This window comes from Salmo salar, unplaced genomic scaffold, assembly GCF_965601325.2.
Source record: "Salmo salar unplaced genomic scaffold, fSalSal1 ptg000322l, whole genome shotgun sequence".
In the NCBI taxonomy this organism is placed as follows: Eukaryota; Metazoa; Chordata; class Actinopteri; order Salmoniformes; family Salmonidae; genus Salmo; species Salmo salar.
The window spans coordinates 361,652-433,740 of NW_027675349.1; the positions used below are offsets into that span (position 1 = coordinate 361,652).

Sequence of the window (72,089 nt, forward strand, 5' to 3'; positions counted from 1 at the left end):
TTTAGAGCCACATTTAAAATGTTATCTTCACTGTCAAAATAGATATGGTGTGGACTGTATACTCAATACAATCTAAATCTGAGTCTTTTGACTGATGCTGCTTTTTAAACTGGTCTGGTCAGTCTACTCAAATATTTGTACTATACATTTTTCTCTCAACAAGCAATACTTTGATCATTTGTCATTTCTAGTAATGATACATTATTTTATGAATAGATATGGCAGGTTTCAGGACACTGATATATCTGAATATGTAGAAAAAATATATACTGCCACTATTTTCACCACCAAAGAATGTCAGTGTGATTTTATTATGATTTGACTCTTTGCAGGCTGTCAGGCTGTCTAGTCACAGAGGAAGGCTGTGCTTCTCTGGTCTCAGCTCTGCGGTCCAACCCCTCACACCTGAGAGAGCTGGACCTGAGCTACAATCACCCAGGAGACTCAGGAGTCAGACTGCTCTCTGCTGGACTGGAGGATCCACACTGCAGACTGGAGAAACTCAAGTATGTAGAGGGTTTATGTCAATGTTCATATCAGACATGTTTGACTTATCAGGCTAGTTATGACAAACATTCTTAACACCACTTGGACAAAGTTCTATGCTGACTCTGTGTGTGTGTGTGTGTGTGTGTGTGTGTGTGTGTGTGTGTGTGTGTGTGTGTGTGTGTGTGTGTGTGTGTGTGTGTGTGTGTGTGTGTGTGTGTGTGTGTGTGTGTGTGTGTGTGTGTGTGTGTGTATCACTCATTGACTGTCTGTTCTTCTGCTTACCGCTACAGTGTGGAAAATGGTGGAGAGAACACAATGAAACCTGGGCTTAGAAAATGTGAGTGTTGACTGCTGTGAGGAATATGACAAAGAATAAGTCCTAATTCAAGTGTGTGTGTCCTGTGTGTGTGTGTGTATCCTGTGTGTGTGTGTGTGTGTGTGTGTGTGTATATCCAGTGTGTGTGTGTGTGTGTGTTTGTGTGTCCAGTGTGTGTCCAGTGTGTGTGTGTGTGTGTCCATCCTGAAATGGACAATTATGAATGGGAACATATTGGCACCGTACGAAACATATACACGATGTCCAATACCACTCAAATGGACGGCATTTATTTCAAAGCTTATGGCAAATCTCATATGGAAAATGCCAAGTGTCACACAGCAAAAATCCATAAGATGGCAAGCGCGCTCCACAGTAAATTGTCATATTGCAAATGCACATCAAGTCAAGACCCAAGGGTCAAATTTTGAAAATGTGAAAAAAAAAACACAAAAATGTATCACCCTCTAAAAAAGTGCTCTCTAGACCGTTTTTCAAAATTCTTTCGATTTTTTTTGTCAATTATATATGTATAAGAACTGTATGAACATACCTTTGTCATATTATATTCTCATATTTTTTTTACTTGTCCATAAGGCATATGTTTTGCCAATTTGCAATATGATTTCATAGGAAGTCAAACGTCGAAGTCAAAAGTCAGTGAACCATTCCCAAATGCCATAAGAAATGTCCAAATGCAATATGAAAGTATTGAAAGTGCCAAATCAGGATGTTATGTCCATTTGCCATGTGCGATCATAGGAAGTTGGTTTCCAAACCCAAAAGTCAGTGAACCATGTCCAAATGGCATTTATACTGCCCGAATGACATATAGCCCTATGTTAAGCCATGAATCAACCTAGATGGTCTATGTGTCATGTATGATGAGGGAGAAGTGGGACTCTGTTGTTTTTAACATTTTGAAAAACGTCCAAAATGACCAGGGGCGCCCCCTATTGGATGGGCATGGGTGGGGGGTGCTCCCTACCCAACCGTAGACCCCTTGCTCCCCCTAAAGGCATTAAAAAACGTTTTTAAAATGTGCTCCTGGTAACCCATTCCAATCACCAGGTGCACGGCTGTCCATTTGCAATATGTTTTAATTTGACATGCTCAAAAATACTGCAGAAATGCAAAATTGACTGGCCCGATGAACTCGGGATGGCCGGGCAGTGCTAGTGGGTCCTCTCCATCGCTCGTTGTGTTGATTTCATCATGTCCATTTGGTGATGTTTTTTCACTGTTGAATCTTATTGCAAATGGACACAAGTCAGCCAGCAAGTCACCGTCCATCAGTCAATTAGATATCATTCTGACACCAAACTGATACATACTGACACCACACCAACTTTTTCCAATTAGTTTAGCAGCCAACTATCACATATTTCAGAGCAGTTCCATAATTCACAGCATCTTCTGTTTAACCTCTCTGGGCTAGGTGGGACGAATTCGTCCCACCTACGTAACAGCCAGTTGAATCCTGTGGCGCGATTTTCAAAACCTTTGAAATGCTATTACTTCAATTTCTCAAACATATGACTATTTTACAGCTATTTAAAGACAAGACTCTCGTTAATCTAACCACACTGTCCGATTTCAAAAAGGCTTTACAACGAAAGCAAAACATTAGATTATGTCAGCAGACTACCCAGCCAGAAATAATCAGACACCCATTTTTCAAGCTAGCATATAATGTCACAAAAACCCAGAAGACAGCTAAATGCAGCACTAACCTTTGATGATCTTCATCAGATGACACACCTAGGACATTATGTTATACAATACATGCATGTTTTGTTCAATCAAGTTCATATTCATATCAAAAAACAGCTTTTTACATTAGCATGTGACGTTCAGATCTAGCATACCCCCCGCAAACTTCCGGGGAATTTACTAACAATTTACTAAATTACTCACGATAAACGTTCACAAAAAGCATAACAATTATTTTAAGAATTATAGATACAGAACTCCTCTATGCACTCGATATGTCCGATTTTAAAATAGCTTTTCGGATGAAGCACATTTTGCAATATTCTAAGTACATAGCCCAGCCATCACGGGCTAGCTATTTAGACACCCGGCAAGTTTAGCCTTCACCAAAATCACATTTACTATAAGAAAAATGGTCTTACCTTTCCTGTTCTTCGTCAGAATGCACTCCCAGGACTTCTACTTCAATAACAAATGTTGGTTTGGTCCCAAATAATCCATCGTTATATCCGAATAGCGTCGTTTTGTTCGTGCGTTCCAGAAACTATCCGAAATGGTAAATAACGGTCGTGCGCATAGCGCATTTCGTGACAAAAAAATTATAAATATTCCTTTACCGTACTTCGAAGCATGTCAACCGCTGTTTAAAATCAATTTTTATGCAATTTATCTCGTAGAAAAGCGATAATATTCCGACCGGGAATCTGCGTGTCTGTAAAATGAGGGAAAAACAGAAAGATGGGGGCGGACTGTGCATGCGCCTAAAGCCCTTTGTCCCCTGATAGACCACTTAGCAAAAGTGCTCCTGTGTTTCAGCCAGGGCTTTGAATTACGTCATTCAGGTTTTTCCCGGGCTCTGAGACCCCATTGGAGCTGTGGGAAGTGTCACGTAACAGCTAAGATCCTGACTTTTCAATAAACAGAAACAAGAAGAACGACTCCTTGTCAGACAGGCCACTTCCTGCATGAAACCTTCTCAGATTTTTGCCTGCCAAATGAGTTATGTTATACTCACAGACACCATTCAAACAGTTTTAGAAACTTTAGGGTGTTTTCTATCCATATGTAATAAGTATATGCATATTCTAGTTACTGGGTAGGAGTGGTAACCAGATTAAATCGGGTACGTTTTTTATCCGGCGGTGAAAATACTGCCCCCTAGCACTAACAAGTTAAACCATAATAAAAACATAAAACACATAGTTACGTTCTAGCTGTGGGTCCAGTTCGGACATTATGTGTAGGCCTAGCTGAGGCGACACCGAATCCTAAGTTTCGGCTCGATAGGTCATTTGAAGCCCGAGCAGCGACCTTAATTGGTGCTGAAAATCCACATTTTCCGGGAGTTGCTACGGGGTCCTTGAATGAAACGTTAGGGTCCATCTCTATGGGCCGAGGCGGTTTCAATGCACCTAGTCTTGCGACTCTGGGACTTTTTTAAATGTCGTCATTTTTGTGATGTTATTGCAAATGTACGAGTCTGTTTCTCGGTCTGAGAACCTCCTAGAGCCACGTAACTCACCGTGCACTATCGACTTGAGCTCTAGAACAGGTTTCTAAAGTTTCAGAGCTCTAGGTCTGACGGTTCTTTGATAGTTCAAATGAAGTTAACTATTGCAGGCAGTGTATGTCTCTAAGCCCCACACTGTGTTACTATGGCCTAGATGTGTATGTGTGTTAGTTTGTTTTGCAAATCTGATGGGATAAATGACTGATTTAGAGGTTCATGAGGGTTGCCTAATCACACATATGAAGTTTTGGAAAGATGTGACTTTTTTAACCCTTCGAAACAGCCCCTATGCCCCCAATTTAAGGCACTTCCGGTTGGCACAGGAAGCTAAAAGTAAACACATATCCTCATTGGGGTAGGCTTTTACAGAATCCTGAGTTGAATACAGTGATTTTCACAAACTGCAGGTTTGGTGCATCAAAACACCTTTAGGGTGAATTTAACCACTTCCGGTTGCTCCAGGAAGCTTAGAATCAACACAGGTAGACCTCATAGTATAACATATGATCATTCAACAAGTCTCAAGTTACCTTAACTTCTCCTTTTGATACCTAGAAACATCTACATTAAATGAATTAGTGAAAAGTGAGTTAACATTCTAATGTGAATGATGATGATTTCTAATATTGTGTCTGGTTTCATCCATCAGATGTCTGTGATCTCACACTCGACCCAAACACAGTAGACAGACGCCTCTCTCTGTCTGAGGAGAACAGAAAGGTGACATGGAGGAGAGAGGAGCAGCCGTATCCTGATCACCCAGAGAGATTTGTGGGATGTAGACAGGTGCTGTGTAGAGAGGGTCTGACTGGGCGCTGTTACTGGGAGGCAGAGTGGAGTGGGAGGGAGGCTGTTATAGGAGTGACTTATAAAGGAATCAACAGGAGAGGAGAGGTTAATGACTGTTGTCTTGGATGTAATGACAAGTCCTGGAGTCTGACCTGCTCTGACAACAGTTACTATGCCTGTCACGATAATAATTCCACTACCATAGACGTCCGCTCCTCCAGCTCCCACAGAGTAGGAGTGTATCTGGACTGGCCAGCCGGCACTCTGTCCTTCTATAGAGCCTCCTCTGACACACTGACCCACCTGATCACATTCACCTCCACATTCACTGAGCCCCTCTATCCAGGGTTCTGGGTTTATAATGACTCCTCAGTGTCCCTGTAAATAATAACCTGACACACACACACACACACACACACACACACACACACACACACACACACACACACACACACACACACACACACACACACACACACACACACACACACACACATATACACACACTGGACACACACACACACACACACACACACTGACACACACTGACACACACACACACACTCACACTGGACACCCACATACACATACACTGGACACACACACACACACAGTGGACACGCGCACGCACACACACACACACACACACACACACACACACACACAGATACACCCATTGAATAAACATACACACACTGGACACATTCACATACACACACACACACACACACACACACACACTGGACACACACACACACACACACACACACACACACACACACACACACTGGATACACATACACACAATGGACACATACAATGGATTCACACACTGGACACACACTGGACAAACACGCTGGACACAAATACACACTGGACACACACACACACCAGACACACACACACTAGATACACACACTGGACACACACACACACACACACACTGGACACACACACACTGGACACACAAACACACACACACACACACACTGGATACACACACACACACACACACAGGATACACACACACACACACACACACACACACACACACACACACACACACACACACACACACACACACACTGGAAACAAACACACACTGAACACACACACACACACACATACACACACTGGACACATACACAATGGACACACACACACATGCTGGACACACATATGCAAACACACACACAGACACACAAACACACACACACACTGGACACACACACACAGACACAAGACAGACACAAGTGTTCTTCTCTTCTCAGGAAGGCCAAGTCTGAATATTTTATGTCTGTTACCACTGATAACCTGAATGACCCTAGAAAGTTTTGGAAGGCTATTAAGTCTATGTCTGGTAACAGTAATGTTAATGAATTACCATCATGTGTATTGAAGGACTCTGTTGCTATATATGACAAAACTGAAATGCTGAATTGTTTCAATGAGCACTTTGTATCATCTGGTAGGCTGTTTGATTCAGTGTCCTCTGTCTCTGTACAACCTTGTGTTGATGAACCAGTGAGAGCTGGTCAAACTTTTAGCTTTTTGCCATTCTCAGTGCAGGTGGTACATAAGGCCCTGAAATCCTTAGATCAGAGAAAGCCTGCAGGTCCTGATCTTTTGGATCCCTGCTTTTTAAATCTGGCAGCTGATTTCATAGCTGAACCACTTGCATATCTGTTTAATCTAACCCTGGAATGGAATGAAATTCCAAAGATCTGGAAATCAGCATTTGTCCTGCCACTTTTAAAAGGGGGAGATCCAACTCTTTTAAATAATTATAGGCCAATCTCAAAGCTGTCACCCCTGGTGAAAATACTTGAAACCCTTGTGAGTGACCAGCTAAAAGAGTTTTTATATACTAACTCTATTTTATCAATGTACCAATTGGGTTTCAGGAAGAAGCATAGCACAATTACAGCAGCCATGATGGTTTTAAATGATATCACTGAAGCTCTTGACAAAAAACAGCATTGTGTCTCACTTTTTATTGATCTCTCTAAGGCTTTTGATACAGTTGATCATGCTATACTAAGGCAGAGATTGTTGAGTGTAGGTCTTTCAGAGCATGCAGTTGCATGGTTTGTTAACTATCTGTCTGATAGAACTCAGTGCACTCAATTTGATGGGCTTAGGTCTGTTAAATTGTCTGTCTTGAATGGTGTGCCCCAAGGCTCTGTACTTGGTCCTCTCTTATTCACTATTTATATAAATAATTTAGACAAAAATGTCCAAAATGCACAACTTCATTTTTATGCTGATGATCCTGTTATTTACTGTTGTGCTTCATCTCTTACAAAAGCTTTCCAGAACTTGCAAACTGCTTTTAATACTGTTCAACATACCTTGTCTCGATTGAAGCTTATCCTGAATACTGACAAAACTAAACTAATGGTGTTTTCTAAAGCAAGAAATAGACCTCTGAACCTTTCACCTATTACTACCTGTCAGGGCAATGAGATTGAGGTTGTAACCTCATATAAATATCTTGGAATTTTGATTGATGATGGCCTCTCTTTTAAAATGCATATTCAACAACTTACAAAAAAATTGAAGCTGAAATTAGGATTTTATTTTAGGAATAAGGCTTGTTTTTCTTTTGAAGCCAGAAGGAGGCTAGTATCAGCTACATTTATGCCTTTACTAGACTATGGGGATATTTTATATATGAATGCTTCCGCTCAGTGTTTGAGATCAATTGACACCCTTTACCATGGCACTTTGAGATTTATTTTAAACTGCAAAACCCTTACGCACCACTGCACTTTGTATACCAGGGTTGGCTGGCCTTCTCTAGTCACTCGTAGGCTCAGTCACTGGTATACTTTTATTTACAAAGACATTTTGGGTTTACTACCTTTTTATTTGGGCATTTTTATTGTTCAGAAATGTGGTGGGTACTCTCTTCGTTCGCGGGACTTTATCCTGCTAACTGTTCCAAATGTCCGAACTGAATTTGGTAAAAGGGCTTTTATGTACTCTGCACCATCGTCTTGGAACGTCTTACAAAATACTTTTAAACTGGAAGAACTGGTCCTGATTGGTGTTTTTAAATCACTGATGAATGATCTGGAGACTGATTCCCTGACATGTCAATGTTTTTAATTTGCTGTTTTTGATTTTGTTATACTCTTGTGAATTCTATGGTTTTTACTAGATTACTTGTAGTTTTTCATGTTTGTCTGTAATTTTTGTAATGACTTGGCGCTGCCTATCTTGGCCAGGACGCTCTTGAAAAAGAGATTTTAAATCTCAATGAGCCCTTCCTGGTTAAATAAAGGTTAAATAAATAAATAAATAAAACTGCATCTGGCATCAATGTCCTCCATGAAGATGAGATTGATGTTCTGGCCTCTCATCTCCTCCTTCATCTCTCAGCAGGTTCACTGCATCTGGCATCAATGTCCTCCATGAAGATGAGATTGATGTTCTGGCCTCTCATCCCCTTCATCTCTCAGCAGGTTCACTGCATCTGGCATCAATGTCCTCCATGAAGATGAGGTTGATGTTCTGTTCTCTCATCCCCTCCTTCATCTCTCAGCAGGTTCACTGCATCTGGCATCAATGTCCTCCATGAAGATGAGATTGATGTTCTGGCCTCTCATCCCCTCCATCTCTCAGCAGGTTCACTGCATCTGGCATCAATGTCCTCCATGAAGATGAGGTTGATGTTCTGGCCTCTCATCTCCTCCTTCATCTCTCAGCAGGTTCACTGCATCTGGCATCAATGTCCTCCATGAAGATGAGATTGATGTTCTGGCCTCCCATCCCCTTCATCTCTCAGCAGGTTCACTGCATCTGGCATCAATGTCCTCCATGAAGATGAGGTTGATGTTCTGTTCTCTCATCCCCTCCTTCATCTCTCAGCAGGTTCACTGCATCTGGCATCAATGTCCTCCATGAAGATGAGATTGATGTTCTGGCCTCTCATCCCCTCCATCTCTCAGCAGGTTCACTGCATCTGGCATCAATGTCCTCCATGAAGATGAGATTGATGTTCTGGCCTCTCATCCCCTCCATCTCTCAGCAGGTTCACTGCATCTGGCATCAATGTCCTCCATGAAGATGAGGTTGATGTTCTGTTCTCTCATCTCCTCCTTCATCTCTCAGCAGGTTCACTGCATCTGGCATCAATGTCCTCCATGAAGATGAGATTGATGTTCTGGCCTCTCATCCCCTCCATCTCTCAGCAGGTTCACTGCATCTGGCATCAATGTCCTCCATGAAGATGAGGTTGATGTTCTGGCCTCTCATCTCCTCCTTCATCTCTCAGCAGGTTCACTGCATCTGGCATCAATGTCCTCCATGAAGATGAGGTTGATGTTCTGGCCTCTCAGCCCCTCCTTCATCTCTCAGCAGGTTCACTGCATTTGACAAACTACAGAAGAAGTACATCATTATCTGCACTAAATACAATTTACTAAATTACCTAAATTAATCAAGACTGAAATAAAATACTGAAAAAGAAACTGAAAAAAACTCCCTATTACTGCATCCCACCTTTCACCCTTTTTCATGTTCAGGAAGTGAAGCGGGTGGTCATGCTGGCAGGAAACCCCAACACGCCTGTCTCCTACAATTTCCTTGTTTTGGGTTTGGACCTGATGGCATTGCCTGCTTGAAATCCATGGCAACCCTAAAATATCTATAATAATATAAAGTACAATACAAGTATTATGTACTGAAATGCTTCCTTGCAGGTTAACCTCTTGACAATGCAACAACAATAGAACAAGTCAGTAGCTAAGTTAATAAAAAGAGTACTACAATAGTAATAAACCCTTCATTCATCAGTACCCTGAACATAGCTGGGTGTTTCTGGGATAGAGGGTTGATATTAAAGTCAGTACTACAATAGTAATAAACCCTTCATTCATCAGTACCCTGAACATAGCTGGGTGTTTCTGGGATAGAGGGTTGATATTAAAGTCAGTACTACAATAGTAATAAACCCTTCATTCATCAGTATCCTGAACATAGCTGGGTGTTTCTGGGATAGAGGGTTGATATTAAAGTCAGTACTACAATAGTAATAAACCCTTCATTCATCAGTACCCTGAACATAGCTGGGTGTTTCTGGGATAGAGGGTTGATATTAAAGTCAGTACTACAATAGTAATAAACCCTTCATTCATCAGTATCCTGAACATAGCTGGGTGTTTCTGGGATAGAGGGTTGATATTAAAGTCAGTACTACAATAGTAATAAACCCTTCATTCATCAGTACCCTGAACATAGCTGAGTGTTTCTGGGATAGAGGGTTGATATTAAAGTCAGTACTACAATAGTAATAAACCCTTCATTCACCAGTATCCTGAACATAGCTGGGTGTTTCTGGGATAGAGGGTTGATATTAAAGTCAGTACTACAATAGTAATAAACCATTCATTCATCAGTACCCTGAACATAGCTGGGTGTTTCTGGGATAGAGGGTTGATATTAAAGTCAGTACTACAATAGTAATAAACCCTTCATTCATCAGTACCCTGAACATAGCTGGGTGTTTCTGGGATAGAGGGTTGATATTAAAGTCAGTACTACAATAGTAATTAACCCGTCATTCATCAGTACCCTGAACATAGCTGGGTGTTTCTGGGATAGAGGGTTGATATAAAAGTCTATATATTCAGCAATAAAAGTCTATATATTCAGCAATATAGTAATATTCTGAGACACAATCACTTCCTATTGGTCAGCTGCAGGGAACCGCCCACGTCTCTGAGACACAATCACTTCCTATTGGTCAGCCGCAGAGAACCGCCCACGTCTCTGAGACACAATCATTTACTATTGGTCAGCTGCAGGGAACCGCCCACGTCTCTGAGACACAATCACTTCCTATTGGTCAGCCGCAGGGAACCGCCCACGTCTCTGAGACACAATCATTTACTATTGGTCAGCCGAAGGGAACCGCCCACGTCTCTGAGACACAATCACTTCCTATTGGTCAGCCGCAGGGAACCGCCCACGTCTCTGAGACACAATCACTTACTATTGGTCAGCCGAAGGGAACCGCCCACGTCTCAGGAGATATGCATTTTAGGCAGTAAGTAAAACTGCCTAGGCCTTGGAGAATCTGTCCCAAAAAGACAGACCATCTGTTTATCTGTAATGTACTTATCCTCATACAGTTTATCTCCTGGATTCATCTTTGTGTTTTCCGGTTGTGTTGGACAATGGAACATAGTGTTTAACATGATCCTATTGTGTATTGGCTTCAAGAAGATATTCACTTCATCCATTACAACAGTCTGAGCCCCTTATCTGCTGGTTTAATCACTATATTTCTAGAGCTTGGTTTTTAACCATTTGTAAGGTTAAGCTGATAAAAAAAGGTCTGGTTCTGAATTGTGAAAAGGAAGTCACATCCCTACGTATCAGAGTCTGTATAGTTTCTGACTCCAACTGAGGTTCCAAATGTGAGGGGTTTGGAAATAGTATCTGAGGAAAATCTGTTTCATATTCACAATGATCTGATAACTTCAATCTTCTATGATAGACGTGTAGATCCCCTCCGGAGCTCCTCCCAGTCCACCTGTTTAGGAGTTGGTATGAAAGTCAGTCCACCTGTTTAGGAGTTGGTATGAAAGTCAGTCCACCTGTTTAGGAGTTGGTATGAAAGTCAGTCCACCTGTTTAGGAGTTGGTATGAAAGTCAGTCCACCTGTTTAGGAGTTGGTATGAAAGTAAGTCCTCTTTCTAGAACCTCACTCTCGGCTTGGTTGAGCCCAATGGGACATTGCTGGTCAAGACCTGAAATGGGTTGTGAAGTAGTATGGACATATTGATGGAACAAGGTCACTAAACTGGTGGATAGACAGGGTAGATCCAAGAGCCTCTGCTGTCATCTAGAGGGGGTTTCTCTGTACTGCTTGACACATGGAGACTCAATGGAGGCCCAGTGCAAGTGCTCAAAGTAAGGTCCAGACAATTGTTTGTCAGGCTGGGATCTATAAAGCAGTATGTTCTTCAATTAGATGCCAACTAATATTCATACAGGGACAATAGGTGGGACAGGAGGAAGAATGGTGGTCCTGATTCATACAGGGACAATAGGTGGGGCAGGAGGAAGAATGGTGGTCCTGATTCATACAGGGACAATAGGTGGACAGGAGGAAGAATGGTGGTCCTGATTCACACAGGGACAATAGGTGGACAGGAGGAAGAATGGTGGTCCTGATTCATACAGGGACAATAGGTGGACAGGAGGAAGAATGGTGTTCCTGATTCATACAGGGACAATAGGTGGACAGGAGGAAGAATGGTGGTCCTGATTCATACAGGGACAATAGGTGGACAGGAGGAAGAATGGTGGTCCTGATTCATACAGGGACAATAGGTGGACAGGAGGAAGAATGGTGGTCCTTATTCATACAGGGACAATAGGTGGACAGGAGGAAGAATGGTGTTCCTGATTCATACAGGGACAATAGGTGGGCAGGAGGAAGAATGGTGTTCCTGATTCATACAGGGACAATAGGTGGACAGGAGGAAGAATGGTGGTCCTGATTCATACAGGGACAATAGGTGGACAGGAGGAAGACTGGTGTTCCTGATTCATACAGGGACAATAGGTGGGGCAGGAGGACGAATGGTGGTCCTGATTCATACAGGGACAATAGGTGGACAGGAGGAAGAATGGTGGTCCTGATTCATACAGGGACAATAGGTGGACAGGAGGAAGAATGGTGGTCCTGATTCATACAGGGACAATAGGTGGACGGGTGGAAGAATGGTGTTCCTGATTCATACAGGGACAATAGGTGGACAGGAGGAAGAATGGTGGTCCTGATTCATACAGGGACAATAGGTGGACAGGAGGAAGAATGGTGTTCCTGATTCATACAGGGACAATAGGTGGACAGGAGGAAGAATGGTGTTCCTGATTTATACAGGGACAATAGGTGGACAGGAGGAAGAATGGTGGTCCTGATTCATACAGGGACAATGGTTGGACAGGAGGAAGAATGGTGTTCCTGATTTTCACAATTCCTATTTTTTCTTTAGAGCTTCAGATTGAGATTGTTGTTATTCTCCAATATGTTTTTCTTCAGTGTTGCACTCTGGGTTCTCCAAGGGGAATACTCCCCCTGTTCTCCTCTTGACAGTTGTAGCTCCATGCTTTTGCTGTGAATTGTCCACTGTTGGTATCAATTTATTTGGTCCCAAAAATACAAGTTTTAGCTGAATCCCCAGTTAGAATCCATGTGGGTCATTTAAACGTTTCTAAAACGATTAAAAGTACATTTAAAAAAATGTGTTCCTGACATTTCACCACAATAGGCGTCTTCAGACAATGGACAACAAGTAGCCAAACAAAGCATAATGATGAATCATAATGAATCAGATTGCATGGAGAGGGGGGACCTGATCCTAGATCATAATGAATCAGATTACATGGAGAGGGGGACCTGATCCTAGATCATAATGAATCAGATTACATGGAGAGGAGGACCTGATTTTAGATCATAATGAATCAGATTACATGGAGAGGGGGGACCTGATCCTAGATCATAATGAATCAGATTACATGGAGAGGGGGGACCTGATCCTAGATCATAATGAATCAGATTACATGGAGAGGAGGGACCTGATCCTAGATCATAATGAATCAGATTACATGGAGAGGAGGGACCTGATCCTAGATCATAATGAATCAGATTACATGGAGAGGAGGGACCTGATCCTAGATCATAATGAATCAGATTACATGGAGAGGGGGGACCTGATCCTAGATCATAATGAATCAGATTACATGGAGAGGGGGGACCTGATCCTAGATCATAATGAATCAGATTACATGGAGAGGGGGGACCTGATCCTAGATCATAATGAATCAGATTACATGGAGAGGAGGGACCTGATCCTAGATCATAATGAATCAGATTACATGGAGAGGGGGGACCTGATCCTAGATCATAATGAATCAGATTACATGGAGAGGGGGGACCTGATCCTAGATCATAATGAATCAGATTACATAGACAGGGGGAGCTGATCCTGGTTCAGCACTCCTCCTTTGAGACACTGCCTTTATGAATAAGGAATGCTGTTGTAAAGTCTAGTTACAGCAGGTGTTTACTGCCATCTAGTGGAAGATTCCAATAAAACACTCTATTATCAGGGTGGGGAGACGGCTGAGTGCAGGATCCATGGTGAGATGACAAAAGAGGAAACACACTACATGGAGAGAAGTACAAATAAAGTATTTCTGAACAATAAAGAACAGATTAAGATAATGAATACCTGGAATTACATATTATTACTAGTTAGTAGATCTCTTCTGTCATCATTATTTACCCATACACCAGTGGTGCAAATTGACGTGTTTCCTCATATGAAAATGAAAGTAACTGTGGTTACAAAATGTAGCGCACATTTCTCTGCAACATTAGAAGCAGGATAAATGTGTTGATTTGAAGGACAGACGTACAGACTCTGGTAAGTCTTGGCTACATATAACTATTATAAAGTTAGGTCGTAGTCAGACATTCAATAGACAGAGTAACCTTGAGATATGATTCTTTATCATGCTGACCAACCTGGGCCCGGTTTCTGCGATAGAATTTAGACTTAACGCTGGAAACGCATAAGAAGTGGTAAACGATAATTAACAAAATACAAAGTTGAGTAAACGCTATTTTACAAATAAAAAGGTGTGTAAGCGCGTTTACATGGGTTTACCCTCCACTACATCCCCGTTGATGTGGTGTGCAGCGTAGAGTGTATAGTCATTTAGTCTCTATAGACCAGGTGGCCAGTTGGTGAGAAACTGTTCAGATGGGGTGGTTTAGACCACTGCACCACCCAGGAGGTGACTGAAAGTAAATATGTGATTTTGTACAGGATCCATTTTGAGATGACAGAGCAGAAAACACTATATGGACAATACTGACAAATAAAGTAAGTATTTATGAACAATAATTCATTCTAAATGACAGAGTATGTGAATGAATACTAGGAATGCGATATTACTAGTTAGAACTGCTACTTGAGCTGAGTTGCTGACAGACAGCAGTTTTCAAAGTGGAAACTAATCAGTAGGTCTACATGTTATCAGTAAAACGTCTGGTAAAGATGGTGGAGGAGCTTTTACATTATATGGTTTTATGTTTATCTCAGGGTTTCTCAATCCTTTAGTTATTATCCAGCACGTACACACCTTACAGGGGAAAAACACAACTAAACCTGATTTCGAGTAAATTATAAGTTTAGCTAAAATAATGTAAGAGAGATGTCTTGAAGAAGGACTATAACATTTTTTAAGCAAGATTCAGAACAATGTCACGTTACTGCTGTCTCATGTAACTGACTGTTAGCTCCACCCTCTGGTTACTGTTGTTATGTGAAGGGTGACACCTTGACTACAGTTGAAACTGACTGTTAGCTCCACCCTCTGGTTACTGTTGTTATGTGAAGGGTGACTCCTTGACTACAGTTGAAACTGACTGTTAGCTCCACCCTCTGGTTACTGTTGTTATGTGAAGGGTGACACCTTGACTACAGTTGAAACTGACTGTTAGCCCCACCCTCTGGTTACTGTTGTTATGTGAAGGGTGACACCTTGACTACAGTTGAAACTGACTGTTAGCTCCACCCTCTGGTTACTGTTGTTATATGAAGGGTGACTCCTTGACTACAGTTGAAACTGACTGTTAGCTCCACCCTCTGGTTACTGTTGTTATATGAAGGGTGACTCCTTGACTACAGTTGAAACTGACTGTTAGCTCCACCCTCTGGTTACTGTTGTTATATGAAGGGTGACACCTTGACTACAGTTGAAACTGACTGTTAGCTCCACCCTCTGGTTACTGTTGTTATATGAAGGGTGACTCCTTGACTACAGTTGAAACTGAATATAAGAAAGTATCTGTACAGGGTCATTTTGAGATGACAGAGCAGCTCATAGTTTAACCTCTAAACTGCAACTCAGTTTCCAAGTAAAGTGAGTATTTCAGGTTAATAATGTAGAATAAAGTAGAGGGAACATTTGGAATCCACTAAACTAGTGTAGGAGTTCTGCTGAGTCATTCCTACCATGTGGTGCCTTTTCTGTCCCCGGGAAAAATCAGTTCTTATTTAGTGTAAAATGTGGATTCAAAAAGGCTTTAAATATAAGGTGTCCTTTACCTTATAAACACCAAAATATGGATCCTGAAAGGGAATGTTATGCATTTTAACACTTTTTGTCAGAAGATGTAGGCGTTTTTGTCCCCAGGTGTTATTTATCAACTTCCACAAGAAATATAAGCCATAAAATAACAAAATGTTAAACTATTTCTCCATTATTTTATAGTCCTAGTTGAAGTCCCTTTCATCAACTACTTTTTTCTTGATTATTGTATTTATTATCTATCCATAGGGGAAGCCTGGGAACTGAAATGTCTGAGCTTTTTCAACAGTCTGACTGTGAACATCTGTACCAAAACCAAATGAAGGGAGACATAGATATGATTAAAAAACAACTGTTGATCCAACATGAAAATAAAATGGGTGGAGGAGATGAATCATAAACCCAAATTGAGAACATTTAGTTTGATTCAGGGTGAATTGGTGTGTGAGAGATATATTATGTATAACAGGTAAGATCAGGGATATTGTCTCTGCGTATTGAAACAGGTAAGATCAGGGATATTGTCTCTGTGTATTGAAACAGGTAAGATCAGGGATATTGTCTCTGAGTATTGAAACAGGTCAGATCAGGGATATTGCCTCTGCGTATTGAAACAGGTAAGATCAGGGATATTGTCTCTGAGTATTGAAACAGGTTAGATCAGGGATATTTCCTCTGCGTATTGAAACAGGCCAGATCAGGGATATTGTCTCTGAGTATTGAAACAGGTCAGTATTGTGGTGAAATGGAAGAGGAAAGACTATGTAACTATTGTGACTTCAACGAAATAGAGAATGAAACTGATTTAATCCTCTATTTCCTTTTCTACCACGATATACGCTTGCTCTTATTCCAGAAAGACCACCAGATATACCCTGGCAGTATGTGGCTGAGTGATGAGGTGAAATTGAAATGTTTTTTTGTCCATTGTGTATTTCCGTTTGTGGAATATTTAGATAAATCCTGGAATATAAGAAAAATGTTTACCTATAATTAAATTGTAAAAATATTTAGCTTTTACGTGGTAAATGGTATGTGTGTATATAGATTGTGTATAGACTTGTCTCCCATATGAATCTTCTATGTGGTAAATGGTATGTGTGTATATAGATTGTGTATAGGTTTGTCTCCCATATGAGTCTTCTATGTGGTAAATGGTACGTGTGTATATAGATTGTGTATAGACTTGTCTCCCATATGAATCTTCTCTTTGTGTCAGACTGGGTTCAAATTCCTTCTGTTTATTTTTTTCTGTATTTATTTATCTGTATATGTTATGTATGTATATATATACAGTATGTATATATGTATGTATGTGCATATATTTACATTTAAGTCATTTAGCAGACGCTCTTATCCAGAGCGACTTACAAATTGGTGCATTCACCTTATGATATCCAGTGGAACAACCACTTTACAATAGTGCATCTAAATCTTTTAAGGGGGGGGGGGGGGGGGTTAGAAGGATTACTTTATCCTATCCTAGGTATTCCTTAAAGAGGTGGGGTTTCAGGTGTCTCCGGAAGGTGGTGATTGACTCCGCTGTCCTGGCGTCGTGAGGGAGCTTGTTCCACCATTGGGGTGCCAGAGCAGCGAACAGTTTAGACTGGGCTGAGCGGGAACTGTGCTTCCTCAGAGGTAGGGAGGCGAGCAGGCCAGAGGTGGATGAACGGAGTGCCCTTGTTTGGGTGTAGGGCCTGATCAGAGCCTGAAGGTACGGAGGTGCCGTTCCCCTCACAGCTCCGTAGGCAAGCACCATGGTCTTGTAGCGGATGCGAGCTTCGACTGGAAGCCAGTGGAGAGAGCGGAGGAGCGGGGTGACGTGAGAGAACTTGGGAAGGTTGAACACCAGACGGGCTGCGGCGTTCTGGATGAGTTGTAGGGGTTTAATGGCACAGGCAGGGAGCCCAGCCAACAGCGAGTTGCAGTAATCCAGACGGGAGATGACAAGTGCCTGGATTAGGACCTGCGCCACTTCCTGTGTGAGGCAGGGTCGTACTCTGCGAATGTTGTAGAGCATGAACCTACAGGATCGGGTCACCGCCTTGATGTTGGTGGAGAACGACAGGGTGTTGTCCAGGGTCACACCAAGGCTCTTAGCACTCTGGGAGGAGGACACAAGGGAGTTGTCAACCGTGATGGCGAGATCATGGAACGGGCAGTCCTTCCCCGGGAGGAAGAGCAGCTCCGTCTTGCCGAGGTTCAGCTTGAGGTGGTGATCCGTCATCCACACTGATATGTCTGCCAGACATGCAGAGATGCGATTCGCCACCTGATTGTCAGAAGGGGGAAAGGAGAAGATTAATTGTGTGTCATCTGCATAGCAATGATATGAGAGACCATGTGAGGATATGACAGAGCCAAGTGACTTGGTGTATAGCGAGAATAGGAGTGGGCCAAGAACAGAGCCCTGGGGGACACCAGTGGTGAGAGCACGTGGTGCGGAGACAGATTCTCGCCACGCCACCTGGTAGGAGCGACCTGTCAGGTAGGACGCAATCCAAGCGTGGGCGGCGCCGGAGATGCCCAGCTCGGAGAGGGTGGAGAGGAGGATCTGATGGTTCACAGTATCAAAGGCAGCAGATAGGTCTAGAAGGATGAGAGCAGAGGAGAGAGAGTTAGCTTTAGCAGTGCGGAGAGCCTCCGTGACACAGAGAAGAGCAGTCTCAGTTGAATGCCCAGTCTTGAAACCTGACTGATTAGGATCAAGAAGGTCATTCTGAGAGAGATAGCAAGAGAGCTGGCCAAGGACGGCGCGTTCAAGAGTTTTGGAGAGAAAAGAAAGAAGGGATACTGGTCTGTAGTTGTTGACATCGGAGGGATCGAGTGTAGGTTTTTTCAGAAGGGGTGCAACTCTCGCTCTCTTGAAGACGGAAGGGACGTAGCCAGCGGTCAAGGATGAGTTGATGAGCGAGGTGAGGAAGGGGAGAAGGTCTCCGGAAATGGTCTGGAGAAGAGAGGAGGGGATAGGGTCAAGTGGGCAGTTTGTTGGGCGGCCGGCCGTCACAAGACGCGAGATTTCATCTGGAGAGAGAGGGGAGAAAGAGGTCAAAGCACAGGGTAGGGCAGTGTGAGCAGGACCAGCGGTGTCGTTTGACTTAGCAAACGAGGATCGGATATCGTCAACCTTCTTTTCAAAGTGTACACTTTACACTTTACAGTGTGGGTATATATGTATATTATTGTTCTGCTCTAGGGATATAATTATTGTTTGCATCACCTTATTTACTATTATGTATTGATTTTTACCTTACGTTGTTTTCATTCTTCATGTGATGCTCAATGCAGAGAGCACTGAAGAGGAATTATCATTTAATTACCACAGTCAATTATTGTAATGTTTGTTTATGTGGCAATTAACCCCATAAGGGATGGGTTGCCAGTTGGTGATTTGACACGGAAATAAAATTTCGTTCATTCATTCATTCATTCATTTTTCATTCATATTATTTATTTAAAGTTTTTCTGTGTCCCCCTAATATCACTTACACCCTGTTAGTTTGCTGTAATTCCTAGAGCAACACGTAGAACACCATCGTGTTCGTACGAATCTCAGCTTTCAATAGAGGTACCATAATAGTTTGTTGGCCAAACCATTCAGACTCTACATACGATTTTATGAGAAGACAAATTTTCGGGATGTCTCATGGTCTGACAAACACCACTCTAGCTCTGACAACTAGATCATAATGAATCAGATTACATGGAGAGGAGGGACCTGATCCTAGATCATAATGAATCAGATTACATGGAGAGGGGGGGACCTGATCTCAGATCATAATGAATCAGATTACATGGAGAGGAGGACCTGATCCTAGATTATAATGAATCAGATTACATGGACTGGGGGACCTGATCCAAGATCATAATGAATCAGATTACATGGAGAGGGGGACCTGATCCTAGATCATAATGAATCGGATTACATGAAGAGGGGGACCTGATCCTAGATCAGCTCTGAGACACTGCCTTTATGAATTAGGGCCCAGGAGTCACCAGGGCCAACTGTAAATTGCTCTGGATAAGAGTGTCTGCTCAATGACTAAAATGTAAAATGAGTCACCAGGACAGGCATTGACAGGATGGTCACAGCCACACGTTCACTGGTGAGGTAGGACACAAGATAACTGTTAGATAGGAACAACAGTAATGATACATGGTTAGGTAGGACACAAGATAACTGTTAGATAGGAACAACAGTAATGATACATGGTTAGGTAGGACACAAGATAACTGTTAGATAGGAACAACAGTAATGCTACATGCCCTCAATGTGAAGTGACATTAATCCATAAATACAGAGCACAAGTACAACCCTTTTTGTATAAACACTTTAAGGTAGTAAGAAAATAAACATTGACTTAATATTTCAATAAAGAAGTCTTGAATTACAAATAAATCACCTGCTAGCAACAACTAGCGTGACATTACATTGCACTGATTGACGGTGCTAGTTAGCTCGTCATTAACATGGCTAGCTAAGCTAGCAGACACCTGATAAACTTGCAGAAATATGCTTTAAATACACAATAAATATATACATAGTCACATTCGCTATTGACTTTGCGATATATGACCCAGTGTTCCAGATACACTATAGTGTTTTACAGTTTTAAACAGTTTTTATGTCCAGCAGAAGGAGACCTTCTCTCAGAATATCTCTGACTGAACAGCAGGCAGACCAACTTTCCAAATAGGGGAGAAGCACTCAAAACCCTCTACTTGTTCTTTCAAGGAAAATAATTAAAAAATGGTAAGTCTGAAGACCTCTCGTATTAACAACCTTACTACAATGGCAGAAAATATATTTTTATGAATTCGACAACACATAATGAAAGGAAACGTTATTAATATCACCCCTCTTTCTGAGGTGAATGGTTTCCCCCACTACTCTCCCGGAAATGCGGTGTTCTCTGATATCCCGTTCACGAGTATCCCTGTAGCCATAAATAAACATAATATTCCTCATTTCAATTCATATGGGTTAAATTAAATAGTAACGTTAACTGAAATCTGGACACTGACTGTAGGTCTATAATCTAATATAATATTAACTAAAATCTGGACACTGACTGTAGGCCCATAATCTAATATAATATTAACTGAAATCTAGACACTGACTGTAGACCTATAATCTAATATAATATTAACTGAAGTCTGGACACTGACTGTAGGTCTATAATCTAATATAATATTAACTAAAATCTGGACACTGACTGTAGGCCCATAATCTAATATAATATTAACTGAAATCTAGACACTGACTGTAGACCTATAATCTAATATAATATTAACTGAAGTCTGGACACTGACTGTAGGCCCATAATCTAATATAATATTAACTGAAATCTGGACACTGACTGTAGACCTATGATCTAATATAATATGAACTGAAATCTGGACACTGACTGTAGGCCTATAATCTAATATAATATTATCTGAAATCTGGACACTGACTGTAGGCCCATAATCTAATATAATATTAACTCCTGAAGAATTATGCATTTCTTGTATTTAAATGAAACAACAAATGTTAATTTAGTCTGGGGAACAGGAGTGGAGAAATAGGATTTATTTCAGTATCTCTTGAGATAATGTGAATGAGAGTGTGAGGTGTTATCTTTTACAATATGATGCAAGCAGACGGTATTTTCAACCTTATCAGAAATGTGTGTCATCTTTTTCTCAGCTTTTCATTTCCTTAAAACCGTTCAGACTGATGACATTTGGACATTTTGCACAGGACCAATCTTTCCACTGTTCTGGAGTTATTGAGTTTTCTCCCCGGTCCCTAAACTAAACCCTTCAGACTGATGACATTTGGACATTTTGCACAGGACCAATCTTTCCACTGTTCTGGAGTTATTGCGTTTTCTCCCCGGTCCCTAAACTAAAGGTCAACTTTAGTGGATTACTAATGCATTCATTCTATCAATGTAAATTATTATTCTGGAGAGAACTACTTTATTTAGTCTTCTGGGGCAACAATTTATGACAGAAGAGAAGCTGCATGTATCAAACTATATTTGACAAACAAATGGCCTACCAAATGTTGAAAATTATAGGCAGAAATGTGTCTAAATTGTAGCCAGTAGGTTATACAGTCCAGTACAGAGTATCAAACCGCACAGGTAGCCTGTTTTTTGAGTTAGATTTTTTTTGACAATCAGATGAAAACATAATATGTGAAACAGCCTGAGGAGAAACAACAGTAAATTGGATAAGATGTGTACATGCATCAATTTAAAAACAGAATACTTCAGAGTACCTCGAATAATAACGGGATATTGGTGTGCATGTTAACGTGGTCACTGTTGTTGTAAAGTCTAGTTACAGCAGGTGTTTACTGCCATCTAGTGAAAGATACCAAGAATACAGACAGACACAAATGTCAATTTCACTAGCCTTGTTCAAGCATTGTACAAGTCCCTACACACGGAGTCTGGAGAACAGCCCAGCTAGTCGATTACCTATCAACTAAGGTTTCTACGCATGCTCAGTTCTTGGGTCTCTGGAGTGGAAATGTGAAATGAAAGTTCTGGAACTCCATCATGTGCTTCTGTTATGAGAAAAACTCCACAATGAAACTGACATTAAATGTGGAGAATTAAACATCTGTTGAACATCAAGTAGCCTATTAATCTGTATGCCTATCTAGGCTACTGTAGCCTATTAATCTTTATGCCTATCTAGGCTACTGTAGCCTATTAATCTGTATGCCTATCTAGGCTAATGTAGCCTATTAATCTTTATGCCTATCTAGGCTACTGTAGCCTATTAATCTGTATGCCTATCTAGGCTACTGTAGCCTATTAATCTGTATGCCTATCTAGGCTACTGTAGCCTATTAATCTGTATGCCTATCTAGGCTACTGTAGCCTATTAATCTTTATGCCTATCTAGGCTACTGTAGCCTATTAATCTTTATGCCTATCTAGGCTACTGTAGCCTATTAATCTTTATGCCTACCTAGGCTACTGTAACCTATTAAACTTTATGCCTACCTAGGCTACTGTAGCCTATTAATCTTTATGCCTACCTAGGCTACTGTAACCTATTAATCTTTATGCCTACCTAGGCTAATGTAGCCTATTAATCTTTATGCCTATCTAGGCTACTGTAGCCTATTAATCTGTATGCCTATCTAGGCTACTGTAGCCTATTAATCTGTATGCCTATCTAGGCTACTGTAGCCTATTAATCTGTATGCCTATCTAGGCTACTGTAGCCTATTAATCTTTATGCCTATCTAGGCTACTGTAGCCTATTAATCTGTATGCCTATCTAGGCTACTGTAGCCTATTAATCTTTATGCCTATCTAGGCTACTGTAGCCTATTAATCTTTATGCCTATCTAGGCTACTGTAGCCTATTAATCTGTATGCCTATCTAGGCTACTGTAGCCTATTAATCTGTATGCCTATCTAGGCTACTGTAGCCTATTAATCTTTATGCCTATCTAGGCTACTGTAGCCTATTAATCTTTATGCCTACCTAGGCTACTGTAACCTATTAAACTTTATGCCTACCTAGGCTACTGTAGCCTATTAATCTTTATGCCTACCTAGGCTACTGTACCATTTAATACTATAAATATGTTGAAATGACTGGAGTCGTTGCAAATCATTTTGTGTCACTTGTGTAGCCTACCTGGAGCTGGTAAAATGATTGAATAAATAGCCTGTAACTTCAGTTTATTGTTGTTGTAGCCTTGTGTTATTATGCAACTATTAATGTCCAAGTTTAGTTAATTCAATTGGAAGTTATCAAGTGTGACCATGGTAACAGTTCTGTCTAAATGGCTGATCAGATGTTAGAATGCATTAGATTGAAGGTAACAGTTCTATCTCAATGGCTGATCAGATGTTAGAATACATTAGATTGAAGGTTACAGTTCTATCTCAATGGCTGATCAGATGTTAGAATACATTAGATTGAAGGTAACAGTTCTATCTCAATGGCTGATCAGATGTTAGAATGCATTAGATTGAAGGTAACAGTTCTATCTCAATGGCTGATCAGATGTTAGAATGCATTAGATTGAAGGTAACAGTTCTGTCTCAATGGCTGATCAGATGTTAGAATGCATTAGATTGAAGGTAACAGTCAGATTAGGCTACAGGTAATAAAACACTGGCTGTTGTTGACAAGCATCGACCTGTTCAGTTCATTACCATAGTATTAATATTAGCTTCATAGACCTGTTCAGATCATTACCATAGTATTAATATTAGCTTCATTGACCTGTTCAGTTCATTACCATAGTATTAATATTAGATTCATCGACCTGTTCAGTTCATTACCATAGTATTAATGTTAGCTTCATAGACTTGTTCAGTTCATTACCATAGTATTAATATTAGATTCATAGACCTGTTCAGTTCATTACCATAGTATTAGATGCATAGACCTGTTCAGTTCGTTACCATAGTATTAATATTAGATTCATAGACCTGTTCAGTTCATTACCATAGTATTAATATTAGATTCATAGACCTGTTCAGTTCATTACCATAGTATTAATATTAGATTCATAGACCTGTTCAGTTCATTACCATAGTATCAATATTAGATTCATAGACCTGTTCAGTTCATTACCATAGTATTAATATTAGATAGACCTGTTCAGTTCATTACCATAGCATTAATAATAGATAGACCTGTTCAGTTCATTACCATAGTATTAATATTAGATAGACCTGTTCAGTTCATTACCATAGTATTAATATTAGATTTATAGACCTGTTCAGTTCATTACCATAGTATTAATATTAGATAGACCTGTTCAGTTCATAACCATAGTATTAATATTAGATTTATAGACCTGTTCAGTTCATTACCATAGTATTAATATTAGATTCATAGACCTGTTCAGTTCATTACCATAGTATTAATATTAAATAGACCTGTTCAGTTCATTACCATAGTATTAATATTAGATTCATAGACCTGTTCAGTTCATTACCATAGTATTAATATTAGATTCATAGACCTGTTCAGTTCATTACCATAGTACTAATATTAGATAGACCTGTTCAGTTCATTACCATAGTATTAATATTAGATAGACCTGTTCAGTTCATTACCATAGTATTAATATTAGATTCATAGACCTGTTCAGTTCATTACCATGGTATTAATATTAGATAGACCTGTTCTTTTCATTACCATAGTATTAATATTAGATAGACCTGTTCAGTTCATTACCATAGTATTAATATTAGATAGACCTGTTCAGTTCATTACCATAGTATTAATATTAGATTCATAGACCTGTTCAGTTCATAACCATAGTATTAATATTAGATAGACCTGTTCAGTTCATTACCATAGTATTAATATTAGATAGACCTGTTCAGTTCATTACCATAGTATTAATATTAGATAGACCTGTTCAGTTCATTACCATAGTATTAATATTAGATAGACCTGTTCAGTTCATTACCATAGTATTAATATTAGATAGACCTGTTCAGTTCATTACCATAGTATTAATATTAGATTCATAGACCTGTTCAGTTCATAACCATAGTATTAATATTAGATTCATAGACCTGTTCAGTTCATTACCATAGTATTAATATTAGATAGACCTGTTCAGTTCATTACCATAGTATTAATATTAGATAGACCTGTTCAGTTCATTACCATAGTAATAATATTAGATTCATAGACCTGTTCAGTTCATTACCATAGTATTCATATTAGATAGACCTGTTCAGTTCATTACCATAGTATTAATATTAGATTCATAGACCTGTTCAGTTTATAACCATAGTATTAATATTAGATTCATAGACCTGTTCAGTTCATTACCATAGTATTAATATTAGATAGACCTGTTCAGTTCATTACCATAGTATTAATATTAGATTCATAGACCTGTTCAGTTCATTACCATAGTATTAATATTAGATTCATAGACCTGTTCAGTTCATTACCATAGTATTAATATTAGATTCATAGACCTGTTCAGTTCATTACCATAGTATTAATATTAGATTCATCGACCTGTTCAGTTCATTACCATAGTATTAATATTAGATAGACCTGTTCAGTTCATTACCATAGTATTAATATTAGATAGACCTGTTCAGTTCATTACCATAGTATTAATATTAGATAGACCTGTTCAGTTCATTACCATAGTATTAATATTAGATAGACCTGTTCAGTTCATTACCATAGTATTAATATTAGATAGACCTGTTCTGTTCATTACCATAGTATTAATATTAGATAGACCTGTTCAGTTCATTACCATAGTATTAATATTAGATAGACCTGTTCAGTTCATTACCATAGTATTATACTACAGCTACTGAAGGTTAACACATTATTTTTTTTAAACCTTTATTTAACTTGGCAAGTCAGTTGATAACAAATTCTTATTTACAATGATGGCCTACCGGGGAACACAGTGGGTTAACTGCCTTGTTCAGGGGCAGAACGACAGATTTTTACCTTGGCAGCTCTGGGATTCAATCCTGCAACCTAACGGTTACTGCCCCAACACTCTAACCACTAGGCTACCTGCCGCCCCAACGCTCTAACCACTAGGCTACCTGCTGCCCCAACGCTCTAACCACTAGGCTACCTGCCGCACCAATGCTCTAACCACTAGGCTACCTGCCGCTCCAACGCTCTAACCACTAGGCTACCTGCCGCACCAATGCTCTAACCACTAGGCTACCTGCCGCCCAAACGCTCTAACCACTAGGCTACCTGCCACCCCAACGCTCTAACCACTAGGCTACCTGCCACCCCAACGCTCTAACCACTAGGCTACCTGCCACCCCAATGCTCTAACCACTAGGCTACCTGCCGCCCCTACACTCTAACCACTAGGCTACCTAGCGCTCTAACCACTAGGCTACCTACCGCCCCAACGCTCTAACCACTAGGCTACCTAACACTCTAACCACTAGGCTACCTAACGCTCTAACCACTAGGCTACCTAACGCTCTAACCACTAGGCTACCTAACGCTCTAACCACTACCTATCGCTCTAACCACTAGGCTACCTAACGCTCTAACCACTAGGCTACCTGCCGCCCCAACGCTCTAACCACTAGGCTACCTACCGCCCCAACGCTCTAACCACTAGGCTACCTAACGCTCTAACCACTAGGCTACCTAACGCTTTAACCACTAGGCTACCTAACGCTCTAACCACTAGGCTACCTGCCGCCCCAACGCTCTAACCACTAGGCTACTTGCCGCCCCAACGCTCTAACCACTAGGCTACCTGCCGCCTCAACGCTCTAACCACCAGGCTACCTGCTGCCCCAACGCTCTAACCACTAGGCTACCTAACGCTCTAACCACTAGGCTACTTGCCGCCCCAACGCTCTAACCACTAGGCTACCTGCCGCCCCAACGCTCTAACCACTAGGCTACCTGCCGCCCCAGAATAAGATGTAGGCCTATCAGGGGCTATTAGTTAGTTTTCAGGCCTTGTGGGAGGGTTTTGAGTAGTCATTGGGCTAGAAAAAGAAATTACATTAAATCACCTGACTGTTTGGATGTGTCTGTTAGTAAACTGTTTTATTTCTAAGAGATAATGAATAAAATTATTAGTTGTCACTGTGTGAACCACAACCAACATGCTGGATCTCTGTTTAGTTGTCACTGTGTTAAACACAACCAACATGTTGGATCTCTGTTTAGTTGTTACTGTGTTAACCACAACCAACATGCTGGATCTCTGTTTAGTTGTCACTGTGTTAACCACAACCAACATGTTGGATCTCTGTTTAGTTGTTACTTTGTTAACCACAACCAACATGTATCTCTGTTTAGGGCTCAGTGCTCTAAAATGAATCTCTCTGGGGAGAGAGAGGAGGGGGGTCCTGCCTCTAAAATGTGTCTCCCTGGGGAGAGAGAGGAGGGGGGCCCTGCCTCTAAAATTAGACTCTCTGGGGAGAGAGAGGAGGGGGGTCCTGCCTCTAAAATGAGCATCTCTGGGGGACATGACACAAAAACTAAGAGGTGAGCTGACAATATTGTTTAAGAATGTATATTCTAAAATGCTTTTTATTCAGAAATGATTGCTTATGGGTACATTCTATATAACTGTTCTAGATTTTAGATGTGTATGAAACTGTGTTTCTTTGCAAAACGCTATATCCACCTAGATATCTATATATACACCTAGATATCTATATATCCACCTAGACATCTATATATCCACCTATACATCTATATATCCACCTAGATATCTATATATCCACCTAGATATCTATATATCCACCTAGATATCTATATATCCACCTAGATATCTATATATCCACCTAGATATCTATATATCCACCTAGATATCTATATATCCACCTAGATATCTATATATACACCTAGATATCTATATATCCACATAGACATCTATATATCCACCTAGACATCGACATATCCACCTAGATATCTATATATCCACCTAGATATCTATATATCCACCTAGATATCTATATATCCATTGTTTATCAGGAGTGGAATGTTGGTATCCAGTATATTTAACTGTGATATGTGGTTGTCCCACCTAGATATCTAAAGATGAATTCACTTGCAGATGCCATGTTAATTTGACCCAGTTTCTCACGTTGGGAAAATAACAGCAAATGTGCATTTGTTGTGGAAATTACCCACTTTAAAAGTCTATATAAAGCCTTGTAGTGGTTTAATCATTTCTTTAAACAATGAGATAATTTACCAACATTTCTGAAAAGTGATTTATAGCGTTTTGTAATGAAACTCTTATGTTTCCCCATCTGAGCTCAGAGTAGATGAGAGATGTTATGTTTGTCTCTGTTCTGTTGAAGCCCAAACAAGCAGGAGAGACCAGCCTCCCCTGTTCCCTGCTGTGTGTCCATGAAGAGTGACAAGTCTATGGGTCTACCTATAGAGTTTAGAGAGGGAGACTTTTCTACTGAACAAAGGTAAGAAGAACTCATTGGTCAGTGAGTTAAACAACACTGTCTCTAGTCATTTCTCCTCTCCCCTTTTCCCATTTATTGTTGTTGTTTTCATAATCCATAGGCTTTTCCTTATGTCCATTTTCACAGTCCTAAAACAGTAAACAAACACAACATTTCCTCCCTGTGTGCGTGCGTGTGCGCGCGTGCGTCCGGCTACCTGCCGCCCCAACGCTCTAACCACTAGGCTACCTCCCGCTCCAACGCTCTAACCACTAGGCTACCTGCCGCTCCAACGCTCTAACCACTAGACTACCTGCCGCCCCAACGCTCTAACCACTAGGCTACCTGCCACCCCAACGCTCTAACCACTAGGCAACCTGCCGCTCCAACGCTCTAACCACTATGCTACCTGCCGCCCCAACGCTCTAACCACTAGGCTACCTGCCGCTCCAACGCTCTAACCACTAGGCTACCTGCCGCTCCAACGCTCTAACCACTAGGCTACCTGCCGCCCCAACGCTCTAACCACTAGGCTACCTGCCTCCCCAACGCTCTAACCACTAGGCAACCTGCCGCTCCAACGCTCTAACCACTAGGCTACCTGCCGCTCCAACGCTCTAGCCACTAGGCTACCTGCCGCCCCAACGCTCTAACCACTAGGCTACCTGCCACCCCAACACTCTAACCACTAGGCTACCTGCCACCCCAACGCTCTAACCACTAGGCTACCTGCCGCCCCAACGCTCTAACCACTAGGCTACCTGCCGCCCCAACGCTCTAACCACTAGGCTACCTGCCACCCCAACACTCTAACCACTAGGCTACCTGCCACCCCAACGCTCTAACCACTAGGCTACCTGCCGCCCCAACGCTCTAACCACTAGGCTACCTGCCGCCCCAACGCTCTAACCACTAGGCTACCTGCCACCCCAACGCTCTAACCACTAGGCTACCTGCCGTCCCCCCCCTCTAACCACTAGGCTACCTGCCGCTCCAACGATCTAACCACTAGGCTACCTGCCGCTCCAACGCTCTAACCACTAGGCTACCTGCCGCTCCAACGCTCTAACCACTAGGCTACCTGCCGCTCCAACGTTCTAACCACTAGGCTACCTGCCGCCCCTCCACTCTAACCACTAGGCAAACTGACGCCCCAACGCTCTAACCACTAGGCTACCTGCCGCCCCAACGCTCTAACCACTAGGCTACCTGCCGCTCCAACGCTCTAACCACTAGGCTACCTGCCGCCTCAACGCTCTAACCACTAGGCTACCTGCCGCCCCCCCCCCTCTAACCACTAGGCTACCTGCCACCCCAACCCTCTAACCACTAGACTACCTGCCGCCCCTACACTCTAACCACTAGGCTCCCTAACGCTCTAACCACTAGGCTACCTACCGCCCCAACGCTCTAACCACTAGGCTACCTAACGCTCTAACCACTAGGCTACCTAACGCTCTAACCACTAGGTTACCTAACGCTCTAACCACTAGGCTACCTAACGCTCTCACCACTAGGCTACCTATCGCTCTAACCACTAGGCTACCTGCCGCCCCAACGCTCTAACCACAAGGCTACCTGCCGCCCCAGAATAAGATGTAGGCCTATCAGGGGCTATTAGTTAGTTTTCAGGCCTTGTGGGAGGGTTTTGAGTAGTCATTGGGCTAGAAAAAGTAATTACATTAAATCACCTGACTGTTTGGATGTGTCTGTTAGTAAACTGTTTTATTTCTAAGAGATAATGAATACAATTATTAGTTGTCACTGTGTTAACCACAACCAACATGCTGGATCTCTGTTTAGTTTTCACAGTGTTGACCACAACCAACATGCTGGATCTCTGTTTAGTTGTCACTGTGTTAACCACAACCAACATGCTGGATCTCTGTTTAGTTGTCACTGTGTTAACCACAACCAACATGCTGGATCTCTGTTTAGTTGTCACTGAGTTAACCACAACCAACATGCTGGATCTCTGTTTAGTTGTCACTGTGTTAACCACAACCAACATGCTGGATCTCTGTTTAGTTGTCACTGTGTTAAGCACAACCAACATGCTGGATCTCTGTTTAGTTGTCACTGTGTTAACCACAACCAACATGCTGGATCTCTGTTTAGTTGTCTCTGTGTTAACCACAACCAACATGCTGGATCTCTGTTTAGTTGTTACTGTGTTAACCACAACCAACATGCTGGATCTCTGTTTAGTTGTCACTGTGTTAACCACAACCAACATGCTGGATCTCTGTTTAGTTGTCACTGTGTAAACCACAACCAACATGCTGGATCTCTGTTTAGTTGTTACTGTGTTAACCACAACCAACATGCTGGATCTCTGTTTAGTTGTCACTGTGTTAACCACAACCAACATGCTGGATCTCTGTTTAGTTGTCACTGTGTAAACCACAACCAACATGCTGGATCTCTGTTTAGTTGTTACTGTGTTAACCACAACCAACATGCTGGATCTCTGTTTAGTTGTCACTGTGTTAACCACAACCAACATGCTGGATCTCTGTTTAGTTGTCACTGTGTTAACCACAACCAACATGCTGGATCTCTGTTTACAGGGGTCAGTGCTCTAAAATGAGTCTCTCTGGGGAGAGAGAGGAGGGGGCCCCTGCCTCCAAAATGCATCTCTCTGGGGGACATGACACCAAAGCTAAGAGGTGAGATAACAATTTTATGAATAATTCATTAAGTTTATTTCCTAAATAAATAGCTATCTTAAGGTGAATGCACTTACTGTAAATCTCTCTGGATAAGAGCATCTGCTAAATCAGGGGTTCTCAATCCGGGGTCTGCAGAGGTACTGCAGGGGTTCTGCAGGAAGCGCGGGGAGTGGTGGTGTATCCAGGGAGAAAACTAAACTAATATTCTGAAATGTCATTGTGGTCTTATGTTCCCATCTATTGGAATTATTTAGCAACTGCAGTAGTACTGAAAAAATGTGTTATTCCTTACTAAAGTAGTAATTACTGAGAATTACTAGTTAATTGTATCACTTACAATCATAAAATAACAACTTATACCATAACAAACAATTAAACTGACATAAACCAAAATCACTATATATGTAGTTATTTAGTTAATTACCAAATTGAGCCGGTCGGTCACATTTGAGAGTGAGGTATATAGCATTTTGCAAGAAAAAACATGATTTTTGTCTCTCTGAAATGAAACCATCAAGTGATAGATTTTAAACAAATCCTTGTCTGTGAGAGATGTAATAATTAATACATAATTTCATTAAACAATAAAAGCTCATTTCTGTAAAGTGATATGTTGCGTTTTGGAACTCTTCTTATGTTTCCCATCTGAGATCAGAGTAGATGAGAGATGTAATGTTTGTCTCTGTTGTGTTGAAGTCCAATCAAGCAGGAGAGACCAGCCTCCCCTATACCCAGCTGTGTGTCCATGAAGAGTGACCTGTCTATGAATCTTCCTATATCCTTTAGAGAGGGAGACTTTTCTACTGAACAAAGGTAAGAAGAACTCATGGGTCATGGTCAGTGAGTTAAACAACACTGTCTCTAGTCATTTCTCCTCTCCCATTTTCACATTTTCTTTTGGTTGTTTTCATAATCCATAGGCTAATACTGTCCATTTTCATAGTCCTAAAATAATGTTAAACAAACACAACATTCCCTTTGTGTGTGTGTGTGTGTGTGTGTGTGTGTGTGTGTGTGTGTGTGTGTGTGTGTGTGTGTGTGTGTGTGTGTGTGTACTCCCTGGATGAGGAGATGTAATCTCATGTTCTGTCCACAGAAACCAACATGAGAGATCAGAGTCAGAGATTCTCAGTGGTCAGTCTTCCCAGAGTCATCAAACAGACCTGGACTCTATATTCAGTGTATGTGATCCTGTTATGTACTTTTGTTTTTGTTTACCTCAAGTAAAGTTGATCTGTCAATTATTCATTAATGTGTTAATGAGAAAGCATTTCTTCTCTTGCTTAACTTATTTACTTGATTTATTTTAGTTGCTTGAAGAGAAAATTATGACATTTGTGAAGAACGAGCTGAAGATGTTCAAGAGGATTCTTAGTCCAGAACTCCCAGAATGCTTTGAGAGTCAGAAGCAGGATGAGGAAGTGGTGGATGCTGAAGATGAGAAGCAGGAGAGCAGTGCCAGAGAGGGAGCTCTGAAGATCACACTGCACGTCCTGAGGAAAATGAACCAGAAGGAGCTCGCTGACACACTGGAGAAATGTAAGATCTGTCTGCCTCATGTTGAATGATGTTTTATAACATTTAAAAGCTGTGGCTAAAGTACAGCTAAAGTAGCTGTGTAACTCAATGATATTGTATCAGCCTTAACACAACACCTAGTGGCCTCATCAAGTAGCAGAAGGGATGTGTTGTGTTGATTAATTTAGAGAGAGAGAGACAGAGACAGTGAGACAACATTAATAATACCATCAATAACACCAATAATAATATAATCAGTCACACCAGTCTGGAATGCATTAAGAAAACATTTACACATTTATACAGTCAGTTAAGAGAATAAATTATTATTTAAAAACTTTAACAGTCCTTCAATACTGTAGACATTAAAACAGATGTAATATTAATATCCTCTGTGTTATTTCTAGATTCAGATGAGCTTGCTGTGATTTGCCAACGTGAACTCAAATCTAATCTAAAGAAGAAGTTTCAATGTGTATTTGAGGGAATCGCTAAACAAGGAAACCCAACACTTCTCAATAAGATCTACACAGAGCTCTACATCACAGAGGGTGGAACAGGACAGGTCAATAATGAACATGAGCTGAGACAGATTGAGACAACAACCAGGAAACAAGCAAGACCAGAGACTGCAATCAAATGTAACGACATCTTCAAACCCTTAACTGGACAAGACAAACGTATCAGAACTGTGCTGACAAAGGGAGTTGCTGGCATTGGAAAAACAGTCTCTGTGCAGAAGTTCATTCTGGACTGGGCTGAAGGAAAAGCAAATCAGGATGTTCAATTTGTGTTTTCATTCCCTTTTCGGGAGCTGAATTTGATGAAAGAGGACAAACACACTTTCATTGAACTTCTTAATCACTTCTCAATGGAAACCAAACAATCAAGAATCTCCATCTACAACAAGTACAAAGTTCTGTTCATCTTTGATGGTCTGGATGAGTGCCGACTGCCCCTAGACTTCCAGAAGAACGAGATCTGTTGTGACGTCACAGAGTCAACCTCAGTGGATGTTCTGCTGACAAATCTCATCAAGGGAAATCTGCTTTCCTCTGCTCTCCTCTGGATAACTACCCGACCTGCAGCAGCCAATAGGATCCCTTCAGAGTGTGTTGACCAGGTGACAGAGGTACGAGGGTTCAATGACCCACAGAAGGAGGAGTACTTCAGGAAGAGATTCAGCGATGAGGACCTGGCCAACAGAATCATCTCACACATAAAGACATCAAGGAGCCTCCACATCATGTGCCACATTCCAGTCTTCTGTTGGATTTCTGCAACAGTCCTTGAAAACCTGCTGAAACTTAAGAGAGAAGAGATGCCCAAGACTCTGACTGAGATGTACACACACCTTGTGGTGTTTCATACCAAACAGAAGAATGAAAAGTATCTTGGGAAAGAAGAGACAGGTCCACACTGGAATAAAGAGAGCATTCTGTCACTGGGAAAACTGGCTTTTCAACAGCTTGTGAATGGCAATCTGATTTTCTATGAAGAAGACCTGAAAGAGGCTGGCATTGATGTCAATGAAGCCTCGGTGTACTCAGGATTGTGCACACAGCTCTTTAAAGAGGAATTTTCGCTGTACCAGGACAAGGTGTACTGCTTCGTTCATCTGAGCATTCAGGAGTTTCTGGCTGCTGTATATGTGTTCCTCTCATTCATCAACAACAATGAGAATCTAATGGCCGAACCGCAATCAACGTCCAGGAACCTTTCTGCGCTGTTCAGAGACAAGTCTGAAGTTTCTTTCTACAAAAGTGCTGTGGATAAAGCCTTACACAGTGAGACGGGAAACCTGGACCTGTTCCTCCGCTTCCTTCTGGGACTCTCACTGAAGTCCAATCAGAAGCACTTACGAGGTCTACTGACAAAGACAAGAAGTAGCTCAAAGACCCATGAAAAAACAGTCAAGTACATCAAGGAGAAGATCAGGGAGAATCTCTCTCCAGAGAGGAGCATAAATCTGTTCCACTGTCTGAATGAACTGAATGACCATTCTCTAGTGGAGGAGATCCAAAGCTACCTGAGCTCAGGAAGTGTCTCAAAACCCAACCTGTCACCTGCACAGTGGTCAGCTCTGGTCTTTGTGTTGCTGACTTCAGAAAAGGAGCTGGATGTGTTTGACCTGAAGAAATACTCCAGATCAGAGAAAGGTCTTCTGAGCATGCTGCCAGTGGTCAAAGCCTCCAGAGCTGTTCTGTGAGTACATAAAATGACATATAAGAAGTATTCATCAGGAAGAAATATTCAGGTTAAAGAAAAATATGCATTATAATATGTGTATAATATTATATTGAAAACATTGAATAAATGCATTGATTTTCACATTAGTATAGTATAACAATATGACCATACAATTCTAGGAGACAGAAGAAGAATCTATATGTTGTTTGGGAGAATTAACCAAATGCATCTGCCATTGTCCTTCTACACTAAATTAACAATGTGTTTGAAGTCATGATCTCTTTGTCTCCAAAGAATAGCAGTGTGGTTTTATTATGATTAGACTCTTTGCAGGCTGTCAGGCTGTGGAGTCACAGAGGAAGGCTGTGATTCTCTGGTCTCAGCTCTGAGGTCAAACCCCTCACACCTGAGAGAGCTGGACCTGAGTAACAATGACCTGAAGGATTCAGGAGTGAAGCTGCTCTCTGCTGTACTGGGGAATCCCCACTGTAAACTGGAGACTCTGAGGTCAGTATTATCAGATATGAAAGTACTTTATGCATGTAGTTCTCCCATTTGAAAAAGTCGTAATTATTCGGACATATTACTTATAGTGTATTAAAGTAGTCATAAGTTTAGCATGTTGTCCCATATTCCATGCCTGCTGTCACGTTTCTCTAAGACAGAACCCAGAAGCAGACCAGGACAAGGTGAGTAAAATGAAGGTGAGTATTTATTGGTAGTCTTGATGTGTAATTTGAGTGATCCAGGAGACGAAGCGGAGGTGAGTTGATGAGAGTAGATGGGAGGATTCAATGACGTCACTGTATCCACCGACGGCCAGGCAAGGGAGTTGAATGTTCCGGGAGGATGACTGTAGACAGAGTAAACGGGGGGGGGGGGAGTAACCAGTAACAAGAACAAAACAACAAGACTAGCTCAGGAAACATGAGGCTGTTCGTTGCTAACGATCCAGCAGGGAATGGATGTCAGCTCAGGGCTTATGAAGAGGTGATGATCAGGACCAGGTGTGCAGAAGGTTGATGAGATGCAGGTGTAGGGTAATCACTAGATCTCCCGCCTAACTTCGTCGCCTGGCAACCAGACAGGGTAATAATATCACTAGATCTCCCGCCTAACTTCGTTGCCTAGCAACCAGATAGGTTTCTGAACGCACCCTTAGACTCCAAACAGAAAACAGTCAGCTCAGGCAGAAACAGACTCAGGAAGCGGGATTCCTGACACCTGCAGTGATTACATCAAGCTTGTGATTCTACTAACAAAGATCAAACCCCCTCTGTTATTGGTAATTGTGAGAGGTTAGCATGTTTTGTTGTATCCTCTGTTATTGGTAATGGTGAGAGGTTAGCATGTTTTGTTGTAGCCTCTGTTATTGGTAATGGTGAGAGGTTAGCATGTTTTGTTGTAGCCTCTGTTATTGGTAATGGTGAGAGGTTAGCATGTTTTGTTGTAGCCTCTGTTATTGGTAATGGTGAGAGGTTAGCATGTTTTGTTGTATCCTCTGTTATTGGTAATGGTGAGAGGTTAGCATGTTTTGTTGTAGCCTCTGTTATTGGTAATAGTGAGAGGTTAGCATGTTTTGTTGTAGCCTCTGTTATTGGTAATGGTGAGAGGTTAGCTGTTTTGTTGTAGACTCTGTTATTGGTAATGGTGAGAGGTTAGCATGTTTTGTTGTATCCTCTGTTATTGGTAATGGTGAGAGGTTAGCATGTTTTGTTGTATCCTCTGTTATTGGTAATGGTGAGAGGTTAGCATGTTTTGTTGTAGCCTCTGGTATTGGTAATGGTGAGAGGTTAGCATGTTTTGTTGTAGCCTCTGTTATTGGTAATGGTGAGAGGTTAGCATGTTCTGTTGTGGCCTCTGTAACTTTCTCACTCATTCTGATTCATGATTTATTCATGATTTTTCTTAATCATGGCATCATCAGAATTTAATTTTTAATCGTCAATCACATACAGTTGAAGTCGGAAGTGTACATACACTTAGGTTGGAGTTATTAAAACGTGTTTTTGAACCTCTCCACAAATTTCTTGTTAACAAACTATATAGTTTTGGCAAGTCGTTTAGGACATCTACTTTGTGCATGACACAAGTAATTTTTGAAACAATTGATTACAGACAGATTATTTCACTTATAATTCACTGTATCACAATTCCAGTGGGTCAGAAGTTTACATACACTAAGTTGACTGTGCCTTTAAACAGCTTGGAAAATTCCAGAAAATTATGTCATGGCTTTAGAAGCATCTGATAGACTAATTGACATAATTTGGATGTATTTCAAGGCCTACCTTCAAACTCAGTGCCTCTTTGCTTGACATCATGGGAAAATGAAAAGGAATCAGCCAAAATCTCAGAAAAAAAATTGTAGACCTCCACAAGTCTGCTTCATCCTTGGGAGCAATTTCCAAACGCCTGAAGGTAACACGTTAAATCAATAGTACGCAAGTCTAAACACCATGGGACCACACAGCCATCATACCATCCCAACTGTGAAGCACGGCGGTGGCAGCATCATGTTGTGGGGGTGCTTTGCTGCAGGAGGGACTGGCGCACTTCACAAAATAGATGGCATCATGAGGCAGGAAAATTGTGGATATATTGAAGCAACATCTCGAGACATCAGTCAGGAAGTTAAAGCTTGGTCACAAATGGGTCTTGCAAATGGACAATGACCCCAAGCATACTTCCAAAGTTGTGGCAAAATGGATTAAGGACAACAAAGTCAAGGTATTGGAGTGGCCATCACAAAACCTTGACCTCAATCCTATAGAACATTTGTGGGCAGAACTGAAAAAGCGTGTGCGAGCAAGAGGCCTACAAACCTGACTCAGTTACACCAGCTCTTTCAGGAGGAATGGGCCAAAATTCACCCAACTTATTGTGGGAAGCTTGTAGAAGGCTACCCGAAACGTTTAACCCAAGTTAAACCATTTAAAGGCAATGCTACCAAATACTAATTGAGTGTATGTAAACTTCTGACCCACTGGGAATGTGATGAAAGAAATAAAAGCTGAAATTAATCATTCTCTCTACTATTATTCTAACATTTCACATTCTTAAAATAAAGTGGTGATCCTAACTGACTTAAGACAGGGGACTTTTACTAGGATTAAATGTCAGGAATTGTAAAAATGGAGTTTAAATGTATTTGGCTAAGGTGTATGTAAACTTCTGACTTCAACTGTATGTATTAAAATACCCTCAAATAAAAGGTGACATTATATACTGTCACCTCATATGAAACATTTGATCTGAAATCCAAAATGTTGGAGTACAGAGCCACATTTAAAATGTTATCTTCACTGTCAAAATAGATATGTGTGGACTGTATACTCAATACAATCTAAATCTGATACCTCACTGTCTGTCTTTTGACTGATATTGATTTTAAACTGGTCTGGGCAGTCTACTCAAATATTTGTACTATACATGTTTCTATCTGCAGGCAATACTTTGATCATTTGTCATTTTTAATGATGATACATTAATTTACGAATAGATATGGCAGGTTTCAGGACACTGATATCTGAAAAATGTTGAAAAATTATACTGCCACTATTTTCACCACCAAAGCATAGCAGTGTGATTTTAATTTGATTTGACTCTTTGCAGGCTGTCAGGCTGTCTAGTCACAGAGGAAGGCTGTGCTTCTCTGGTCTCAGCTCTGAGGTCAAACCCCTCACACCTGAGAGAGCTGGACCTGAGTAACAATGACCTGAAGGATTCAGGAGTGAAGCTGCTCTCTGCTGGACTGGGGAATCCCCACTGTAAACTGGAGACTCTGAGGTCAGTATTCCTGTAGTTGGTCAACAAGTGATAACTGTTCACCAGATCCACATGTGTTTACCAGACACACATAGTCCACACCATATGTGTTTGGACAGTGAAGCTTACAGTTTTAAATGTGGTGCTATGCTCCAGCCTTTTGGATTTGACATGTTTCATATTAGGTGACAGTACAGAATGTCACCTTTTATTTGAGGGTATTTTCATACATATCTGTTTTACCATTTAGAAATTAAAGCACTTTCTGTACGTAGTTCTCCCATTTGAAGAAGTCTTAATTATTTGGACAAATTCACTTATATTGTATTAAAGTAGTCGTAAGTTTAGTATTTAGTCCCATGTTCCATGCCTGCAGTGATTACATCAAGCTTGTGATTCTACAAACTTGTTGAATTCATTTTTCAGTTTGTTTTGGTTGTGTTTTGGATGATGTTTTTCCAAATAGAAACTGATTGGTGAATAATGTCCTGTCATTTTGGAGTCACTTTACTTGTATTGTCAGTAAGAATAGAAGATGTTTCTGAACACTTCTACATTCATGTGGATGCTACCATGATTATGAATAATCATGAATGAATCGTGAATAATGAGAAATTTACAGAGGCACAAAGATCAGACCCCCTCTGTTATTGGTGTTATTCTGTATACTTCTGGCCCTTCTTTGGACACGGTGTTAACTAACCTCTAGACGAGCTTCAATGCCATACAGCTCTCCTTCCGTGGCCACCAACTGCTCTTAAATACAAGTAAAACTAAATGCATGCTCTTCAACCGATCGCTGCCTGCACCTGCACGCCTGTCCAGCATCACTACTCTGGAAGGTTCTGACTTAGAATATGTGGACAACTACAAATACCTAGGTGTCTGGTTAGACTGTAAACTCTCCTTCCAGACTCACTATAAGCATCTCCAATCCAAAAATAAATCTAGAATTGGCTTCCTATTTCGCAACATAGCATCCTTCACTCATGCTGCCAAACATACCCTTATAAAACTGACCATCCTACCGATCCTCGACTTCTGCGATGTCATTTACAAAATAGCCTCCAATACCCTACTCAATAAATTGGATGCAGTCTATCACAGTGCCATTCGTTTTGTCACCAAAGCCCCATATACTACCCACCACTGCGACCTGTACGCTCTCGTTGGTTGACCCTCGCTTCATACTCGTCGCCAAACCCACTGGCTCCAGGTCATCTACAAGACCCTGCTAGGTAAAGTCCCCCCTTATCTCAGCTCACTGGTCATCATAGCAGCACCCACCTGTAGCACGCGCTCCAGCAGGTATATCTCTCTGGTCACCCCCAAAGCCAACACCTCCTTTGGCCGCCACTTCTTCCAGTTCTCTGCTGCCAATGACTGGAACGAACTACAAAAATCTCTAAAACTGGAAACACTTATCTCCCTCACTAGCTTTAAGCACCAGCTGTCAGAGCAGCTCACAGATTACTGCACCTGTACATAGCCCATCTATAACTTAGCCCAACTACTTCTTCCCCTACTGTATTTATTTATTTATTTAGCTCCTTTGCACCCCATTATTTCTACTTTGCACTTTCTTCCACTGCATATCTACCATTCCAGTGTTTTACTTGCTATATTGTATTTACTTTGCCACCATGGCCTTTTTTTGCCTTTACCTCCCTTATTTCACTTAATTTGCTCACATTGTATATAGACTTATTTTTCTACTGTATTATTGACTGTATGTTTGTGTAATACCCTTGTTTGAACCAAGTATTGAGTTTATTTGTTATAATTAATTGGTATTATATTTAAAAGATGATTGAATTGCTCCTAAACTGTAATGTTGTTAATGCATTATGCTTTTTGAAGAAATATTTATTTAATGTATAAGTGAATAGTTTGTTTTACTTTGAAGTTTAAGTTTTGACCAATAAGGTCGCTTGTTAAGTTGTGGCCAATGGGAGTTGACCTGGTTAACGGGAGGGAAAAAGACGTTGATGAAAGGATGGACGTTTTACCTCAGGACGGTTGGTGAAGAAAAATTATAAAAGAAGACGACAGAACTACAACAAAACCCATAGCTACTAAGACATGAAGGGAAATACATGTTTTATTTAATAAAAGAGTTGTTATAATTTAGTTAAAACTTAGTAAAGACTGAATCTACCGTCTCGTTGTGGAGGTATTAGCCAGCATTGAGGTTAGCCTAGCATCGTGTCACACCGGGAGATAATTGCTTGGGAAGCTTAAAGAGTTCGTGTTGCCATGGGGATATCGGTTACGGCTAAGGAGTACTGTCTGCATGGGTAGCTGTGCTTGCCTTGGACTTGGTGAGGAAACCAGCATGGAACTGCCATACTTCGCTGAGGGAATATCCACCAAGTAGTGAGTAACCACAATGTGAGGTGCTTATAAATAAATACATTGGTAATGGTGAGAAGTTAGCATGTTTTGTTGTAGCCTCTGTTATTGGTAATGGTGAGAGGTTAGCATGTTTTGTTGTATCCTCTGTTATTGGTAATGGTGAGAGGTTAGCATGTTTTGTTGTATCCTCTGTTATTGGTAATGGTGAGAGGTTAGCATGTTTTGTTGTAGCCTCTGTTATTGGTAATGGTGAGAGGTTAGCGTGTTTTGTTGTAGCCTCTGTAACTTTCACACTCATTATTATTCATGATTCATTCATGATTTTTCTTAATCATGATATCATCAGGATTAATTTAGTAGTGTTTAGAAACATGTTACCAAATCACTTAGACAGAAAATTACTCCAGTCATCATCCACCATTTTATTGATGAGCAAAATATAACCCAAAACACAACCAAAACAAACTGCATTGTAACCAACGAGTTTGAGTCACAGGCTGTAACGGGTGTCGTAAGGATTGGACCAAGGCGCAGCATGTTTAGTGCTCATCATGAAACTTATTTGAATGAACAAAAAAATAAAGTGCAACAGCTAAACAGTTCTGTCAGGAACATTAACTAAACAGAAAATAACATCTACCCACAAAACCCAAAGGAAAACAGGCTGCCTAAGTATGGCTCCCAATCAGCAACAACGATATACAGCTGTCCCTGATTGAGAGCCATACCCGGCCAAAACAAAGAAATACCAAACATAGAAAAAGGGACATAGAATGCCCACCCCAACCCACACCCTGACCAACCAAAATAGAGACATAAAAGGATCTCTAAGGTCAGGGCGTGACACAGACTTGATGTAGTCGCTGCATTCAAGGAATATCGGACCAAATACTAAACTTTTGACTACTTTAATACACTATGAGTGAATTAGTCAGAAAACATATGACTTCTTTAAATAGGGGGACTAGATACATAAAGTGCTTTTCATTTTCTAAATGTTAAAACAGATATGTATTAAAATAACCTCAAATAAAAGGTGACATTATATACTGTCACCTCATATGAAACATTTGATCTGAAATGTAAAATGTTGGAGTTTAGAGCCACATTTAAAATGTTATCTTCACTGTCAAAATAGATATGGTGTGGACTGTATACTCAATACAATCTAAATCTGAGTCTTTTGACTGATGCTGCTTTTTAAACTGGTCTGGTCAGTCTACTCAAATATTTGTACTATACATTTTTCTCTCAACAAGCAATACTTTGATCATTTGTCATTTCTAGTAATGATACATTATTTTCTGAATAGATATGGCAGGTTTCATGACACTGATATATATACTGATATATCTAAATATGTTGAAGAAATATACTGCCACTATTTTCACCACCAAAGAATAGCAGTGTGATTTTAATATGATTTGACTCTTTGCAGGCTGTCAGGCTGTCTAGTCACAGAGGAAGGCTGTGCTTCTCTGGTCTCAGCTCTGAGGTCAAACCCCTCACACCTGAGAGAGCTGGACCTGAGCTACAATCACCCAGGAGACTCAGGAGTCAGACTGCTCTCTGCTGGACTGGAGGATCCACACTGCAGACTGGAGAAACTCAAGTATGTAGAGGGTTTATGTCAATGTTCATATCAGACATGTTTGACTTTTCAGGCTTCTGACCACCACTTGGACAAAGTTATATGGTGACTGTGTGTGTGTGTGTGTGTGTGTGTCCTGTCTGTGTGTCCGTGTGTGTATGTCCTGTGTGTGTGTGTATGTCCTGTGTGTGTCCAAGTGTGAAACACACACACACACAGGACATACACACACGGACACACAGGACATACACACACACACACAGGACACACACACACACACACACACACACACACAGGACACACACACACACACACACAGGACACACACACACACACACAGGACACACACACACACACAGGACACACACACACACAGAACACACACACACACAGGACACACACACACACACAGGACACACAAACACACGGACACACACAGGACAAATACACACACACAGGACAAATACACACACACAGGACAAATACACACACACAGGGCAAATACACACACACAGTACAAATACACACACACAGTACAAATACACACACACACACACACACACACACACACACACACACACACACACACACACACACACACACACACACACACACACACAGGACACACACACACACACACAGGACACACACACACAGGACACACACACACAGGACACACACACACACACAGGACACACACACACACACAGGACACACACACACACAGGACATGCACACACACACACAGGACACACACATACACACACAGGACACAGGACACACACAGGACACACACACACACAGGACACACACACACACACAGGACATACACACACACACACACAGGACATACACACACACACACACACACACACGACACACACACACACACACACACACACACACACACACACAGGATACACACACACACACAGGATACACACACACACACACACACAGGACACACACACACACAGGACATACACACACACACACAGGACACACACACACACTGGACAAATACACAAACAGGACAAATACACACACACACACACACACACACACAGGACACACACACACACACACACACACACACACACACAGTACAAATACACACACACACAGGACAAATACACACACACACACACACAGGACACACACACACACACAGGACACACACACACACAGGACATACACAAATACACACATACACACACACACACAGGACATGCACACACACACACAGGACATACACACACACACACACACACACACACACACACACACAGGACACACACACACACACAGGACACACACACACACACTGGACACACACACACACACACTGGACACACACACACACACACACACACACACACACACACACTGGACAAACACACACACACACACACACACACTGGACAAACACACACACACACACACACTGGACAAACACACACACACACACACACACTGGACAAACACACACACACACACACACACTGGACAAACACACACACACACACACTGGACAAACACACACACACACACACTGGACAAACAGTAACATTCTCAGAACATACTGCACTTGTTTTATCCTGTTTTAGATGTATCCTCTGTTTAAACATTTAAACTCTTACAATAACACTGTTAAAATACCAATGTGATCATTTCTTGTCTTTTATGTTGGAAAAACTAATTGTACAATTATATGTGGACATACGCTCCATAGTTGAACAAGTATACATGGTTATATTGTACTTTTCATAATAAAACATACTTGAAACAAGAAAAAGCATGTTAATTGTGAAAACAATTTTGTTATTGATTTTTACATTGCCTCTCCCTGTCTCATGTTGACGTTTGTCATGAATCTTGACCTGGAGGCAGAACTGTGCGATTTCCTCTAGATATGTCAGCTGCAAAGTCAGAATTGGCTGTGGAAAATGTTGTTTTATGGTCTTAATTTAAGGGAAGGATTAGCAGTGTGGTTGAGGTTAGGATTAAAATCGGATTATATTACTTTGTGCCTGTGCAAGCTAGTGAATATTTTGCTGAACTGCCTCCAGGGCAAGATTCATGACAATAAATGCCAACTGCCTCCAGGGCAAGATTCATGACAATAAATGCAACCTGCCTCCCAGTCATCCCCTCCTTATCTTTACAAGGCTGCAGAACATGCAAGCTAGTGATGTGGGGGTTCTCTCATAACCCTCAGTCCCCAGGTTGGTAGATGGCAGGTTGAATAAAGAGAAGCTAGTGATGTGGGGGTTCTCTCATAACCCTCAGTCCCCAGGTGGGTAGATGGCAGGTTGAATAAAGAGAAGCTAGTGATGTGGGGGTTCTCTCATAACCCTCAGTCCCCAGGTGGGTAGATGGCAGGTTGAATAAAGAGAAGCTAGTGATGTGGGGGTTCTCTCATAACCCTCAGTCTCCAGGTGGGTAGATGGCAGGTTGAATAAAGAGAAGCTAGTGATGTGGGGGTTCTCTCATAACCCTCAGTCCCCAGGTGGGTAGATGGCAGGTTGAATAAAGAGAAGCTAGTGATGTGGGGGTTCTCTCATAACCCTCAGTCCCCAGGTGGGTAGATGGCAGGTTGAATAAAGAGAAGCTAGTGATGTGGGGGTTCTCTCATAACCCTCAGTCCCCAGGTGGGTAGATGGCAGGTTGAATAAAGAGAAGCTAGTGATGTGGGGGTTCTCTCATAACCAGGTTGAATAAAAAGAAAACAATTCATAAAACAATCCATAAATGTATAATTTTTATGGCCCTCTTGGGTTGAGGAGTCATTATCTTCTAATCTAATCACAGCTGCCCCAGGGCCTCTTGGGTTGAGGAGTCATTCTCTTCTAACCTGATCACAGCTGCTCCAGGGCCTATTGGGTTGAGGAGTACAACATAATAGGGTGGGGGGGGGGGGGGGGGTATAGGGAAGGTAGGGGAGAGGAGGGGGTATAGGGAAGGTAGGGGAGAGGAGGGGTGTATAGGGAAGGTAGGGGAGAGGAGGGGGTATAGGGAAGGTAGGGGAGAGGAGGGGGTATAGGGAAGGTAGGGGAGAGGAGGGGGGGTATAGAGAAGGTAGGGGAGAGGAGGGGGTATAGGGAAGGTAGGGGAGAGGAGGGGGTATAGGGAAGGTAGGGGAGAGGAGGGGGTATAGGGAAGGTAGGGGAGAGGAGGGGGTATAGGGAAGGTAGGGGAGAGGAGGGGGGGTATAGAGAAGGTAGGGGAGAGGAGAGGGTATAGGGAAGGTAGGGGAGAGGAGGTGGTAGGGGGGAAGGTAGGGGAGAGGAGGGGGTATAGGGAAGGTAGGGGAGAGGAGGGGGTATAGGGAAGGTAGGGGAGAGGAGGGGGTATAGGGAAGGTAGGGGAGAGGAGGGGGTATAGGGAAGGTAGGGGAGAGGAGGGGGTATAGGGAAGGTAGGGGAGAGGAGGGGGTATAGGGAAGGTAGGGGAGAGGAGGGAGGACTTCCTCCATGTCAGGTAAGCAGCCTCCAAGTCTACCCTCACCAACTGACCAGACTGAGTGAGTTCTGAACATCCCTCTCTGTCCTCTGATGCTGCGTCCAAGTCTTCTTGGGTCTTTCTGGTGTCTCTGTCTTGACTCTTTAGTGAGTTTTTTCAGTTCTTTCCCAGGCTGCCTGAAAAACACAAAAAGATGGCACATACATAAGAGTTATAAACTATCAAAATAAAGAGAGTCCCACACTCCATATATAAACTCCCAGTAATTTATTGGGTATTTACCAACGTTTCAGCATCACTGTGCCTTCTTCAGGGTGATGTCATCAATACTTGAACCAGGTTATGTCTTGAGGTTGGTCTTGAGAACTCGGTCAGGTGCACAGCTCACTCTATTTCCGGTCACAACCCGGTCACAACTTGCAGACTTGTTTACGCTGCTGTGCGTTTTTGTTGCCGATCTTACTTTGATACCTGACGGTTTTTTACTTTTTCATTACCGTATATTTTTACTTTTTCCCTCACTCAACTTTTTTCATTCAACTTTTTCACCCCGGAGGTTTTATCTGGACATGGTTCGTCAGGACTTCAAACAGCCGAAGCTAAGTAACATTAACATGATGCCTTCTAATTGCAGTCGTTGTACTTATAATATACAGGAGAACGATCGCCTTACGGCAAGGATAGCTGTGCTGCAAGCCCAGCTTCAGACGCGATCGTTAGGCAAGGGTAATTTCAGTGTAGGAAAGGATGAAACAGCGTCTGTGCCACCAGTAAGTACAGATAGTAACGTTAGTATAAACCCCCTCGCACGGTCCCCGCAGCCGGACATCTTTCTCATGGCTTCTGGAGGGAAACGCTGTTGGAATGCTCAACCGGTGTCGCTTATTCAGCCGACAGAAACTTTCAACCGGTTCTCCCCATTAAGCGAGTCGGAGTCGGAGGCCGAGACTTCTCTGGTCTCTACTCCTCCCGTTGCGGGGTCTGAGACGCCGACGGCTCCCACCATTAGCTCTGACAAATTGAAAACCCTAGTCATTGGCGACTCCATTACCCGCAGTATTAGACTTAAAACTAATCATCCAGCGATCATACACTGTTTACCAGGGGGCAGGGCTACCGACGTTAAGGCTAATCTAAAGACGGTGCTGGCTAAAGCTAAAACTGGCAAGTGTAGAGAGTATAGAGATATTGTTATCCACGTCGGCACCAACGATGTTAGGATGAAACAGTCAGAGGTCACCAAGCGCAACATAGCTTCAGCGTGTAAATCAGCTAGAAAGATGTGTCGGCATCGATTAATTGTCTCTGGCCCCCTCCCAGTTAGGGGGAGTGATGAGCTCTACAGCAGAGTCTCACAACTCAATCGCTGGTTGAACACTGTTTTCTGCCCCTCCCAAAAGATAGAATTTGTAGATAATTGGCCCTCTTTCTGGGACTCACCCACAAACAGGACCAAGCCTGGCCTGTTGAGGAGTGACGGACTCCATCCTAGCTGGAGGGGTGCTCTCATCTTATCTACGAACATAGACAGGGCTCTAACTCCTCTAGCTCCACAATGAAATAGGGTGCAGGCCAGGCAGCAGGCTGTTAGCCAGCCTGCCAGCTTAGTGGAGTCTGCCACTAGCACAGTCAGCGTAGTCAGCTCAGCTTTCCCCATTGAGACCGTGTCTGTGCCTCGATCTAGGTTGGGCAAAATTAAAAATGGCGGTGTTCGCTTTAGCAATCTCACTAGTATAAAGACCTCCTCCATTCCTGCCATTATTGAAAGAGATTGTGATACCTCACATCTCAAAATTGGGTTACTTAATGTTAGATCCCTCACTTCCAAGGCAGTTATAGTCAATGAACTAATCACTGATAATAATCTTGATGTGATTGGCCTGACTGAAACATGGCTTAAGCATGATGAATTTACTGTGTTAAATGAGAACTCACCCCCTGGTTACATTAGTGACCATACCCCCCGTGCATCCGGCAAAGGCGGAGGTGTTGCTAACATTTACGATAGCAAATTTCAATTTACAAAAAAAAAACAACAATGACGTTTTCGTCTTTTGAGCTTCTAGTCATGAAATCTATGCAGCCTACTCACTCACTTTTTATAGCTACTGTTTATAGGCCTCCTGGGCCATATGCGGTGTTCCTCACTGAGTTCCCTGAATTCCTATCGGATCTTGTAGTCATAGCAGATAATATTCAAATTTTTGGTGACTTTAACATTCACATGGAAAAGTCCACAGACCCACTCCAAAAGGCTTTCGGAGCCATCATCGACTCAGTGGGTTTTGTCCAACATGTCTCTGGACCTACTCACTGCCACAGTCATACTCTGGACCTAGTTTTGTCCCATGGAATAAATGTTGTGGATCTAAATGTTTTTCCTCATAATCCTGGACTATCGGACCACCATTTTATTACGTTTGCAATTGCAACAACTAATCTGCTCAGACCCCAACCAAGGAGCATTAAAAGTCGTGCTATAAATTCTCAGACAACCCAAAGATTCCTTGATGCCCTTCCAGACTGCCTCTGCCTACCCAAGGACGTCAGAGGACAAAAATCAGTTAACCACCTAACCGAGGAACTCAATTTAACCTTGCGCAATACCCTAGATGCAGTTGCACCCCTAAAAACTAAAAACATCTGTCATAAGAAACTAGCTCCCTGGTATACAGAAAATACACGAGCTCTGAAGCAAGCTTCCAGAAAATTGGAACCGAAATGGCGCCACACCAAACTGGAAGTCTTCCGACTAGCTTGGAAAGACAGTACCGTGCAGTATCGAAGAGCCCTTACTGCTGCTCGATCATCCTATTTTTCCAACTTAATTGAGGAAAATAAGAACAATCCTAAATTTCTTTTTGATACTGTCGCAAAGCTAACTAAAAAGCAGCCTTCGCAAATGGAGGATGGCTTTCACTTCAGCAGTAATAAATTTATGAACTTCTTTGAGGAAAAGATCATGATCATTAGAAAGCAAATTACAGACTCCTCTTTAAATCTGGGTATTCCTCCAAAGCTCCATTGTCATGAGTCTGCACAACTCTGCCAGGACCTAGGATCAAGGGAGATACTAAAGTGTTTTAGTACTATATCTCTTGACGCAATGATGAAAATAATCATGGCCTCCAAACCCTCAAGCTGCATACTGGACCCTATTCCAACTAAACTACTGAAAGAGCTGCTTCCTGTGCTTGGCCCTCCTATGTTGAACATAATAAACGGCTCTCTATCCACCGGATGTGTACCAAGCTCACTAAAAGTGGCAGTAATAAAGCCTCTCTTGAAAAAGCCGAATCTTGATCCAGAAATTATAAAAAACTATCGGCCTATATCGAATCTTCCATTCCTCTCAAAAATTTTAGAAAAAGCTGTTGCACAGCAACTCACTGCCTTCCTGAAGACAAACAATGTATACGAAACGCTTCAGTCTGGTTTTAGACCCCATCATAGCACTGAGGCTGCACTTGTGAAGGTGGTAAATTACCTTTTAATGACGTCAGACCGAGGCTCTGCATCTGTCCTCGTGCTCCTAGATCTTAGTGCCGCTTTTGATACCATCGATCACCACATTCTTTTGGAGAGATTGGAAACCCAAATTGGTCTACATGGACAAGTTCTGGCCTGGTTTAGATCTTATCTGTCGGAAAGATATCAGTTTGTCTCTGTGAATGGTTTGTCCTCTGACAAATCAATTGTAAATTTCGGTGTTCCTCAAGGTTCCGTTTTAGGACCACTATTGTTTTCACTATATATTTTACCTCTTGGGGATGTCATTCGAAAACATAATGTTAAATTTCACTGCTATGCGGACGACACACAGCTGTACATTTCAATGAAACATGGTGAAGCCCCAAAATTGCCCTCGCTAGAAGCCTGTGTTTCAGACATAAAGAAGTGGATGCCTGCAAACTTTCTACTTTTAAACTCGGACAAAACAGAGATGCTTGTTCTAGGTCCCAAGAAACAAAGAGATCTTCTGTTGAATCTGACAATTAATCTGGATGGTTGTACAGTCGTCTCAAATAAAACTGTGAAGGACCTCGGCGTTACTCTGGACCCTGATCTCTCTTTTGAAGAACATAACAAGACTGTTTCAAGGACAGCTGTTTTCCATCTACGTAACATTGCAAAAATCAGAAATTTTCTGTCCAAAAATGACGCAGAAAAATTAATCCATGCTTTTGTTACTTCTAGGCTGGACTACTGCAATGCTCTACTTTCCGGCTACCCGGATAAAGCACTAAATAAACTTCAGTTAGTGCTAAATACAGCTGCTAGAATCCTGACTAGAACCAAAAAATTTGATCATATTACCCCAGTGCTAGCCTCCCTACACTGGCTTCCTGTTAAAGGTTGAGACTGAGTCTGCATCTCTCACATTGGTAGGCAGACCATTCCATAAAAATGGAGCTCTATAGGAGAAAGCCCTACCTCCAGCCGTTTGCTTAGAAATTCTAGGGACAATTAGGAGGCCTGCGTCTTGTGACCGTAGCGTACGTGTAGGTATGTACGGCAGGACCAAATCGGAAAGATAGGTAGGAGCAAGCCCATGTAATGCTTTGTAGGTTAGCAGTAAAACATTGAAATCAGCCCTTGCCTTAACCTCTATGGGCTAGGTGGGACGCTAGCGTGCCACCCGTGGTGCACTCCATCAACAGCAGGTGCATTTCAAGAGCGGCAAATTTGAATCCAAATAAATGTCAAAATTCTAATTTTTCAAACATACAACTATTTTACACCCTTTGAAAGATAAACATCTCCTTAATCTAACCACGTTTTACGATTTCAAAAAGGTTTTACGGCGAAAGCATAAATTTAGAGTATGTTAGGACAGTACATTTACAAGAGTTGTGTGTAATGTTTTGTCAATTCAAAGACAGGGTCACCAAAACCATAAAACCAGCTAAAATGATGCACTAACCTTTTACAATCTCCATCAGATGACACTCCTAGGACATTATGTTAGACAATGCATGCATTTTTAGTTCTATCAAGTTCATATTTATATCCAAAAACAGCGTTTTACTATGGCATTGATGTTGAGGAAATCGTTTCCCTCCAATAACCGGCAGTCAAGTCAGCGTCACAAATTAAATAATTAAAATTAGAAAACATTGGTAAAATATTATATTGTCATTTAAAGAATTATAGATTTACATCTCTTGAACGCAATCAACTTGCCAGATTTAAAAATAACCTTACTGGGAAATCACACTTTGCAATAATCTGAGCACTGCGCCCAGAAAAATACGCGTTGCGATACAGACTAGACGTCATGTTGGGGAGATCTAAAATCGAAAATACTATGTAAATAATCCATTACCTTTGATTCTCTTCATCAGATGTCACTTCCAGGTATCACAGGTCCATAACGAATGTAGTTTTGTTCAAAAAAGCTCATCATTTATGTCCAAAAATCTCCGTCTTGTTAGCACATGATCTAAGCCAGCCGGACTTCTCGTCATGAACGAGGGGAAAAAATATATTTACGTTCGTTCAAACATGTCAAACGTTGTATAGCATAAATCATTAGGGCCTTTTTTAACCAGAACATGAATAATATTCAAGGTGGACGAATGCATACTCTTTTATAACGTATTGGAACGAGGGTACCCAACATGAACTCGCGCGCCAGGTGTCTAATGGGACATCATCGTTCCATGGCTCTTGTTCGGTCAGATCTCCCTCCAGAAGACTCAAAACACTTTGTAAAGGCTGGTGACATCTAGTGGAAGCAATAGGAAGTGCCAAAATATTCCTCAGCCCCTGTGTTTTTCAATGGGATAGGTTTAAAGGCAATACAACACATCAGGTATCCACTTCCTGTCAGAAAATGTCTCAGGGTTTTGCCTGCCAAATGAGTTCTGTTATACTCACAGACACCATTCAAACAGTTTTAGAAAATTTAGGGTGTTTTCTATCCATATGTAATAAGTATATGCATATTCTAGTTACTGGGTAGGAGTGGTAACCAGATTAAATCGAGTATGTTTTTTTATCCAGCCGTGTCAATACTGCCCCCTAGCCCTAACAGGTTAAGTCTTTACTGAAGACTTATCTCTTCAGTAGGTCCTATGATTAAGTATAGTCTGGCCCAGGAGTGTGAAGGTGAACGGAAAGGCTGGAGCAACGAACCGCCCTTGCTGTCTCTGCTTTGCCGGTTCCCCTCTTTCCACTGGGATTCTCTGCCTCTAACCCTTTTACAGGGGCTGAGTCACTGGCCTACTGGTGTTCTTCCATGCCGTCCATGGGAGGGGTGCGTCACTTGAGTGGGTTGAGTCACTGACGTGGTCTTCCTGTCTGGGTTGGCGCCCCCCCCTTGGGTTGTGCCATGGCGGAGATCGTTGTGGGCTATACTCGGCCTTGTCTTAGGACGGTAAGTTGGTGGTTGGAGACATCCCTCTAGTGGTGTGGGGGCTGTGCTTTGGCAAAGTGGGTGGGGTTATATCCTGCCTGTTTGGCCCTGTCCGGGGGTATCATCGGATGGGGCCACAGTGTCTTCTGATCCCTCCTGTCTCAGCCTCCAGTATTTATGCTGCAGTAGTTTATGTGTCGGGGGGCTAGGGTCAGTCTGTTACATCTGGAGTATTTTTCTTGTCTTATCCGGTGTCCTGTGTGTATTTAAATATGCTCTCTCTAATTCTCTCTTTCTCTCTTTCTGTCTTCCTCTCGGAGGACCTGAGCCCTAGGACCATGCCTCAGGACTACCTGGTATGATGACTCCTTGCTGTCCCCAGTCCACCTGGCCGTGCTGCTGCTCCAGTTTCAACTGTTCTGCCTGCGGCTATGGAACCCTGACCTGTTCACCGGACGTGCTTGTTGCACCCTCGACAACTACTATGATTATTATTATTTGACCATGCTGGTCATTTATGAACATTTTAACATTTTAACATTTTGACCATGTTCTGTTATAATATCCACCCTGCACAGCCAGAAGAGGACTGGCCACCCCTCATAGCCTGGTTCCTCTCTAGGTTTCTTCCTAGGTTTTTGGCCTTTCTAGGGAGTTTTTCCTAGGGAGTTTTTCCTAGCCACCGTGCTTCTTTCACATGCTTTGCTTGCTGTTTGGGGTTTTAGGCTGGGTTTCTGTACAGCACTTTGAGAATATCAGCTGATGTACGAAGGGCTATATAAAAATAAATTTGAAAAATAAATTTGATGTAGACGAACAGTGCAATTAGTGCAACCAATGACAATAGAGAGGGGTGTGTCATAATGATTAAGTTAATTACAATGAATTAATGAAACTGTTAAAAAAACAATAGTTTATGGCATATTAACCTCTCTGGGCTAGGCGGGACGAATTCGTCCCACCTACGTAACAGCCACTTGCAGCCTGTGGCGCGATTTTCAAAAAGCTAAAAATCCTATTACTTCAATTTCTCAAACATATGACTATTTTACAGCTATTTAAAGACTCTCGTTAATCTAACCACACTGTCCGATTTCAAAAAGGCTTTACAACGAAAGCAAAACATTAGATTATGTCAGCAGAGTACCAAGCCAGAAATAATCAGACACCCATTTTTCAAGCTAGCATATAATGTCACAAAAACCCAGAAGACAGCTAAATGCAGAACTAACCTTTGATGATCTTCATCAGATGACACACCTAGGACATTATGTTATAGCTATGCTTTCACCGTAAAGCCTTTTTGAAATCTGACAACGCAGTTCGATTGCCAAGATTCTACGCTTTTATATGATGTATGACACTTGTATTTTCATGAATGGTTAACCTGTTAGGGCTAGGGGGCAGTATTTTCACGGCTGGATAAAAAACGTACCCGATTTAATCTGGTTACTACTCCTGCCCAGTAACTATAATATGCATATAATTATTGGCTTTGGATAGAAAACACCCTAAAGTTTCTAAAACTGTTTGAATGGTGTCTGTGAGTATAACAGAACTCATATGGCAGGCAAAAACCTGAGAAGATTTCATGCAGGAAGTGGCCTGTCTGACAAGGTGTCGTTCTTCTTGTCTCTGTTTATTGAAGAGTGAGGATCTTAGCTGTCCCGTGACACTTCCTACGGCTCCCATAGGCTCTCAGAAGGCGGCGAAATGCTGGATCGTGGCTTTGCAGGCTCTGGCTGAAACAAAGTAGCGCGTTTGGGTAGTGGCTGGTTACAGTACTGTGAGACTCAGGCTCGTGCCCGCGTCGACCGAAAGCTTTGTTTTCTTTCCTCTGTTTAGCTAAATGGACATTCCCGGTCAGAATATTATCGCTTTTCTACGAGAAAAATGGCATAAAAATGGATTTTAAACAGTGGTTGACATGCTTCGAAGTACGGTAATGGAATATTTAGATTTTTTTGTCACGAATTGCGCCATGCGCCCGACCCTTCTTTACCATTCGGATAGTGTCTGGGACGCACGAACAAAACGCCGCTATTCGGATATAACGATGGATTATTTTGGACCAAACCAACATTTGTTATTGAAGTAGCAGTCCTGGGAGTGCATTCTGACGAAGACAACAAAAGGTAATCAAACTTTTATAATAGTAAATCTGATATTGGTGAGTGCTAAACTTGCCGGGTGTCTAAATAGCTAGCCCGTGATGCCTGGGCTATGTACTTAGAATATTGCAAAATGTGCTTTCACCAAAAAGCTATTTTAAAATCGGACATATCGAGTGCATAGAGGAGTTCTGTATCTATAATTCTTATAACAATTGTTATGCTTTTTGTGAACATGGACATCTCGTTTGTCATGCCACTTTACTGCCAGCTGTTGACCATTCTCCTGGAACTCCACCTCCCCTCTCTGCATCTTCCTGCATCCGAATGCCGGCATCCCCTTCCTGTTCGACCTGACTGTGCCACAGGCCCCTGTGCTGTTGGAGAGCAGATGCTGGAAGAGTGTGGGACTGCTGTACCAATTGTCCACGTACAAAGTGTGTCCCTTGCCGAGATGAGGAGCCAGCATGGTCATCACCCCGGACCCGGACACCCCAAGCCCCTCATAATGTTGGATGTCAGTGGTGGACCCTGTGTAAACTATAATATCCTGGACAAATCCTGTCTTCACGTCGCACATGACAAAGAACCTGACCCCAAACTGTGCCTTTTTGGAGGGAATATATTGACGGAACGCCAGCCTACCATAACATCAGGGACTCATCAATGCATAGGTCCTTGTATGGCACAAAGACCCGACCAAATGCTGATGTCAGGCTGATAAGAACAATTCTTAGTTTGTATAACGGGTCACTTAGGATGGCAGTAGCATTGTTGACGAAATGCAGGCATTTTATTGAGTGATAAGACTGAGTTGCACTCCAGACTGGGACTCATCAAAACAAACAGCAGGGCCAGGAGGGGTGAAATGACTGGTGGCCTTCCAGCTACCACAGAACTCCTGTACTTCATCCACTGTCGGTCTCCCTCCATCACCACCAGCATCTTCAAAGGGACCTGGTACTTGGTCAGTGGACAAGGGAACCTCAGATTCAGGGTTCTCAATGGCTACAAGGTTGGGGGGGGGGGGGGCAGCTCCTCACTGTCAGAATCTGATTCCTGACTTTCATACTCAGACTCATTGTCAGAATTGTAAAAAAAATCTCCAGAATTTCCACATTTGTGAGTTGTCTCCTTTTGAAAGACATTGCTAATGCTACAGCTTAGCTCACTAGCTACATACATAAACAACAACACTGAATGGCTCAGAGTGAGAGGGGACGTGATTGACTGCCGGCATGCGTCACTTGTATCAATAAATCACCATCAGAAAATGTTTTGTGAGGTAATTATTTGTGTATTTATTGTTTTATTCACATGTTTTCAATTCTGGGTGACAAATCATGCATTCCGATTCTTGCATAGATTGTAATGGGCACATATTATGTGTGTAAAATACTTATTTGAAGGTTATACTGATTATGATGAGCTAAGCTAATTCCAGCTATGTGTATGGAGCCATGTTTGTTGACATACAATGCATTCTGGGTTTCACGTAATCATCCGTTTGACCAAAGATGTTATAACAAAATGAGGTGAGTAAGAGTTCACTCATTTTTTGAGGACTTCCGGAAATGAATGGTGGGATGTGAACGACGGTAGATGACACACCCCTTCAACACTATAAACAGACCGAACTCATCTTGTCTTTTATTATCTTCGGTTTCTGTGAGGGGAAAAAATGCATGGCTGCTCGCTGAAACTAATCGTCGGATTACTGTCGATTTCTAGAAAGTGTTTTACCTAATTATTTCGATCAATGGTGAGCTCACCCCGTGATGTGATTAATTATACATAGTAATTGCAATTAGCTAATTCATATTGTAGTTTACGTCAGCCGAGAGTTAGAAAATATGACTGCTTGTGTTGGGTCAATCTTTCTTCAGTTAGCGCTACGACAAATGTAGCCTACATTTTTTCCGGTTAGGATGATATATATATATATATATATATATAGCTGGAAGAGTGTTTAAATATAAAGTTGTGGATTCTTAGATGGAAACAAAGAAGTGAACAAAAAAGAAGAGCGACTTCTATTGACTTTTAAATATAAAAGAAATACAATAATGACCAACACTGCGTCTCTTAAAGTAAGAGCAATCTTCACATTTCCTTGGTTTTGTTGTACTTCTGTGAATATCTGAACCATTTGCATCCAAAAAATGTTTTAAAATAAACTGCTCACATTCTGGAGATAAACTTTGTAAGGACTGTGTGTGTTTTGTGTAAATAGTTTCTGAAAAAAGTGTGTCCAGCTTAAACGCTGATTGTTGCGTCATTGTAAAGTGTCCGTTGTAACGGAGTGTTCTAACCTACTAATCAACCCGCTTACATTTACATGACATTTTAGTCATTTAGCAGACGCTCTTATCCAGAGCGACTTACATCATTAGAGTCGTATCATGCAGCCTTAGAATGTATTAAAATTAAACATTTAGGAGGACCTGTTTCTTTGTTAATCGCTCAACACAGAATAGCTGCATGTGCGCACTCCCTCAAATCATTGAGAAAATATCCTTTATGTTTTATTCAGCTTTGTTCAATTGTATTCTTCATACTATAAAATAATGCTACGGAATTCTAAACAAATCTTGTTTGCTAAATGAACTAGTGTAGCCCACAGCCATATGGCATAGGCAGATCAGGGCCTAACATAAGGACAACGCAGAGTATGCTATTCTGTTCTTCTCAAAAAGACTACATTTTCTTCATATCATGTTTCTTTAGACCGGTCTAAAATAAATAACGTATTTATTGTGATGGTGTAGGCTATATTACATGGATTTAGACTTTTTAAAATGTAGATGTTCCAAAAGGTCTGCATCAGTGGCTTGTAGGCTATGCGTGGAGGACAGGAGATGCTAAATGTGTTTGTGTTTATGTCACATTACCGTGAAATCAGCACATATTTGGTTGACAATCACCGCCTGACAAAATGTTATGACCGCCACAGCCCTAGCTGCACGTTAACAAGCTAGCACAGACAAGGGGGTTGTAAAAAGGGAAATGTTTGTTAATCTAAAGACTGTGTGACTGTGGGAGATGCTAGATGCTATACAAGGCAACAGTAAACAGGTCGTTATCCAAACATATGTTGCATGGATTGATGAGAGAGAGAAAAAAAACAATGAAGTATTTTTTTTCCCCCACTGGAAATCAGAACTATGATAGCTCACAATGGATGGGATGTCAGAGACTCCACTGCTTGAAAGAGAGATGCACTGATATAAAACACTATTTATTTTTATGTGCAGACAAGGGACAGTTATACTGATAGTAGTCTCGCTAGACTATACTTATAGTAACAGAATAGTCGATGTCAATGAATTGACTGTGAAATATTCAAATCGATTCCCTGTTGTGACTTGAAGGGGCGGAGCTTATCGATCCTTATGATAAACTTGATTCACATGAGGATATTCATTTATGTACAAAATGCCATGACTGTAGCTCAAACAGGACATCTTCTTGTTCAAAGTCTGCCATTTCAGTTGATTACTATAGTGCCCTTATTGTAAATGCCGGATCTCTACGACAAGACATCATTCAGCGATATATAGTGCACTACTTTTGACCATGGCTCATTTAGCAGATGCTTTAATCCAGAGCGACTTCAGTTAGTGCATTCAATGCAGGTAGATAAACAATCACATGTAAAAAGTAACAAGTAAAACGGAAACTGGTTATTGTAGTTAAAGTGGCCTGTTGGCTGGTGAAAAAGCTCACACATGATTAAGAGGCAGATGGGGGTATAATGGTCCCCACTGAAACCTCTATATCATTGCTAGAGTTATGGTTGTTTAGTCAATGCATATATAGTCTACTTAACTGGATAGTAAGTTAGATTAATTGAAAATATTACATCATTTTTCAAAATGGAGGCTAGTTATCTCTACTAAAACCTCCATTGATTCAACAATAAATAGTACATTATACTGACAAACTGTAAAGTTGACTTGACTTTGTTTTATTAAATTAGGTGTTAGTTAGGATAAAGTTGATATAACTAAAGTTGAAATTGATTCAACTAGGAATAGTAGGTTATACTGACAAATGTTGAAGTTGACTTTACTATCATTTATTAGTCAAAGTAAATGTTGTGTAAGTAAGGATAGCTTGACATGTAAAGTTGATAGAGCTTAAAAAGGCCATGCAACTTTCTGACTGTAAATAATAAGTTGAAACAAATTATTTTCTACAGTGTAGATCAAATGACTTAAACTTCTTATACTTAAACTTCTTATGTTATACTGACTTGGTCATGTAAAATATTTCGTAGGGAGCTAAAGAGGAGTTTGTTAGATTTTTTTCTAAACTGCTTTCATTTCTTTACTGACCAACTAAATCAAGCCGAAACTCACTCCCACTCGCATGGACACAGGCGTGTGTGTGTGTGTGTGTGTGTGTGTGTGTGTGTGTGTGTGTGTGTGTGTGTGTGTGTGTGTGTGTGTGTGTGTATGTGTTTTGTTCATTGTCCGGCTTTGGCCTTGAGTAGAAACCCACCCCTTCCTTTCCCTATCCAACCAATTACTGTTACTCTCACTCTCTCGCTCCTTCTCCAGCTCTCCTTATCTACTCCCTCTCTCCTCATTTCAGATCTCCCTCACTTCACTTCACTTCTTCCTCACCTCACTCGCTTCAATGTAGAACGGCTGGTAGGAATAATAACAATGGCTGGGCTGATGGGCACTTCAGTGACTTGGAGCCTTTGATTGCCCTGCCTCTGGGAGCCTGTCGACTTGTTACATGATTACTGAGTGAAAGAGAGCCTATGAATGTTTTCATGGAGGGTGGGTGCCCCCTGGTGGCTGAACCTGAGATCAATGAGAGAACTTGTCAGAAAAACGACAGAGTCCCACTTCTCTGTCATTGTACAAAGTAGAGAGTGGGAAAAACTGTGTAAAAATGTATACAGAGGCTCTGGAATTTGTCATTAAAAAAATAAAAATAGTGAAAAAGGATTAAAATAAAGTTCCAACAGTACATGAGATGATCAGACTGAACCAACTGCTATCTTAAAATGTTTATTCAGTTAGGAAACAGAGGATGTATTACATAAAGTTATCACAGAATTAAAGTTATCACACAATTAAATAATAAATCCTCACTCACACAGACAAACATGGCTTCATTATTGTTCACAGTTTATTATCATAGTTTCTCACAGATCCTGGCTTCCACTGTTAGAATGGCTGAGCGAGAGGAGGTGGGGCTTTTTTCATAGCCTGAGAGAGAGAGAGACATTCAGTTTTACTAGAGGGGTTGGGTGCGCCCCCTGTTGGCTGAACCCGGGTGGGAGGTTCCCCCTTAGCAAGCAATGGACCCCAACACACCACTGAAGCCATTAAGAACTATATTCAAAAACACACCTGGTAACCTGTTCAATCACCAGGCACACGGCTCAACATAGTTCAATGACAGAGACTGTGGACTTAGAATAATTTTGGGTAAAAAAAAAAAAATTGTGAAAATTAATTAAATAAAGTAGCAGCTGTCTTTGATATGCTCAAAATTAACTAACTGCTATCTTGAAATGTAGAGAAAGTGTTTTAATATAGGCATCCTATCATTTGAAAATTAGTCGAAAGGCTAAGTGATTCTCTTCCTGAGAAGAAGCTGACAGCCTTCAAACAGAGCAAAAAAAGTGGTCCCAAACAATATGTCAAAATGAATAAAAAAATGATACAGCTGTCTTTAATAAGATAAAACTGAACTAACTGCTATCTTGAAATGTTGAAAAAGTGGTTTTAAATAGGCATCCTGTGGTTCGGGCTATGTATTTAGGTAGAGGGGTGTTTGGTTTATGTGGTTCGGGCTATGTATTTAGGTAGAGGGGTGTTTGGTTTATGTGGTTCGGGCTATGTATTTAGGTATAGGGGTGTTTGGTTTATGTGGTTCGGGCTATGTATTTAGGTAGAGGGGTGTTTGGTTTATGTGGTTCGGGCTATGTATTTAGGTTGAGGGGTGTTTGGTTTATGTGGTCCGGGGTTTGTTAGTCTATGTTCTATGTTAGTGTATTTCTATGTTATGTCTTGTCTATTGTAGTTCTATGTTTAGTTTATTGGGGTTGGACCTTCAATTGGAGGCAGCTGGTTATCGTTGCCTCTGATTGAAGGTCCTATAATTAGGAGTTTGTTTGTCATGGGGATTTTGTGGCAGATTGTTGCTGTGTATAGCTTTGTGCCTTACTGGCCTGTTCTTTGTCGGCGTGTTTGTTTAGGTTTTCCTTCTTTGTCCTTTAACAGGCAACTCAGGCAGAAAACAGACTCAGGAAGCAGGATTCATGACAATACTGAGACTCACAGGTGCTGAGTCAAGTGGTCCGTATTGATTCTCAGCCTTACAGAAGTACTGCCCGCTGTCCTCATTGATGGCGTTAAGGATGATGTAACTCTACCCGATCCTGTTTCTGAGAACCCTGTCTGTTCTTCATTCTTCTTGTACCAGGTGTATTTGTCCACTGGTGGCTTGGCATCACTGCTGCAGGTCAGAGTCACTGATCTGCACTCCACTATTTCACCAGAGGGACTGACTGACTGACACTGAGGTGTTCTTTGGGAAGTCTGGAGGAGAAAACGATGAAGACAGTTTGTGACATCTAGATTAATAAAACCCACAGCTCATGTTGTGGTGACATTGAGCTGTTTATTGCATGTTGTTTAGCGCATGCTGACTTGGGTCCTACCACTCATGAGGGTGTTACTACGAAGCAGGGTCAATGAGTTAGCCAGCTAACTTGTCTAAATACTCCTAAAGAATGTTTTATTTCTTATAAAAAAAATCTTGAAATGGGCATGGTCTAATTGACTGAACAACCAAAAACACATATTGATGTTTAGCTTTCTTAATGAATCATAAAATCAATGGTTATTTCTGGTTGTTTATCATAGTTACCTGTAGTATACCCATTTGTTGTTTTTCAAGCTAATTCTAAGATGTAGGTCAGTAAACAAAACCATATTTGGGTTACTGACTCAGAATCAATTGATGATTTGCTAGTGACATAAACAGATGAAATGCATACATTTCTAATATCCTCTCTAAGCACTCTACTCACATCCCACTACAAGGATCACTGGTCAGGACGGCCCACTCGCCGTCCACAACTAGGTCAGGGGTCAAATCAATATGGAGCCCTGGGTAGAGTGGGGGTCATTTTGATTTGAGTTTTGATTTCAAACAAAATAGCTTTATTAGATCAAGTCAATCCAGGAAAATAACAGACAGTAACATAAAGCATAATAGATTCTCCTCCCAAAGCTTCCAGAAGATTCTCCTCTTTTATTGTGTCTCATAATTACAGAGTCATGCGTTGACGGATGACGGACAGCGGGATGATTGTCAGTCAAAAAAAGCATTTGCTTTTGTTGGCCTTTGTGCAGACTTTGTGCAAATGCAACTGAAAATAGCTGTCTTAAGGAGATCCATAGTGCCAGGGTGTAAGCTATACTCTCATGCCCAGAGAGAGGGATTTTAAAATATGTTTTTTTTTATAGCAGGTTCATGGTTGTCTGTTAATTTAACCTCTTACATCTAGATGTTCCGCTAGCGGAACACCTGCTCCAATATCCAATGATGGGTGTGGCGCGAAATACAAACTCCTCTAAAATCCGAAAACTTCAATTTTTCAAACATATGACTATTTTACAGCATTTTAAAGACAAGACTCTCGTTAATCTAACCACACTGTCCGATTGCAAAAAGGCTTTACAGCGAAAGCAAAACATTAGATTATGTCAGCAGAGTACCCAGACAGAAATAATCAGACTACCCATTTTTCAAGCTAGCATATAATGTCACAAAAAACAAAACCACAGCTAAATGCAGCACTAACCTTTGATGATCTTCATCAGATGACAACCCTAGGACATTATGTTAGACAATGCATGCATGTTTTGTTCAATCAAGTTCATATTTATATCAAAAACCAGCTTTTTTACATTAGCATGTGACGTTCAGAACTAGCATACCTCCGGTGAATTTACTAAATTTACTAAATTACTCACGATAAACGTTCACAAAAAACATAACAATTATTTTAAGAATTATAGATACAGAACTCCTCTATGCACTCGATATGTCCGATTTTAAAATAGCTTTTCGGTGAAAGCACATTTTACAATATTCTCAGTAGATAGCCCGGCATCACAGTAGACACCCAGCAAGTTTAGCACTCACCAAAATCAGATTTACTATTAGAAAAGTTTGATTACCTTTGATGTTCTTCGTCAGAATGCACTCCCAGGACTTATACTTCAATAACTAATGTTGGTTTGGTCCAAAATAATCCATAGTTATGTCCAACAGCGGCGTTTTGTTCGTGCGTTCTAGACACTATCCGAATGGTAAATAAGGGTCGTGCGCATGGCGCATTTCGTGACAAAAGATTTCGAAATATTTCATTACCGTACTTCGAAGCATGTCAACCGCTGTTTAAAATCAATTTTTATGCCATTTTTTCTCGTAAAAAAGCGATAATATTCCGACCGGGAATCTCCTTTTCGGTAAACAGAGGAAAAATCACAAAGACGGGGGCGGCCAGTGCACGCGCCTAAGCCCACAGTCCCTTGATCGGCCACTTGAGAAAGGCGATAATGTGTTTCAGCCTGGGGCTGGAATGACGACATTCAGGTTTTCCCGGGCTCTGAGAGCCTATTGGAGCCGTGGGAAGTGTCACGTTACCGCAGAGATCCTTTGTAATGGAATGAGATGTCAAAGAAAGACAATAAATGGTCAGACAGGCCACTTCCTGTAAAGGAATCTCTCAGGTTTTGACCTGCCATTTGAGTTCTGTTATACTCACAGACACCATTCAAACAGTTTTAGAAACTTTGGAGTGTTTTCTATCCAAAGCCAATAATTATATGCATATTCTAGTTACTGGGCAGGAGTAGTAATCAGATTAAATCTGGTACGTTTTTTATCCAGCCGTGAAAATACTGCCCCCTAGCCATAACAGGTTAACCTGTTGGGTCTAGGGGGCAGCATTTGCACGTCTGGATAAAAAAAATGTACCCGATTTAATCTGGTTACTAATCCTACCCAGTAACTAGAATATGCATATACTTATTATATATGGATAGAAAACACTCTAAAGTTTCCAAAACTGTTTGAATGGTGTCTGTGAGTATAACAGAACTCATTTGGCAGGCAAAACCCTGAGACATTTTCTGACAGGAAGTGGATACCTGATGTGTTGTATTGACTTTAAACCTATCCCATTGAAAAACACAGGGGTTTAGGAATATTTTGGCACTTCCTATTGCTTCCACTAGATGTCACCAGCCTTTACAAAGTGTTTTGAGTCTTCTGGAGGGAGATCTGACCGAACAAGAGCCATGGAACGATGATGTCCCATTAGACACCTGGCGCGCGAGTTCATGTTGGGTACCCTCGTTCCAATACGTTATAAAAGAGTATGCATTCGTCCACCTTGAATATTATTCATGTTCTGGTTAAAAAAGGCCCTAATGATTTATGCTATACAACGTTTGACATGTTTGAACGAACGGAAATATATTTTTTCCCCTCGTTCATGACGAGAAGTCCGGCTGGCTTACATCATGTGCTAACAAGACGGAGATTTTTGGACATAAATGATGAGCTTTTTTGAACAAAACTACATTCGTTATGGGCCCCAAGAGGTTTTAAGAGTTAAAACAGGGTGCAGCCTTGACCTCTAAATCTCTTCCAATAGGAATACATTGCCTGCTGCCCTAATTCCAACCTTCCTAAGTCTGGCAGAACTACTAATAACATTTGTATTAACAGCAAGACAATTACAGTAATATATATATTGAATGAATAAAGAGATATCTTACCTTGAACCAGTAGCAGATGCCATCTTGCTCCAAGTAATTTCTCAACGAAATGTTTTCAGAATACAGCAAAGGTAACAATCCAAAATCAGCTCCTTGGAAGTGTTTTCTCTCTCAGTATAAAGTTCTATTGAGAATGACTTCTCTGGAGAAGGCCATTATATACACACTCAGATAGGCCCAACCCTTTTTCAACATTTAAATATCGAAACAAGAAAAAACCCTGGGTTTAAAGTTGTGTTAAATTGATCATTCAGGAGATGAGATGAACACCTTGCATTGATTGTCCATCCAAGGTGGTTGCCTACGTCATTGTTATGTTGAGGTGAGAGGAACATCAGGGTGATTCATTTCAGGGCTGGGCTCTCTTTCATTCAGTAATACAGAGGCAGGGCAATCAAAGGCTCCATCTCACTGAACTGCCCATCAGCCCAGCCATTGTTATTATTCATACTGTTCATACCATACGTTCTACAGTGGTCCCTGAAGCGCTGTGTGATTAGAACACTAAATTGTGCACTACAATTAACTGTGGACCTTGGTCAAACATAGTGCACTATATAGCCTAACACTCTTTTAGAACACTCATTAACAACGCTCATTTAGAACACTCATTTAGAACGCTCATTTAGAACACCAATTTAGAACGCTCTTTTAGAACGCTCTTTTAGAACACTCATTTAGAACGCTCATTTAGAACACTCATTTAGAACCCTCATATACAACGCTCATTTACAACGCTCATTTAGAACACTAATTTAGAACCCTCATTTACAACCCTCATTTAGAACGCTCATTTAGAACGCTCATTTACAACGCTCATTTAGAACACTAATTTAGAACGCTCATTTAGAACCCTCATTTACAACGCTCATTTACAACGCTCATTTAGAACACTAATTTAGAAACCTCATTTACAACCCTCATTTACAACCCTCATTTAGAACGCTCATTTAGAACGCTCATTTAGAACGCTCATTTAGAACGCTCGTTTAGAACGCTCATTTAGAACCCTCGTTTAGAACACTCATTTAGAACCCTCATTTAGAACCCTCATTTAGAACCCTCATTTAGAACCCTAATTTAGAACCCTAATTTAGAACCCTAATTTACACCGCTCATTTAGAACGCTCATTTAGAACACTCTTTTAGAACCCTCATTTAGAACACTCAGTTAGAACACTCAGTTAGAACGCTCATTTACAACGCTCATTTACAACACTCATTTAGAACGCTCATTTAGAACACTCGTTTAGAACACTCAGTTAGAACACTCATTTAGAACGCTCTTTTAGAACCCTCATTTAGAACCCTCATTTAGAACACTCTTTTAGAACACTCTTTTAGAACCCTCATTTACAACGCTCATTTAGAACCCTCATTTACAACCCTCATTTACAACCCTCATTTAGAACCCTCTTTACAACGTTCATTTAGAACCCTCATTTACAACCCTCATTTAGAACGCTCATTATAACACTCATTTAGAACGCTCTTTCGAACACTCATTTAGAACCCTAATTTAGAACCCTAATTTACAATGCTCATTTAGAACGCTCATTTAGAACACTCATTTAGAACCCTCATTAGAACACTCAGTTAGAACACTCAGTTAGAACGCTCATTTACAACGCTCATTTACAACACTCATTTAGAACACTCAGTTAGAACCCTCATTTAGAACGCTGTTTTAGAACACTCTTTTAGAACCCTCATTTACAACGCTCATTTAGAACGCTCTTTAGAACACTCATTTAGAACCCTCATTTACAACGCTCATTTAGAACGCTCATTTAGAACCCTCATTTAGAACCCTCGTTTAGAACGCTCTTTCGAACACTCATTTAGAACCCTCATTTACAACGGACAGTTTCCAATGACGCAACAATCAGCATTTGAGCTGGACACTTTTTTCAGAAACTATTTACACAAAAACACACACACAGTCCTTACAAAGTTTATCTCCAGAATGTGAGCAGTTTATTTTTGGATGCAAATGGTTCAGATATTCACAGAAGTATATGTATATATATATATATGTATATATATATATATATATAGCACAACACAATCATCCTGAGACTGCTCTTCTCTGTGTCACGGAGGATCTCCGCACTGCTAAAGCTAACTCTCTCTCCTCTGCTCTCATCCTTCTAGACCTATCTGCTGCCTTTGATACTGTGAACCATCAGATCCTCCTCTCCACCCTCTCCGAGTTGGGCATCTCCGGCGCGGCCCACGCTTGGATTGCGTCCAACCTGACAGGTCGCTCCTACCAGGTGGCGTGGCGAGAATCTGTCTCCGCACCACGTGCTCTCACCACTGGTGTCCCCCAGGGCTCTGTTCTTGGCCCACTCCTATTCTCGCTATACACCAAGTCACTTGGCTCTGTCATATCCTCACATGGTCTCTCATATCATTGCTATGCAGACGACACACAATTAATCTTCTCCTTTCCCCCTTCTGACAACCAGGTGGCGAATCGCATCTCTGCATGTCTGGCAGACATATCAGTGTGGATGACGGATCACCACCTCAAGCTGAACCTCGGCAAGACGGAGCTGCTCTTCCTCCCGGGGAAGGACTGCCCGTTCCATGATCTCGCCATCACGGTTGACAACTCCCTTGTGTCCTCCTCCCAGAGTGCTAAGAGCCTTGGCGTGACCCTGGACAACACCCTGTCGTTCTCCACCAACATCAAGGCGGTGACCCGATCCTGTAGGTTCATGCTCTACAACATTCGCAGAGTACGACCCTGCCTCACACAGGAAGCGGCGCAGGTCCTAATCCAGGCACTTGTCATCTCCCGTCTGGATTACTGCAACTCGCTGTTGGCTGGGCTCCCTGCCTGTGCCATTAAACCCCTACAACTCATCCAGAACGCCGCAGCCCGTCTGGTGTTCAACCTTCCCAAGTTCTCTCACGTCACCCCGCTCCTCCGCTCTCTCCACTGGCTTCCAGTCGAAGCTCGCATCCGCTACAAGACCATGGTGCTTGCCTACGGAGCTGTGAGGGGAACGGCACCTCCGTACCTTCAGGCTCTGATCAGGCCCTACACCCAAACAAGGGCACTCCGTTCATCCACCTCTGGCCTGCTCGCCTCCCTACCTCTGAGGAAGCACAGTTCCCGCTCAGCCCAGTCAAAACTGTTCGCTGCTCTGGCACCCCAATGGTGGAACAAGCTCCCTCACGACGCCAGGACAGCGGAGTCAATCACCACCTTCCGGAGACACCTGAAACCCCACCTCTTCAAGGAATACCTAGGATAGGATAAAGTAATCCTTCTAACCCCCCCTTAAAAGATTTAGATGCACTATTGTAAAGTGGTTGTTCCACTGGATATTATAGGTGAATGCACCAATTTGTAAGTCGCTCTGGATAAGAGCGTCTGCTAAATGACTAAAATGTAAAAAATGTAAATTAACACTGGAACCACCTGGTCTATCAGCCTATCAGAACACCCATCTACCAGTCATTAACACTAGAACCACCTGGTCTATCAGCCTATCAGAACACCCATCTACCAGTCATTAATTAACACTAGAACCACCTGGTCTATCAGCCTATCAGAACACCCATCTACCAGTCCTTAACACTAGAACCACCTGGTCTATCAGCCTATTAGAACACCCATCTACCAGTCATTAATTAACACTAGAACCACCTGGTCTTTCAGCATATCAGAACACCCATCTACCAGTCCTTATCACTAGAACCACCTGGTCTATCAGCCTATCAGAACACCCATCTACCAGTCCTTAACACTAGAACCACCTGGTCTATCAGCCTATCAGAACACCCATCTACCAGTCCTTAACACTAAAACCACCTGGTCTATCAGCCTATCAAAACACCCATCTATCAGTCCTTAACACTAGATCCACCTGGTCTATCAGCCTATCAAAACACCCATCTACCAGTCCTTAACACTAGAACCACCTGGTCTATCAGCCTATCAGAACACCCATCTACCAGTCCTTAACACTAGAACCACCTGGTCTATCAGCCTATCAGAACACCCATCTACCAGTCATTAATTAACACTAGAACCACCTGGTCTATCAGCCTATCAGAACACCCATCTACCAGTCCTTAACACTAGAACCACCTGGTCTATCAGCCTATCAGAACACCCATCTACCAGTCCTTAACACTAGAACCACCTGGTCTTTCAGCATATCAGAACACCCATCTACCAGTCCTTAACACTAGAACCACCTGGTCTATCAGCCTATCAGAACACCCATCTACCAGTCCTTATCACTAGAACCACCTGGTCTATCAGCCTATCAGAACACCCATCTACCAGTCCTTAACACTAGAACCACCTGGTCTTTCAGCCTATCAGAACACCCATCTACCAGTCATTAATTAACACTAGAACCACCTGGTCTTTCAGCCTATCAGAACACCCATCTACCAGTCCTTATCACTAGAACCACCTGGTCTATCAGCCTATCAGAACACCCATCTACCAGTCCTTAACACTAGAACCACCTGGTCTATCAGCCTATCAGAACACCCATCTACCAGTCCTTAACACTAGAACCACCTGGTCTATCAGCCTATCAGAACACCCATCTACCAGTCCTTAACACTAGAACCACCTGGTCTATCAGCCTATCAGAACACCCATCTACCAGTCCTTAACACTAGAACCACCTGGTCTATCAGCCTATCAGAACACCCATCTACCAGTCCTTAACACTAGAACCACCTGGTCTATCAGCCTATCAAAACACCCATCTACCAGTCCTTAACACTAGAACCACCTGGTCTATCAGCCTATCAGAACACCCATCTACCAGTCCTTAACACTAGAACCACCTGGTCTATCAGCCTATCAGAACACCCATCTACCAGTCATTAATTAACACTAGAACCACCTGGTCTATCAGCCTATCAGAACACCCATCTACCAGTCCTTAACACTAGAACCACCTGGTCTATCAGCCTATCAGAACACCCATCTACCAGTCCTTAACACTAGAACCACCTGGTCTATCAGCCTATCAGAACACCCATCTACCAGTCCTTAACACTAGAACCACCTGGTCTATCAGCCTATCAAAACACCCATCTACCAGTCCTTAACACTAGAACCACCTGGTCTATCAGCCTATCAGAACACCCATCTACCAGTCCTTAACACTAGAACCACCTGGTCTATCAGCCTATCAGAACACCCATCTACCAGTCATTAATTAACACTAGAACCACCTGGTCTATCAGCCTATCAGAACACCCATCTACCAGTCCTTAACACTAGAACCACCTGGACTATCAGCCTATCAGAACACCCATCTACCAGTCCTTATCACTAGAACCACCTGGTCTATCAGCCTATCAGAACACCCATCTACCAGTCCTTATCACTAGAACCACCTGGTCTATCAGCCTATCAGAACACCCATCTACCAGTCCTTAACACTAGAACCACCTGGTCTATCAGCCTATCAGAACACCCATCTACCAGTCCTTATCACTAGAACCACCTGGTCTATCAGCCTATCAGAACACCCATCTACCAGTCATTAATTAACACTAGAACCACCTGGTCTATCAGCCTATCAGAACACCCATCTACCAGTCATTAATTAACACTAGAACCACCTGGTCTTTCAGCCTATCAGAACACCCATCTACCAGTCCTTAACACTAGAACCACCTGGTCTATCAGCCTATCAGAACACCCATCTACCAGTCCTTAACACTAGAACCACCTGGTCTATCAGCCCATCAGAACACCCATCTACCAGTCCTTAACACTAGAACCACCTGGTCTATCAGCCTATCAGAACACCCATCTACCAGTCCTTAACACTAGAACCACCTGGTCTATCAGCCTATCAGAACACCCATCTACCAGTCCGTAACACTAGAACCACCTGGTCTATCAGCCTATCAGAACACCCATCTACCAGTCCTTATCACTAAAACCACCTGGTCTATCAGAACACCCATCTACCAGTCCTTAACACTAGAACCACCTGGTCTATCAGCCTATCAGAACACCCATCTACCAGTCCTTAACACCAGAACCACCTGGTCTTTCAGCCTATCAGAACACCCATCTACCAGTCCTTAACACTAGAACCACCTGGTCTATCAGCCTATCAGAACACCCATCTACCAGTCCTTAACACTAGAACCAACTGGTCTACCAGCCTATCAGAACACCCATCTACCAGTCATTAACACTAGAACCACCTGGTCTATCAGCATATACGTCCCCGCTAGAGAAAGTTGCCAGGCGTCCACATTAGCATAAGCATCAGATGCATATCAACCAGCAAGGTGCAAGGTGTGAAAACATGGTTTGTTAAATAAACACTTGATACATAGTGTATAAACTATTGTAAAGGATAAATTACATGAAGAAATATGAGTGGAAATATATAAATAAAATAACAATTGTTAATTCTACAAAGTAGAAAATAAAATTGTCCTACAGCCTATTTCCCTGACAATAAAACACTACAGTGTAATCCATTTGATCAACTGTATTTGTAGATTCGATTAGTAATGGAGTTATAGTAAGTAATAAAGTCAATTTACAGTTTCTTTTGACAAATTAGAAACAACAAAATCTATAATAATAATAAAACCAGCCAGGTCCGCTGGTGAAACGATTTGCTGTATTCCTAATCAAAAGCACCAGTGAACAATTGTAAAAGATGAATTTCATAAATAAATATTTGTGGAAATATATTGATGACAAGATATTAAAACAATAATTTGTTGATTGTATCAGACACTGTACCGCGCCTTTACACGTGAATCAATCCCATCTTCTCTTTATGCTTCGCGTCCACAAACAAATCTAATCGGTTTTCATTGGCCTTGTTCGGTGGGCACCTGCCGACTTGACATTCTGTCTTCTTTCTCCCCCGAGGGAGATGTGGTGCCTGGGGGAAAAGGGAGAGCAGGACCTGCTTCCTGCTTGGTGACTGTAGCTTCTTTCTCCCCCGAGGGAGATGTGGTGCCTGGGGGAAAAGGGAGAGCAGGACCTGCTTCCTGCTTGGTGACTGTAGCTTCTTTCTCCCCCGAGGGAGATGTGGTGCCTGGGGGAAAAGGGAGAACAGGACCTGCTTCCTGCTTGGTGACTGTAGCTTCTTTCTCCCCCGAGGGAGATGTGGTGCCTGGGGGGAAAAGGGAGAGCAGGACCTGCTGCCTGCTTGGTGACTGTAGCTTCTTTCTCCCCCGAGGGAGATGTGGTGCCTGGGGGAAAAGGGAGAGCAGGACCTGCTGCCTGCTTGGTGACTGTAGCTTCTTTCTCCCCCGAGGGAGATGTGGTGCCTGGGGGGAAAAGGGAGAGCAGGACCTGCTGCCTGCTTGGTGACTGTAGCTTCTTTCTCTGCGTTCATGTGGTTCTCACAAAGCTCACATGCCAGATCCAT

At 41.8% G+C, this 72,089-nt stretch overlaps 2 protein-coding genes across 2 annotated transcripts in view; both read left to right on the top strand.

Moving 5' to 3' along the window:
• LOC145875726 (NLR family CARD domain-containing protein 3-like) overlaps window positions 1–7,995 on the top strand; it is a 27,875-nt gene extending 19,880 nt beyond the window's left edge. The window contains exons 4-6 of the mRNA XM_082971551.1: window positions 341–506; window positions 780–826; window positions 4,678–7,995. Coding sequence (XP_082827677.1) covers window positions 341–506; window positions 780–826; window positions 4,678–5,201 — 737 coding nt within the window. The 3' untranslated portion in view covers window positions 5,202–7,995. The remainder of the gene's footprint in view (window positions 1–340; window positions 507–779; window positions 827–4,677) is intronic.
• Window positions 7,996–32,778: 24,783 nt separating this feature from the next.
• LOC145875727 (NLR family CARD domain-containing protein 3-like) lies at window positions 32,779–35,548 on the top strand. Its single transcript, XM_082971552.1, has 3 exons — window positions 32,779–33,057; window positions 33,444–35,007; window positions 35,521–35,548. The coding sequence occupies exons 1-3, from the start codon at window positions 32,847–32,849 to the stop codon at window positions 35,546–35,548; spliced, it is 1,803 nt and encodes a 600-aa protein (XP_082827678.1). The 5' UTR covers window positions 32,779–32,846.
• Window positions 35,549–72,089: the final 36,541 nt, after the last annotated feature.

What these genes read in the sequence shown, in the direction of transcription:
- LOC145875727 (XM_082971552.1), top strand. Translation starts at nt 32,847, where the DNA reads ATGACATTTGTGAAGAACGAGCTGAAGATGTTCAAGAGGATTCTTAGT. An exon ending in CGCTGACACACTGGAGAAAT is followed by an intron (nt 33,058 to 33,443) that starts GTAAGATCTGTC and finishes TGTTATTTCTAG; the next exon opens with ATTCAGATGAGCTTGCTGTG. An exon ending in CCAGAGAGGAGCATAAATCT is followed by an intron (nt 35,008 to 35,520) that starts GTTCCACTGTCT and finishes TTGTCTCCAAAG; the next exon opens with AATAGCAGTGTGGTTTTATT.